The sequence below is a fragment of the Cryptomeria japonica genome, chromosome 3 (genome assembly GCF_030272615.1).
Source record: "Cryptomeria japonica chromosome 3, Sugi_1.0, whole genome shotgun sequence".
NCBI classification, from domain to species: domain Eukaryota; kingdom Viridiplantae; phylum Streptophyta; class Pinopsida; order Cupressales; family Cupressaceae; genus Cryptomeria; species Cryptomeria japonica.
The window spans coordinates 267530585-267602673 of NC_081407.1; the positions used below are offsets into that span (position 1 = coordinate 267530585).

Consider the following 72089-nt stretch of genomic DNA (forward strand, 5'->3'; position numbering starts at 1 on the left):
CTTATCCACCAAACATCCATCTCCTAACATCATTCTAAAGAGTATTTAGGACATCAAATCATAGAGCAATTTACATTTGCATCAACAAACATTAAATTCGGCATATTGTACATCATGTGTCTTCAATCTTTTCATGCTCTTATGGAAAAAGTATAAGCCCCGCTTGTGTTTGATTCCTACAACACATTAATTATTTGAAAGGTTTATAATTATTTTTTTTATGGCGTACCTCATAGATGAATAAACAATGCTTTGGTCTGCATTGGGGTCTTATATGAAATGTCGATGTGTGTATATATACTAACCTATTCTTGATATCGTTAATATGATCATTATTTATATTCAGGCTTTGGTATATGATTTAGGAGATTGGATTAGTAAATGTGTTACTTTATTGAGTGTTTATGAATTTCATTAAAGAATAATTCATGTTTTACTTAAAGGATTAATCAAGATTAGTATATCGATTTAGATTGTAATTGGATTACATAAAATGTGAATATTATGTTGGATCAAAATAATATTTATTATGGAATATGACGTGATATTATGCATGTCATGGTTTCTCATTTGTGAGCTATAATGATATGTTGATGTAACATGTTTCCTTAGCTATGATTCCATGATAGGATTGATGTGTGCATTGAGTGTGTAGGGATTTAATAAATGTTATGACTAACAAAGTGGTATTTGGAGTAAATGATCATAAATCAAATTAAACCCACATCACTTCATCTAACAAATTAATGAGATCTCTCCTCATGTTTAGACCATTTTTTTCCTTGTCACCATGGGTGTGGGAAACCTATTGGTATCGATACGTGCACATTTATGTTCATCAATAGTTATGTTAGCATTTATTTCAATTTAGATATCTCTACACTTCATGAAAGGTGCCAAAATTTGTAAGCTTTTCATTTAATTTAGTTTTAGCATATGGTGGAATTTATTCCTTTTACGTGATATTTTATTTGATCTTCCTCTCTTGTGAAGTGAATTTATGGTTATCCAAACTGAAACGTGGGTTTGGATATTTATTTTACGTGGAAGATGGTTTTAGTTCTTGGAATGTTGTATTATTCTTGCATTGATTTAATTATCTCAATTGGGAATTCATTTCAATTATTTTGGTTTTAGAGTTATGTGACCTATCCCTAGATTGGATTCATTTATAAAGTTCTCCTTTTTGAGAAAATGGGTTTTTTTCAATGTATTTCCTCATATCCTAATTCAAAGGGAGTTTGGAGAAGAGAGCAAACTTGGAGGGTGGAGTTTAATACTGAGAGCTCATTGAAACTTGAGAAGGAAACTACTTTGTGGGTTATCATTTGTTACTTGTCGGTATTCTCCTAATGGAAGGAATTATCCTCACCTTCTTATAATGGGTGTAATACCCACAATAAACAACAAATGGCATAAACTTGATGTTGCTAAAATCGCATTATATAGATCTACAACATATCAATACACCATTATAGTAGTTGTAATAGTTTGAAATACAACAATTGAGATAATAATAAAACCCACAATTGCACAACCACAAAAACAAATTGAAGATATAATGCTTATTAATATTCTCTAAGATTAAAATCTTTTATTATATTAAACAGGATTATAAAATATTATAACATACTACTATGAGCATATTTGGATCTAGACTTATCTTGCTTCTTGTCCTTCTTCTTAAATTTTTATTTGGTTCTCCCATGAACCACTATGGCCTCCTTGGCCAAATCAGAACTCTTTTTTATCATTTCTTCTTGTTGGGTGAAAATTTTGTAAACTCGAAGGAGCTTACAAATTATAGATTTTCACCACAGTGTGTGAGACAATACCTCTTAGAAGGCAAGGTATAATCTCTCCTATTTATAAGGGAAGGCTCCCCCTTTCTACTACAATCTCTATTTACTCATAATTTACCTGCTAACTTTACACTATTTTCAAGATGAAACAATAACTTAATTCTTTTTTTTTAGAACAAGTATTTATCCAATTCTCTATTTAGAATAGAGCAACAAAACAATTTTAACTTGCAGTAATCTTAAAATAATATGCTAATTGGAAGAAAAGTGTCCATGAAAGTGTAAAGTCTTTCGTTGCTTCCTTTTTTAAAATAACTTAAGGGATGGATCTTATCTTTTGTATACAAAGAGCTCAAAGTCTCCTCCAGATACTTAAGTCCTATCAACTACTATAACCCAGATATTGATATATTGTAACCACAAAGTCTTCCAAATATATGACAAAAGCTTTCTACTCTAACAAGATAACTCAACAAAGCACAAAGTCTTCACTTTATTATCCATTTAATACAATTTTTTCAATAAGATATCATAACACAGTCTACAATATTTTACCATATCTCTTTTAACTCAAATACTGTTCACAAAGCAAGATATAATCTCAAAGAAAGTAGAAAAGAATGACATAAGAATATTACCTCGCACGATAAAGTAATCCCAAGACAAAGATTGGATGCAACTTCTATTCTTCTTCGATTAAACTTCTTAGGAAAGTAGTCCCAAGACGGGAAAGTTACAACTAATTGTGACTAAGTCAAAAGTAGAGATCTATTTGACTTAGGACATGTGAAGTCCTATATGCACGTACTAATGCATACATAAAATGACACCTGAGGTGTCGATTGGAATTACAAAATGCCACTAAGAAAGCATAAAATAATCTCAGTATCATTATCTTCATGTTGATCTCATTCCTAGAATTCGTCAAACCTTTGTAGAGAAATTTTCATCTAGTCTTCGTTAGGTCCCTGAGTATGACTGTGATGACCTTGACCTGTGTAATAGATACTCCCAAATCAACACATTGTTTCTTATGTTTCTTCAAGAGAGAATCCAGAAAATCAAGAATGAACTGAAGATCAACCAACTTATCAATAGAGGACAAAGAGAGGTCCTCTCTCTCAATTTCAGCAGTTAGCAACAAACTAAATTCTTTGATAACCATATCTACATCTAGAACTTCATGGTTTTCATCTAAGAAAGTGCAAGGAATTTATGATACTTTATCAACAATCTCTTTCTTTCTATCCATAAATTCCTTCTAAGCCTTTCTTAGGTCTTTGATAAGCCGCTCTAGAGTATTCATTTGATGCTCTAATGCTTCTCATTGTTCTACATACATATCTCGAGAAGGGATGACACCATTTTCCACAAGAACGTCTGAGTTGAAATCTTCAAGTTTCATTGGTAGAAGAGTTCTATAATGTTATCTACCTTAGTTTTCACAATGTCGAGATTCTTGACTATGGTAATGGCTAAACTCAGGAGTCGTGCTCCTTGACTAAGCATTCTATCCATCTATTCACCCACTACTCTACCCCATGAAGTTGCTTGCTCATCTCTCTTCTTGACATGTTCATCCAGTGATGAAGTCAACGATTCAATTGCTTCAAAGGACACTTTGTCACCTTGATTAGAATAGTAGTGAGTTGTTCAACCTATGCTTTAAGTTTATCTTTCTTGATTTTATCCTCATCATATCTATCAATGAGAGCATCTAAAGTTGTTTGAATATCTACTTTGACATAGTCATGAGTTTGTTTGCCAAATCAACCCTACTAATAGTATAATTTGAGTCTTGAATTTGATCAATGTCCTTATGAGTGGGAGGAATGGCAGTCCCTGCATATTTGTTCTTAGTTTTATCTACCTTTATCCTTGACAAAGTCTTGGCTTTCTTGGTAGTCTTAGGTTTGGTGGAAATGAGCTGACTGAAATCAAAATCATCTAGAGAAACAACTTGTTTCTTCCTCTTAGGAGCATTGGAGAACAACCATGGTGGTAAGGAAGAATCATCTGCATCAACACCTGTGACTAAAGCTTGAGAGGGATCTATTTGTTCCTGAGAAGTAGTACCCACAATAAGTGAAGTTGTAGTAATAATGATGGGAGGATTTTTGAGAAATGACTCATTAGGTCTAGGACCAGTCTTTGTCCTAAATTTATCAAATCATCCAACATGATGGCTGACACTTAGGATAAATTTTGAAAGATGGAGAAAACATTCTCAATATTATCATGTGGGGTATCCAAGGTAGACTGGCTATTACTAGTGGAAGGAACATGAAAAATTGTACTGGGAGTAATATAAGTTACAGTAGATCCTAAAGGTTTTGATTCAATGGTAGAAACAAGAGCATGAACTATGGTTGAGGAAGAAAGAGATACATGTGAAAGGGACTCATGGGACTTATCCAATTGAGAAGTCTAAGAAGATTGTGGTAATCCATCTTCATCATGTTCTTCATTATCCTCCTCTTCACCTTCAAGTCGATCTACATCAACAGGCTCCAGATCAAGAGGTCCACATCCAAATGCTTACCTTGTACCTCGGACTCTTTTGTATCCTAATATTTTGAAATGGAAGATTCTCCTTGGGATTTTCCTTTGTTAGCCCCAACTATGAATTTCAACTTTGGAGCCTTTTGGGGAGTAGTAGGATCTTGTTTATTCTTTTTTCTAACCTCTAACCTTTTACCAATAGGTCCAGTTGTATCATCATTAGAATTAATAGAGAAAGGCTTCAACTGAATTCCCTTGTTAGAAAGTCAAACATTAGTATTCGCAAGAATACTATGAAATCTATCTCTGATGGATGGTGCCTCTTTTTGTGACCATTGGATGAGTGGAAAGGGTGTTGAAGAAACTTTCTTTTCTACATAAACAAGTCTAGAACATTACCATCATCTTCAAGATCATCTGAGATATTAGCAAGGCCAAGCTCACGAATGTGATCCACTATGAGTCGACAATAGTCAAGTTTCTTGATATTGTGCTTAGTCCTAAAATCAATCCAGATGTCTTCAATGCGGTGGACATGGACATATGCTTTCTTCAGTTTATTCCTCATTCCTCTATAATCAAAGTCTCTCCTTGCCTTGAATAATTTCATAGTTACTCTTCTCATTTCTTCCTTCATTGCAATTACCTTGAAGATTGAATTGATAGAGTACCTACCAATAGTCAATGAGAACTTCAAACATGTCTTATGTGAACCAAATTGTGTTTCATGTACTACCAATATTTGATGAGCCAATTCCATTAATATAATTTCATTTGATGGATACATTGGGAGCATAAAAGGTTCACCATTAAAGCATCCCACCCTAAGATAGGTGAAGGTAGGGAACTATAGGAATATACATTTGTCCTCATTCACTACTTCCCATGCATGATCTGATACTCCTTTCTTGTATAAATATTTGTCAACCATGCACATGTGATAGCCAAAGAATGCATCATTCACCCTCCGAAAATGATGAAAATTGTTATTCAATACCAACTGGGAATAGTATTTGAAGAAGTTGAGAAATACAACTTCAGAGATCCCAAGAACACCTGCAAGCAAAATACCTATCACAAGAGAAGGATGGAGGCAAAAAAGCAATAATGGATTATCATTCAAAGAGGGAATGAATAAAGAAATGCAATACAATCCTTATAAAAGGAGATTATGCAACCCTAAAGTTGTGCAACCCTAAAGAAACCCTAAAGAGAAAATGTGTATTTAATAATTAGAATAATTATTAAATACCTACAATATTATTAAATGCCTAAGTTTAGCTTAAGTGTAGAGGATAATAGACTAATAATTAAATAAATAATTATTAGCTAATACATGATAACTCTAACACCCTCCCGTAAGATGAACTTAGGGAGTAGCTAAAAACAACTAAGGACTAAAAAATGCATGAAAGTAACAATGGGTCTCAGCAACTAGGCCTGATGAGGTACCCAAGTACAAAAGATCTCTCACAACTGGAGAAAAGGAGAAAACTTCATGGGAAAAACTTCTCTCCTAAAGAGAGAAAAACAAGTGAAGGACTAAAGAAGCCTCCAAACAAGAGAATGTCCCCAAAAAAAAGGAACAAAGGATGAACATGAAGAACACCAGTGAAGCATGAAGCTGCAAACACTGTCAAAGAATAATTGTGGATCTGAAGAACCTCCACTAAAATAGAAGATGATCAGGCAGAGAAGACTGTAATCTACATGAGTGCCCTCAAATAACACTACTCGAATTAGAAGGCAAACAAAGACAAACAACTAAACTCGAAGATACAGATGACAAAAACAGCAAAGTCTGAAGAGCTTATCAATTGAAGATGGAAGGTTGCCTCCAAAAATAGGAATGAAAGAATGTCCATATGGTAAATGATCCATCTCATTGAAATGCATAGGTAACCAGCCACTACATCCGCCTAGTACATAGGAACAAATACTGAATACATAGATCACTCCAACAAACTAAGGAAGCATTAGAACCAACACCCAACAGGAGAAACCACCCCATAATGCTGACAAGGGAGAGGTGACAAGTACACTGAAACCGAATGCCAATAAAAACTGCATGACGAAGAACTAGGAACATTGAGAGTGCAGCAGAAAGTACAAACACATATAAAGGCTAGTGTCGTGGAAGGAACACTCACTTGACACACATCATGAGGCTAATGTCATGGAAGGAACACTGACATGACAAAGGTAGATGGCAAATAAAGGAAAACATCAAACCCCCCATAGCACTTTATAATGGAGTGCGATTACAATAAGGCACAAGATGTGCAAGATCTCAAGCATGCAAGGCATAGTGGCACTTTATCTCAGTGTGTTTCCAAAAAGGAAAATGCTAACAAAATGATGTATATAATGCTCAAAGAAGACAAAAGGCTGGAAAGACATAAATAATAGCCAAAGATGAGTCATCCCACACAAACAAAAGGATTTCAGGAGTTGAAACATCCAAGATATTCACTAGAGTGCATAAATGCAAAACACTAAATAAAATGTACCTGTAGTAGAATCTAGAAAGAAGACCCATACCACTAGAAAGTGCATAGAACCAGCTTCCTAACGATATCTTGTTTGCCAAAAACGGATTCCAAATGCTCAAGATATGCCTCCCAGAGTGCAAAAAAGAACTTATGGCTTTGACGTCCAAAAAAGACATCAAAACAAAAAAAAAAAGAAAAAAGAAAAAAAAAAGATCAAACCTCCAGATCTGAAGAGAGCTCGGAAAGAGCTTTCCGATGCCTATTTGTTTGCCAAAATTCGACTCCGTTTGCCCAAGTTATAGCAAAAAAATGACCCCCCTATCAAAAAAGGCTTTCAAGAGGAGCCAGGAGTGGTGACTGGGAGGAGGTGGCAGGTGGGTCAGGCAGTGGTGTTGGTCGGGTCGCGGTGGCGGCGGTGGAGGTGAACAAATTTCCGACGATTATCGCTGTCGGTAGCGGGGAGTAGACCGCCGGAGGCTAGCCACGGTGGCGGTCGGGGGGCGGTGGCGGTGAACAAACTATCAATGGTTATCGCTGCCAGCAGCGGGGAGTAGACCGTTGGAGGCTAGCCATGGTGGCTAGGAAACCGTCGGCAGCAACAGGCGTTGTGGTGGCTACGGTCACTGTGGCGATTAGGGAATCGCGTTGAGCTGGGCATGTCGTTAAACTGCCTAAAACAATTTTTTTTATTTTTTTTATTTCTTTATGCGAGTTTTCTCGAAATTCATGCCCAAAAAAGGCAAAAACCAAAAAAAAAATCCAGAGGCCAAATTTGTCCAAATTGGACAAATTTTATATGAAAATGGGGGTTTTTGGGTGTTCTGAGCTCAACGGTGAGGCTGGTTTGAGCCCAAAATGCCCAGAAACAAAGAAGAACCCCAGATTCAAATAAAAAACTTGAAACCCTAGCCTCCAAAAATCTTCTGAAAAAATCAGGAACAAGTAGCAGCAGATATAAGCTCTGATACCATGAAGAAGTTGAAGAATGGAGGCAAAAAAGCAATAATGGCTTTGAAGAAAAAGATTAGCATTCAGAGAGGGAATTAATAAAGAAATACAATACAATCCTTATAAAAGGAGATTATGCAACCCTAAAGTTGTGCAACCCTAAAGGGATAATGTGTAATTAATAATTAGAATAATTACCTACAATATTATTAAATGCCTAAGTTTAGCTTAAGTTTAGAGGATAATAGACTAATAATTAAATAAATAATTATTAGCTAATACATGATAACTCTAACAGTATTCATACACAACAACTTACCTTCTATCTCCTAATGTAGACAAACTTGGGAAATGTCTCATAGAAGTTGTTGCGTACACCAAATAAGATGTCATGTAAAACTTGAGGGTATTTGGTACCTTAGCGAGTTGCTCACATATGACATCACTTATTTGCTTGCCCCAAAATATCTTGTCCTTATTATGCCTAATGACATGGATGTACTAATACATCCATTCATAATAGGTATTTGAAGTAGGAAGCCCTTTCACCCTTCTCAGGAGAGTAACCAAGTCATTGACCTCTTCGGTGAGATCACTTCTAGGAAAGGTTTTCGGCCACCTGGCAATTTTAGGTCTTAAGGTCTTTAACCAATTGTCATAATTTGTATTCTTTCTACACTTATCTGAATTCGTGTCATAGTAAGCTTGTGTTGACTGCATGGTGATATTAGAATACTTTTCAACACTTGAGTATAGTGTTGAAGAAGTCTTCATCAAGCCTAATTAGCTTTTTTCTACTAGTATCCTTCACACTCCTGCTAACATGATCAAAATGATTTGCAGTTGTCATAACAAACTCATGATCCTGAGTAGGCATTAGGAATGTTAAGACCATATGAATACAATTGTTGATGGTAGGCTCCATCTTATAGTATGCGGGTGGTTGCTCAATCCTCTTGAGAAATTATGTCAAGTCCACACGACCTATTTCAATATCCCTTATATGATCTATTAGACAACTCAGATAACCGATGAACAACTAAGAGGGGGGGGTGAATCAGTTGTTAACAGATTATAGAACTTTAAGCATTAAAACCTTATTACCGGAATACATAAACTAAATACCAAAATAGCAGATATAACAATTAAGCACAAATATAATCCACAGAACATTTACCAACCATCCACAAAAGATAACACCAAGATTCGTATGTGGAAAACCCGGTAAAGGGAAAAACCAGGGTGGGAAGCCTACCCACAGTCAGATAATACTTCTACAGTAAGTATGTGATTATATAAAGAGGGGCATACACATGCAAGAAGGCCAACAGCCTAGAGTGCGCTACTCATCACAAAAGGAATCTCAATGACTAGAAAATAAATCCAAACTACAATCCGGAAAGAAGAGTGAAGTGCAAGAATAGCATCTCCTATGCCTGAATACAGTTCCGATTAAGCTCAGTACCAGAGGTCTTAAACCTCTTTCACCAACCCAATTTGATCACTTATGATCGACCAAAACCTATGCATATGATTACAACCTTATTCGCACACAGATAATCCTATATCCCAAAAACCCATGAATATGCCCATGATCTACAAAGAGATCTTACATCATATTTATACCAACTCGGGACCTAAACAATTAGGTCGGCCACCTAAAAGATAATACAATAAATTCATAACATAAACCCGCATTCCAATGATCAACCAAGTCATCCTAAGACCGAAATAACATAATCCAATCAATAGATCCAATCGAAAACGCATCGAAATCATCCACCAACACGTTACATAAACTAGTCCATAACCTAGCAGAATAAGATAGCATTAGGTCCAGACCCAAATCCAACACCACCGATCAATAGTTTCACAAACAAGATAACCATCAACATCCCGAAAGCCATCTAGAAGCCGCACCAACACCACTTATCAAGTGCATCAAAAGATCTTCAACAAAGCTCTGTCGGTAAAACCCTTACCAGTGACCAAAAGGCTTATTAGAACAAATGATAGCTCCTGAGTCATCAAATCCCAAACCAAATAGTCGTGTTACACATCTGAATAGCATGAATGACAGATCCAAACCAATTCCACAAACTGAAGCATACTAGAGCATACTAGATCAATATCATAATCCAACCGCTCTACTGGAACCTACCAGAAACCAGTAAACAACCAAAACAGTCGGTGTTGCCATCAATGACAAAACATCAATGCAACACATAATAAATTTCTCTAATTTTCCAACAATCTCCCCCTTTGGCATTGATGGAAACACTAGATGTGAAAAACATCCATGTGCCAAGAAATGCCAAACAAGTCTCCCCCAAAGGAAGACAACCAACAATCTCCCATAAGATGATATTACAATGAAGTTAACAAACTCCCCCTATGAATGATATCCCTATTAAGCTCTGATCTCACTTTGACTGATATTCTGTTAGGCTATGTTTTTCACATATATCTCTCCCCCTTTGACATCAATGCCAAAAATCTGACATAAATATCAAAGAAAAATCATAAATCCACTGAACCACATAGCTGACTACTCCCCCTGAGTAGTAGCACCAACACATCAATCCGTAATGATTAGTAGCTCTGTAAATGCATACTGAACTGATGCCAATCAGCATCACTCAGGTCTCTATCGAAGGGGCAGAAACCCCCAATCTATCTCTGAAGTACTCAAATGATTCCTTAGGCAAAGGTTTAGTGAAGATATATGCAATCTGCTCTTTAGTGTTCACATAAACCAGTCTGACTTCATTTGCTTCCACCTTCTCCTTCAAAAAGTTGTACTTGATAGATATGTGCTTTGTCTTAGAATGAAATACCGGATTCTTTGATATGTCAATAGCAGCAGAGTTATCACAGTGAATAACTACCGGTTCGGTACAATCCACCCTTATATCCTTCAACATTTGCTTCATCCATAGAACTTGTGTACAGTTAGTAGCAGTAGCAACATACTTAGCTTTAGCAGTAGATAAAGAGCTACATGACTGCTTCTTGCTAATCCATGAAACAAGTTTCTTTCCAAGAAAGAAAGCTCCACCGGATGTGCTCTTTTGGTAATCAACATCTCCAACCCAATCTTCACTAAACCCTTGCCTAAGGAATCATTTGAGTACTTCAGAGACAGATTGGGGGTTTCTGCTCCTCCGGTAGAGACTTGAGTGATGTTGATTTGCATCAATCTGGTATGCATTTACAGAGCTACTATTCATTTTGGATTGATGTGTTGGTGCTACTACTCAGGGGGAGTAGTCAGTTGTGTGGTTCAGTGGATTTATGATTTTTCTTTGATGTTTATGTCAGGTTTTTGGCATTGATGTCAAAGGGGGAGAGATATATGTGAAAAACATAGCTTAACAGAATATCATTCAAAGGGGAGAGATCAAAGCTTAACAGGGATATCATTCACAGGGGGAGTTTGTTAACTTCATTGTAATATCATCTTATGGGAGATTGTTGGTTGTCTTCCTTTGGGGGAGACTTGTTTGGCATTTCTTGGCACTTGGATGTTTTTCACATCTAGTGTTGTCATCAATGTGAAAGGGGGAGATTGTTAGAAAATTGGAGGAATTAATTATGTGTTGCACTGATGTTTTGTCATTGATGGTAACACCGGCTGTTTTGGTTGTTTACCCATTTCCGATAGAGCAGTTGGATTATGATATTGATCTGGTATGCTTCGGTATGCTTTGGTTTGTGGAATTGGTTTGGATCTGTCATTCAAGCTATTCAGATGTGTATCACGATCAGTTGATTCGAGATTTGATGACTTAGGAGCTATTGTTTATTCTAGTAAGCCTTTTGGTCACCGGTAAGGGTTTTACCAATAGAGCTTTGTTGAAGATATTTTGATGCACTTGATAAGTGGTGTTGGTGCGGCTTCTAGATGGCTTTCAGGATGTTGATGGTTATCTTGTTCGTGTTCCTGTTGATCGGTGGTGTTGCATTTAGGACCAAACCTAATGCTATCTTATTATGCTAGGTTATGTATCAGTTTATGTAACGTGTTGGTGGATGATTTTGATGTGTTACCAGTTGGATCTATTGATTGGATTATGTTATTTCGATCTTAGGCTGACTTGTTGATCATTGGATTGTGGGTTTATATTATGAATTTATTGTATTATCTTTTAGGAGGCTGACCTAATTGTTTAGGTTTCGGGTTGGTATAAATATGATGTAAGATCTCTTTGTAGATCATGGTTATGGTTATGGGTTTATGATTTTAAGGGTTATGCAATTATATGTGTGCGAATAAGGTTGTAATCATATGCAAAGGTTTTGGTTGATCATAGGTGATCGAATTGGGTTGGTGAAAGAGGTTTAAGACCTTCGATACTGAGCTTAACCAGAACTGTACTCAGGCATAGGAGATGTTATTCTTGCAGTTCACTCTTCTTTTTGGATTGTAGTCTAGATTTATTTTGTAGTCAATGAGGCTCCTTTTGTGATGAGTAGTGCGCTCTAGGCTATTGGCCTTCCTGCATGTGCAGGCCCCTCTTTTTGTAATCGCATACTTACTGTAGAAGTATTATCTAACTGTCGATAGGCTTCCCACCATGGTTTTTCCCTTTACTAGGTTTTCCACGTACAAATCTTGGTGTTATCTTTTGTGGATGGTTGGTAAATGTTTTGTGTCTTATATTTGTGCTTAACTGTTATATTTGTTATTCCGGTATTTGGTTTATGTATTCTAGTAATAAGGTTTTAATGCTTAAAGTTCTATAATCTATTGACAACTGATTCAACCCACCCCCCCCCCCCCCCCCCCCCCCTCTCAGTTGTCCATCGATTATTTGAGCTGACTATATGGAGATCTTGAATTAAGTTTGAAATTGAATTAGAAAAGCAAGATAACAACTCCATTTATCCAATCTACTTATGTAATAATCAAAGCAATGTTTTCTCAAATTATGAAAAATCGGATCTAGAAACACCAAATCAAAAATATGCAAAATGTAAGAAGCATCGGGTTCACCAAAATGTAATGGTGGTAAAATTAGGGTTTCACCAATTGAAATAGTAAAACTATTTATCTTACCAAATGAACCATTACTTTAAAAGAGGGGGGCAAATCCAATAGATCTAGCCACAATTCAATTAGGGAAAATGGTTGATAATACTAATCATATTTACCAATTTGTTGTCTCCCATTTTTGAGTTGAAATTTGGATGTAAATTGTGAAGTTGGGGAAAGGCAATGGATAATTTAAGAGTAATAGTAAAAATGGACTGTTATAGGAATCAAAAAGAGCTACAAAAAGGGACTTAAGTAAAAGAAGAGAATCAAGACCCGTTCCTAAAAATTTGAGTTTATTTTTCGAGGCAGGGTAGTTGGATTTCACCTTGACCCTCCACTTTTCACTCTGTTGAAATCTGAACTTGTTCATCATTGTCAACTCTATCAAAATCTCCGAGTACAACTCTTGAATCAATTCTCTACACAGAGAAAGAGAGGAGAAAGGGTTGTGGATATAGGTTTGCCTTGGGTCAAACTTCGGTTTAGGAATTAATCTTGAATTGAATAATGTAAGTACTAAAGTAAATGCTAGGAGATATATGTCAGATCTGCAATGGTTTATAGAAAGATTGATGATGCAATGGTTTATAGAAAGATTGAGAAAGATCAGTTTTCTTATATCATCAATGAATAAAATTATAAATCTAGGATAAGAAATAATTTGAAGGTTTGGTAAGAAAATTAATCCTAGGAATTCGAAGAAGAATGGTAGTAATGGACTTATTCCTTTTATGAATATTTATAATGCATTGAAACTTAGTTATTTCTAGGATTAGCATCTATTTTATTAACCTTGAAACCCCAAAGAGAAGAGTAGCTTGGGTAAAGGTGTGAAGGCTTAGACTCTTATTAATGAATCTGGTTTTTTTATTAGCAACTTAAAAGGAACCATTACAACATTTGATTTAGAAGGTTCTTCTTATGAATTGATTAAATGGATGATTTTTTTATTTATAGCTAACTTTTTGTTATGGTCGGTGCTTAAAATATCATATCGTAACTTGAGAATGTATCTTGAGGAGGTAATGAACATTTATGACACTTAGACATTTTCACCAACACATGACTTGTTGTTTTGATCATCTATCAAGAATAATTGTGAATAATAGACATGTGCATAGTGTTGAAGTTCATGATTGTATTCAATTATTAAGAAGATACATGCATGATTGTATTCGTGTGTTTTCTCCATATTTGGGATAAACTCATGCTACGATTACCTCTTGGAATAATTGTGATCGAGATAGAACTGAAATCTTGATATGATTTTAGATAGTTAAGCAAAGAATTTTGTATGTTATATGCATCTTGTGTGCCTATGATATCGTTACATTAGTGTTAGAATGTAGATATATCATGTTGCACAAACTCCATTATTCTTGTCAGATTTGCATTACCAATCTTTTTATGTTGGGTCAAGTATTTTTCATACCAGGAAGAATTTCGGGGAAGTGTAACTACATCACAGTAGGGTGGATACATGCTCTACAATGTTCTCGCTTGTGGTGTGCTCGATGGAGATAGATGTCGAGAGTTCCTATCATGGTGGTCTTCATGATTTGTTCCTTCTATATTTATTGTATTCAACTATGTGATCTATTGTAAAAGAATAAGTTTTCCTTATGATTAGCCTCGGTGTTGGCTTGTGTACTCTAACTTTATGTTGAAATATAATTTAATGTCTCCAACCTTGTTTATTTGAACATATGACAATAATTTTTGCTTGCTTTATGTCTATCTTATGATTGTATTAATTTGATATTATGATGATCCTTACAAAACTAATCATAAAAGCAAAAAAAAACAAAAACAAATCATGAGATAATACAAACACACAATAAAAAAGACAAAAATTAAGACATGAATTATAAACTAACCTATTTTTTCCCCTATTTTAAATATCTTCTATTAAATATTTTAAAATATATCTAAAAAATAATTATTTAAGAATTAACCTAACACCTCTTAAATTTTTACTTTGTAAATTAAACTCTCTTAAAAAAAATAAATTATTTTATTTTTAAATTGTAAGAATTAGTTTAGTCATGTAATCTGCAGTATACAAGATAAACTCCGATGATGCTGGTGCCACATATCCTTCAAAATTCAACCAGATCACCTATATTTTTAATGAGTTGTCGGAAAATACAAATCAGTCAGTCTAACACATTGCAGAAGCCTTAATTCTTGGGTACCTAATATTCAAGCTTTTGGGTTCTCCCCTTAGACCAAATGTACAATTGAGCTTATATCATAATCAATTCATTTTAAGATTAATCCATCACAACTTTCAGTCGGTAGAGATCGTCTAGAAAAGTAGTAACACAGAAATGCACGTCTCTAGAATCCTTGCATTTGAACTTGGACGGGATAATTCCTGCGGTTAGCTTCACTAGTTCTAACTTGAATCATTTGAGGCTCTGGATAACATTGGTGTGGCTTTGATTGAACAATATAATGGAAGACCTATCACAAGTAAACGTGCTGAGGGTTTCCACGGTGAAACCAGCTGTGCCTACAGAGAGCAGAAGAATGTTTCTCTCTGCTTTTGATCTAATGTGGCGTGGTATGAAGTCGGTTGAAAGGCTTCTCTTTTACAAGACATCTTGTAACGAGTTTGATGTAATAGTTGAGAGGTTAAAGAGCAGTCTGTCATCAATTTTGGTGCATTTTTATCCATTGGCAGGGAGATTGGCCTTTGGAGACGAGAACAAAAGGCTGGAAATAGACTGCAATGATGAAGGAATCCTGTTTTTTGAAGCTTCTGCCAATCTCCATTTCCATGATTTGGAAATTAGTGAGTTTGAGTACAGACCTGTTTTCAGAAGACTTATCCCTGCCCTCCGCCAATATCAAGAAGAAGAATTACCACTTCTCTCTATCCAGGTATGTGTCGCTTCTGAATTCTTTCTTTCACTTTCTCAAATGGAAACAAATTGTACAAAATCTACTTGGATTTTTATAATTTAAACATCAGAGCATGTAATATTTACTTCAAGGCGCTAAAAAGTGACAAAAATCTTAAAACAGGGCTACATAGGTCTCTTTCCAAGATTCCCGGGACTACTACAAGCCACTGTTTCTAGAGACACCGATTCAGCATCTTTGTCTTTTAAATTCGATGCCATTTATTGCCCGAGCCTCTTCGAATCCCTGCCCGAAACATTACCTTACAATTTGATTTCCACAAAAACTTTGTTGCTTTCAACTGCACCTTGTGCCATAACAGGCTACAGCTTTGTTGATCATCCAAGTGACCCCAATTAGGGAACCTCTCCTAGACAGGGTAACTAAGAGTTCAAATAAATTCCGCTTGATCCAATCTCAAAAGGTCTTGACTACACTGCATTCCCACAAAAACAAAAACTAAAATTAATGGACTATGATTTCTCCCTTTCCACGTTGCTCTTCTTTAAATATTTGCATTTTCATTTTCACAAATATTAAAGCCATCAACTGCACCCTGTGCCATAACTAGTTGCAGCTATCTTTGATCATCCAAGTGTCCCCAAATAGCGGGCTCCACCAAGAGAGGCGGCTAAGAGTCAAAGTAAATTCTGCTTGAAACCAATCTTGAAAGGACTTGGCTACAGGGTATTTCCACGAGAACATGAACTACAATTTCTTCCTTGCCGCTTCATTATTAGGGTTTAGAATAGACATGCATAGCTCAGGCATTAAGTGTAGCCAGAGAATATAAATCACACCATAACCTAATAAGACTGGCAGGGCTTCCAGACCTGTGGCCCAACACTTTACACTCACACAGATCAAAATTTACACACTTACATTTATTTCATAGATTTTAAATTCATAAAAAGCAGATTTTATTTACAAAGACCAACTCAACACAGGTTTTAAGCCCTATCTAGAACACTACCAGAAATCTCTGTTCTCCGAGCCTTCCCCGCTATTCTTTCTCTTCCTATTCTGTTCCTCTTCACTAAAAATGACAAAAAAGAACAGTGTTTCCTTCCAAAAATGACCACAAAGCCCCCTCATTGAAGCAATGAGATCGTGTATCCCCCCTTTTACTTACTGGCTCCTTGTTCTAGCTCCCAACGCTCCCAGTGGAGGGAGAGAGATTTAGTTGCTCTGCATACTCCCTTAACTGCTGCCATCGCTCTCTATTCCCACAGATTTAGGATTGAGGGCTTTTAGAACTCAATCATGCAATAAATGTAGGCATCAACCATTTCTTTAATCAAGCAATAGTATTAAACAGATTACTTCATTCCTATGTTCCACCAACTTTCTAGGGCAAGGATTTTGGGGACAAGGGGGCATGTTTTCAGGATGGCTGGGATGGAAGGGCATTCAAAAGGGCATGACAATTAAAATTGGGGAAAATCATAAAATATAGGAAATTTCAAATATTCATATGATAAGGCATTCACCATATTCATTGTATAACTAATATGATGAAAATTGGAGCTGAATTGGAATTCATTTGAGTTGACATACAAATAACCAACATTTCAGTGTCTAATCATTTGAGTATTCATTATAACAATAAAATTTAGAAGGCGGAAAGGCTAAAAGTGCAAAAGACGAAATGTAGACAACTACATCAGCTGCTGCTATGCCCGTGCCTTATTATCATCTAATTCAAAATTAGAGTTTAAATCTATCACTGCCAATATGAGGGGATCCCTTATTTATTGGAACCTTAGCCAATCCCTATTGTGCCTCCTGATCAATGTGTGGCATCTTCAAGGTCAACATCTCACTCTACAATTGGAGTTTGTCAATATTTAGGAGTCTATTGATTCTAAAATTTGCAATATGCATGACATTAACTTCTCTTCTCATTGAGAGGTAAGCCCCTTTTGATTGACTAAATGAAGTTGTATGTGAACCAATTTCTCTCTACAATAGGGAAATTGATATATGTGAAAAGAAACGAATGGTAAGCATCCTCAATTTTGCTTCATCTTTGCCATGCCATGTCCACCATTCAATAGGGTCCATTTAAGATAATGTAGCTCTATTTGTTCTTGCCTTTAGTTTGCTAAATGTTGGACCCCAAAGATTGACAAAAGCTAGCCACTATGTTCTATTGTTTCCTCATTGCTATACATCTTTCGAAGGTCCTTCATGAGCTTTCTTTTTCCTCTTCATCACCAAAAGGAGGCACTCTACTAGGCCTTACTACATACTATTTGGGGTTTAGAGCATAGGCTGCTATATGAATTGGGTTATTCATGGTGTTCCACTGTCTAGTCAGGGACTTACTATGCACCTCATTAATCCCAAATCAAGATTTTTGCTATGAATTGCTTGCTTTCCAAGTAGTTATCAAATGTCTAAAAAATATCTCCAAGACTAGGAGAGTCTACATCAACATATCCAATGACCAGCTTAATAGGTGAAATGAAGGAGCAAACATATCTACAAACAAAATTTTCAAAAAAGAATGACACAAATGACAAAGATTGATGCTATTACAAAGGATCAAAATTATTTATAATTTGCAAACTTTTAATAAAATAATAAAATAAAAAATCTCATACCTTCTAGTGGACTACCAATCATCGTCAAGGATCAATTGCTTCACACTTCTTCCTTTAGCTATTTTTCATCTTTGGCTATCTACCCCACTCAAGATTAACCATCATTAATTGTAGAGGCTCTTGCACCTCAAGCATCCTCTTTAACAAAATAAAATAGCTGTCATATCTAGTTTCCACAAGTTTCTTTCCTCAAAAAAGTTCTAAAGAAAACAAGTGAAGTGGAATGGTTGCAAATAAACATCTTTAGATTTCTCACTTCTGCCACCACACTCTTACCCAATCTTTCCATGTTTTTCAATGCATGAGCACAATGTAGAGTCCAAAAAATGTGTTTTTGAGAACCCTCCATTATCATGCCAACTTACTTATAGACAGGTGTTGAACCGGTGACTACTTCTATGACATTGAGGTCCAACCTCCTCTATGCATCTTTCAAAATCAGAAATTGGAAGTGTGCATCCTAATATAAATTGACCTATCCATGATAAGGGAGTAGCCAATCCTCAACCAAGTTTGTCTCATGTCCATCACTAAACTCCCCCTAGAATACTCTCTATCAAGGATGCTGGTGTGTAGTTTATGTTTTCTAGGAGGCATATGAGGGACCAACAAAATTTGTAACTTTCAATATTTATTTGAAATAGAGAGAATGTACCATATATGGGACAACATGAACAAAGAAAAAATTGGCAACTAAAGAATTTGCAACTTCTCATGCCTACATATTGAACATCTCTGCAACACTAGTAGCCCTTTTCTTTCCCTTGGTAAAACCCTCTCCCCTTTGAGATTCAACATCCATGGTTTGGGTAGGCAATGGCGTACTAGATTGCATAGTCTATACTGTTGGATATTCCATCATTTACTTCTACTGTTTATTTTATTTGTTATTGTTTGTTTTAGTTTGTTAGAGGTTGTTAATCTATTTAGATACTATTTGTTTTTTTTTAGTTTCATGTGGAACCTATAAGTTCCAAATTCATAACTATTTAATAGCTATATATACCTACTACAACTTTTATACTTGAAAGTCCATTCTCTGATATGGTATCAAAGCGTAGGAGTCTCACCAAACTTCGAAATAGTGGCATGAAAACCTGCTGTCCCTAAGGTTGCGAGTGATCTCGTGATCTGCTGGGCGTGAGCAATAAACTGGGTGAAAGAGGATCCAGGCCAACTTATGCTGAGTCTGGTCTAGCAATATTCTTTCAAAAACAGTGTGTAGTGTAAAGCTAGGTTGTTCTGATCTCTAGTGTGGTGATTTGATAATGCAGACTTGTGTGTAGGGCATTTGGACATAAGATGAGCCATATTTTACAAACAAAAGATGCATTTTCATCCTTGTAAGGGCGTGGAGAAAGATCACATACAGACCTATGCAAGCATATCTGAATGTGAGATAAGAGGAAAGAATCAAATGGTTCAGGCAAAATCTGGCAAGTTTCAACATTTTGCACTTTTTTACAGGTAAGAGGGATCGATACATACGTCTGCCCTTACCATTGCTTGTATCAGTGTATGTGTGATGCTTTGAACACAGGTTGAGCTTGGCTTTTAGCTTGAGCAAGCCTAAACACATGATCTGGTTTTAGGATTGAGTTTCATTTGCTAGTATTTTTGGTTGCAATATGGTGGATCTTGTCTTATGTCATAGTGAGGCTCTCCTGTATTCCAAAAGTTATAACATCATTGAATGTGATAACAAGCTGCATGTGATTAGCTGGTTAGATATCTAGTTTTTGTATCATATAGGTTTCTTGTTAAGCTGTCATTCAGGGAGTTTATATCTTGTGTCCAGCGGTGTTAGTGTCAGCTTTGTAATTCTATATTTTTTTAATAGTGAGTGGAATTATGAAGGCGGTGGTCAGCGAGCATGCAGAGCAATTGGCAAAAGGGTGTTCAAGAGAAAACGGTTTCAGAGTTTTTGAAAAGCTTTCTGGACCTCATATTTGTTGTAATAAACTTGAGCAGAGTGTATCCTCATGTAGGGCCCACCAGCTGGGCTTTGATTAGCCTTGGCAACAAATTTTATAGTCTGAACAAGAAGGTCCTCAATTCTCTTACAAAGTGCAGAGCTATTTATACGTTGTTAGCAACCTATCTCCAATCTGCCTTGCTCATCTCCTAACAGGTCATATGCACTAAGAGCAACCTCTGCAGCAGTAACCTTGGCTTATTTGAGGCTTCACCAGTAGCTGGGGCTGTCATATATGCGCCCATTGCATGTGACACTTGCCCTAAATTGAGGTGCATGGTCTGACCTATCTTGACTAGAAATGAGAATATCTTTGCACAATCTTTGACACAAAGAGACAGAGAGTTGGAAAGTAAAACCAAGTGTCCAACAGAAAGTTGATTTAGTTTGTATTAGATCTCCCATTTTCAACATTGTTTGAAACTAGACATATGAAACTTCAGTATGAATCATTGTAAGATTATGTTTCAAAGACATTTTGTATATATCTCTTCACTCTCTTCTTAAAAATGTTAATTTTATCCCTAAAGTATTCTCTCCTCTGTGATAAATCATTGATCTAAGTGACGCGAAATAGGATAAGATAACATTTTATTTTGATAACACAATGGCAGGCAGTTCTCCAAAGTTTTTTCTTCCAAATTCTCAGTTGTTGCATGGGAATAATTATTCCGCATGGAAGACCAAACTCAAAACTCAACTTTAGTTTGAAGAAGTTTGGCATGTAGTTGGTTGTACCACTACATGACATGCAAATGATGCTGATGAGCAAAGAAAATTTGATCAAGCCAAGGAAAAGGCTAAATTGATCATCATGTTGAGCGTGTCTAATGAAGTTCAACCCTTTATCCGAGACTCGTCCACAACCAAAGATGCATGGGACAAGCTACAACATGAGGCCTGGAATCAAAACTAGATCCTGAATTTGCAAAGTCAGCTACATAGCCAAAAGATGAAAAATGGAGAACAATTGGAATCCTTTCTCAAAAGGATTGTTGAGTTGAGAGCTTCGCTACAAACCTTGGGTGAATCAATTGAGAATTCTTTCTTAGTGCCCATTGTCTTGCAAGAACTACCTTCCAAATACAAAGTGTTTGTGACAGCTTTGAATGTCACAAAACAAACACCCAATTTTGAGAAACTAGTGAATCTACTTTAGAAAAAAGAGTCACTAAGCCAAGAACATGGAGAGGAGGATCATGCAATGACCACACACCATTAAGGCAAGAAGCCAAAGAAGCACTTTGGTGAACCTCCCAAAATTGGTAGTTCATCTCTATCTTAGAAGAAGTGTCCAGTTTGTGAAAGGATTGGACATGATGTAAAAAATTGTTGGTACAACTCCTTGGCCAAAGGATAATCCAACAACAAATCACATCAAAAGAAGCCATTTCAAAGTGGCAATACAACAAAGAGAAACAACATAGCCATATTGTTGAAGAAGACTCTCAAGAAGAGAGTATGCATTTTCCACCCACACTTGTGAAGATAGTTCACAATCAAATTCTATTTGGTATGTGGACTTAGGTGCTACAAAACACATGACTAAATGAAAAGAGTGGTTTCTCCCATTGAAACCCCATCATGCCAAATTTTCTCTTGGAGGTGACACAACTTATGACATCCAATGTATTGGTGAAATCTCCTTACAATTTGGCATACATCATCGTAGGCTCATGGAAGTCTTATATGTGCCAGGATTTACCAAAAATCTCCTTTTTGTCAATCAATATCTTGATCACAACTTGAGGATTGAATTTGACAAAAGTGATGATAAAAAGGTATGCCTCATTTGTGATAAGTCTAAAAGTTCAAAGATTGTTTCAAGTGCTTCTAAAATTGGTAAATGTTTAGGCTTGATACAATTGGCAATAATCAAGCCTTGGTGACTAAGAATAATGATCTTTCCATGTTATGGCATTGCTGATTTGGTCATTTTAGCACTGGTTATATGCTTACTCCTAGTAAGAAAGACATGGTAAAAGGGATTCCTTCACTTGAGAAGTCGAGTGCTTTATGTTCTAATTGTTTTGTTGGAAAACAACATTGAGAACCCTTCCATTGTAGTGAGCATTGTGCAAGCCAACATTTAGTTGGTGCATACCAATTTGTGTGTACTCATGGCACCTAGTCACAATGGTTTCAAGTACTTTCATCTTTTTGTTGATGATTACACAAAAAAATGTGGGTATTTTGCTTGCAGACTAAAAATGAAGCCTTTTCCTACTTTAAAGAGTTTTGCACTCTTGTGGAGAAAGATACAAATCATCATATTCGTGTCCTCTAGTCAGATTGAGAGGGGGAATACACTAGCATAGAATTCTCAACCTACTTAAAGGAAAATGGAATTCGTCATCAACATACTACAACATACACACCTTAGCAAAATGGAGTTGTTTAACGGCAATAACCACATCATCATGGAGATGGTGTAGCATGCTGAAGGATTCTCATTTGTGACATGCATATTGGATTGAATCTATGCATAAAGTGGTTTATCTTCTAAATTGCACATCAACCAAAGCACTTGATGACATCACACTAGAAGAAGCCTGGACAAGAGTTAAGCCTTCTATCTCTCATCTTCATGTATTTCATTGCACAACATACATGCACATTCCTAAGCAACAAAGAAAGAAACTTAATGAAAAATCCTTGAAATGTATTCTTCTTGGCTGTAGTAATGAGTCAAAGGCCTATCGACTTATGGATCCTACCACAAAGAAGATATACATCAATAGAGAGGTCATTTTTTATGAGAAGAGTGAGTTAAGTTCTCCCACATCATCACCTGCTCTAGATAGTGCTCCTATTTACAACTTGGATTAAAAACATGAGAATTCTGATAATCAAATTGACTCAACAACCACAAATGTCACATGGACTATGTGAAAGTGGTATACTAGTACCATTCATTGTGCAAAGCTAGATGGAGTCTTAGACGCTTCAAGTTCAAGACCAAGGACTCGCAGCATGGGTCGCTATGAGGTAAATCTAGCAGTGATGAGTTCAGTAGTTGATAAATTTGAACCATCTAATTTTTAGGAAGCACTAGAATCAAAGCCTTGGAAGGAGGCTCTGGATGCAAAGTATATGTCCTTAATGTAAAACAAGCCTTGGGAGCTTGTCGATCTACCACTAGGTAAGAAAGCAATTGAATGTAAATAATCTTCGAGACCAAGTATAAGGAAGATGGCAATATAGATAAGTATAAGGCTAGACTTGTAGCTAAGGGTTATGTCTAGAAAGACGGGATTGATTATTAAGAAACATATGCTCCCACAACATAGATTAAAACCATCAAAATGATTTTTGTTTTAGCTGCACAATTTGGGTGGAAGTTATATCAAATGGATGTATAGATTGCCTTTCTCCATGGAGAGAGGAGGTTTATATGACGCAATTAGAGGGATATGTTGCACTTGATAAAGTCTCGAACAAGCTCCTAGAGCTTGGTATATCAGAATTAATGAGCATTTGCTACGACATGAATTTAGTAGGCATCCATATGATCCAAAGCTCTACCTCAAGGAACAAGAGGGGGGAGATTGTGATAAGCAATGTGTATGTTAATGGCCTAGTTATCGTAGGCAGCTCAAAAATAGTGGTTGAGACAACCAAGAATGATCTCAAGAGGGCATTTGATATGACAAATTTTGGGCTATTATACTATTGTCTTGGCTTAAAGTTATGGCAAACTAATCACCATATCTTTGTATCTCAAAGAAAATATGACTAGACATTGCTTGAAAAGTTTAGAAAGATGGATTCCAAACCCATGTCTACACATGTGGAATCAAGACTGCAGTTATCTATTTCTAATCCATCTCTCTAGGTAAATTCAACTTTGTATCGACAGATGATTGGAGGTTTGATTTGTTGTACACTAGACTAGATATCAATTTTACTGTTAATTATCTTTCACAATTCATGCAAGAACCAAAGATGTCATTTGAAAGCAACAAAGATGGTACTAAGGTATATCCATGCTACAATGAATCATGGTTTGGAATATAAAAAGAGTGATCAATTCTTCTTGACAGGTTACACAAATACAGATTACGTAGGTTTTGTTGATGAAAAGAAATCCACATATGGATTTATTTTCTTCTTAGGATAGGTCCTACTTCTTGGGGAATTAAGAAGCAAGCAACAATTGCTCATTCTTCAATAGAAGAAAAATATTGTGCAGCACTTTGTGAAACAATTTGGCTATGTCGCATACAAGAAAGGTTTGGAGTATCAATCCACAATTATCTATTGTGACAATCACCTGTTTTCAAGCTTGTTTGTAACCCAGTATTTTATGAACAAACTGTAAAGCGGAAAATCGCTGTCGAACCCTAGTTGGTCTCCCCTCTTCTAACTCCGAGGAGAGAGAAGGGAGGTTCGCTAGGATTCGATGGGTTTTCACTTAGGGGGAAGACTTTACATTCAAAAGAGGGGTTGAAACTCATAAGATCCAATCCCACACAATGTAAGATTGGATGCTAAATGAATTTCAAGGGTTAGGAAAGCAAGGCTACCCTCTTTTGTAAAGAATGTTGTTAAGGAAATTAAGCTAAGAATACATAGAAAGTCATAAAGATTCGCTTATAAACTGAGTTCGGGTTATAGGATGAAGCTGCGGACCTGGAATTAGCAGTAGAATGTCGATACGGCGCTGTCCTGCAAATTTGAGAAAAAGTTGTCGGGACGATGGCGCCCGACGCCACGGTCCTCCGAAAAATCCGCGAAACGAAGGGGGATCGGTTCGTCTCTGCACAAGGATTCCAGATCTTCAATCTCAGCCGCGTACCTGCAACCTACACACAGAAAAGCGAAGACGATGGGGGGTTAGGGATTAGGGGTTTGCCTTTAGGTCAAACCCCGGTTTTGGAATTAACCAAGAAATGAGCAAGAGCTGTAAATGTAAATGACTGTAATGTAAAACAAGTACTAATACCTTGTTCTAAGGATGTTGGTATCCTTATGTGCGAAGGTTTAGATGTTGTATGTTGTAGTATGTAGCATGTAATAAGTGATCTCCTCTTCAATGGTTGAATCCTTGACTTGAATGCAACACTTAGCCTTGAATGGAGACTTGAAATGATCAATTGCTTGAATGCTTGAATGCTTGAGTATAGTTTCCACGCTTTGTACACCTATCCTCCTCATGCCAAATGAGAGAGAAAAATGTCATTTATATACTTGTCAATTAGGGCTGATAGACTGATTTTCCCGACCTTAGGCCGACCAGGGAAGTATATTTCCAAATTGCAATCAAAAAGACCCGATATCACTTAGGAAACCGGGCCCAAAATAGGACCCAGGGACCAGGGCGCTGGGCGCCATGGTCCTGGAGGACCAGGGCGCTGGGCGCTGGGCGCCCTGGTCCTGAGGGACCAGGGCGCTGGGCGCTCTGGTCCCACCTCCGGGACAGCGGGGTGCAAAGGAGGTTCAGGCCAGGGTGCATGAAAAATGCAGTTTTTAGTGTCGTGAGCAAGTTTTGGGGTCTCCATTCAGGTTGTGTGTTGCGTCGCCATCGTGAAGACCGAAATGCAGTCGAAATTGCAAGTGTCGCAATTTTAGGACGCTACACAAACTAAGCATATTGAAGTTGATTGCCACTTTATACGAGAATATGTTTAGCAAAACAATATTCTTTTCCAATTTTTCCCTACTCAAGAACGACGTGTTGACATCTTCACCAAACCTCTTGAAAGTGTGAACTTTGATACTTTTCAGAATTCTCTTATCAATACTTTAAAATAATGATGTAATAAGGGGGGAATGTTGGATATTCCATCATTTACCTATAATGTTTGTTTAATTTGGTATGGTTAGTCTATTTAGATACTATTTGTTATTTGTTAGTTTCATGTGGAACATGTAAGTCCAAATTCATAACTATTTTATAGCTATATATACTCGTTTATGTAATACTACTTTTATGCTTGAAAGTCCATTCTCTATATACTAGCATTCCCTTATTTCTTGCATCACCCTCCATAAACAACCTCGGTACCTTGCCCTTCTCAGCTAGGGTTATTTTTTCAAATATTTTTCCTCCCGATCCACCTATGCACAAAAGATAACCATAAACTATCGTCTAGCTACCTCTATAATCAAACTCTACTTCCACATAAACTTTTTTTTCTAGTCTTTGTTTATGGCAGTCACAAATTGCAAAAGGAGCATTTTAAGATTGAATAGACCTTTTGTGTAAGTTTTTAGAATAGCAAATGGAATATTTGAAGTTTTGAACCCACACTACTTGGAACACTCCCACACCTAGAAGAACCTTTAGTACCTATATGGATTCTTTGTTGAATCTCAATTTCTTCACCTTCACTACCTAAATGCTGCTCTATTGTTTTCTTTTACTAAAAACAGAACTGCAAGTGTGAACATAAAACAAACAAAAAGGGAAAAATTAGTATTTGAAATTTTGAAAAAAATTCAAAAAAATTCAAAAGGATTTGTGCAAATAAACAATGGATAATAAACTTTTTCAAATGATGTTGTTTTTTATTTTTATGCTCTCGTCTTCTTCATACTACTATTATTTTCTCAGTCCCACTACTGCTCTCTTCCTTCATCTTCTTCTCACAAAATGAAAAATGGAAAAAGGATGGAGTTTTTTGTTGTAGGTGTTTAACCCTTTCAATTTCATTTGTGTGCAAAATTCGGGAAATTATTAGTCGTATTCAAGTAAGAACACAGCAAGCCAATAAGCTTAACCAAAGACAAGAATTCCAAAGCATCAATATAGATACATTGGATTGTTTATTCACAGATTCTGATATCACTTTTTATATATACTAAACCAAATATTTGGATAGAAAGCAGATAGACAGGTTCAAGACCTACGATTAATCTTAGCAATATTGGTAGAACCTGTCATGTCTGTAATAAATAAATCGTCTAACAAAGGCTTCTCAACATTTAAAGTCTTTTTCACCCTACCGCTGGCTCTTCTCATTCTAAGTCTCTCTCTAGATATGCCTTTTATGCTTTATTTTTCAAAATTCTGCTAGTACACAATCACTAAGTCTGAACATTAATAGAGTTATAATACTACGTTTACTATAATATCTACTCATAATTATTACGCAAGTAATTGGTAAAAAATTGGATGATATTAACAATGAGCAAACACTCAATAAATAGGATTACAAAGAATTACAAGAGGGCAAGTTTCTAAAAAGAAACTACCAATAAGATCGAGCAAGATCTTATTAAGATATTTACACTAAGTTTACAATATTGAGCATTAATAATAAAATAATAAAGTATTATTCTAATACCCTCCCTTAATGCTCAATCTATCAACTACACCAATAAACCCCCTGAATTTTACAAACTTATCTGGAGTGGGGTTTGGTGAAAATATCTGCTGACTGCTCCGAGGTAGGAACATATAGCAACTGAATGGATCCGTCTTCAACCAACTGTCGAATGTAGTGACAATGAAGTTCTATATGTTTGGTTCTTTCATGGAAGACTAGATTATTGGCAAGTTTGAGAACTCCCTGATTGTCCGAAAACAAGGGAGTCGGACCTACTTGAGATATTTGCATATCTCGAAGCATCTGGCGAAGCCAAACCACCTCACAAGCTACCTTAACGGCTCCTCTATACTCTGCTTCTCTCGAAGAGAGAGCCACTGCCTACTGCTTCTTACTAGTCCAGGTGACTGCATCAGATCCCAAATCGAACACATATCTAGAGGTTGATTTCCTGTCATCAACTGAGCCTGCCCAATCTGAATCTGTGAACCCACTGAGTCTAGGATCATCACTCCTAGTGTAAAGAAGTCCATAATCCGAGGTGCCTTTCACATAGCGCAGGACACGCTTCGCTGCTACCCAATGATCAGCCCTGGGGGGCGTCATGAAGCGTGAGATGTAGCTCACTGCAAAACTGAAGTCAGGTCTAGTGGCAGTAAGATAGATGAGACTGCCCACTAGTTGCCTGAATTGTGTTTCATCTACAAGAGGAGAATCAAACTTGGCTGACAATTTCAGACCAGTCTCCATTGGTGTGGAAGCAGGTTTGCAGTCCTGCATTCGAAACCTGTCAAGCAAGCTTCTGGCATACTTAGACTGAGAAAGGAAGATGCTGCTATCAGTCTGCCAAACCTCAACACCCAAACAATAATGAAGAAGTCCTAAATTTGTCATATCAAAAGTGCTACACAAATCCTGTTTGATTTCTGAAATCAAATGTGCTGAATTCCCAGTAATGATCAAGTCATCCACATAGACAACAAGAAAGAGAATATCATTACTAGAGTGTTTGATATACAGATTACTGTCTGAAGGACTACACTGAAAGCCATGAGCAACCAAGTACTGATCATTTTTTGTGTACCATGCTCGAGGAACCTGTTTAAGTCCATAGAGTGCTTTCCGGAGTCTACACACTTGCAGTTCTGAACCGACAATCTTGAAACCAGGAGGTTGCGTCATGTAGACTTCTTCCTGCAATTCACCATTGAGGAAGGCACTCTTCACGTCCATCTGATGGACTTTCCAACCATACTGAGCTGCAATGGCGAGAAGAAGACGAATAGTACTCATCTTAGCAGTAGGAGCAAAAGTCTCCTCATAGTCAATGCCTTCTCGCTGTGTGAATCCTCGAGCAACTAATCTGGCCTTATATTTATCTAAGGTACCATCTGCATGATACTTGACCTTATATACCCATTTACAACTAATGGGTTTCTTCCCTGGAGGAAGATGTGAAAGAACCTAGGTGTGATTCTTCTGAAGACTTTGGAACTCAGCATCCATTGCCTGTTCCCACTCTGGAATCCCTTTGGCCTCTACATATGTTTGAGGCTCATAGATACTGTGGATGTTAGCCATAAGAGAAAAATTAACTGTGTTTTGTTGTTTGCCCTTATTTCTAGAAGCTCTACCCTCAATGAGCTCATCAGGACGAAGATCACTAATGGTCTTAGCCCACCATTTAGGCCGAAGAGTAGATGTGCCAACATCAAGATCAGGAGGAATAATTGGAAGAGGAAACGGATTAGGATCAGGAGGAGGAGGAAGATGAGCATCTTTTGGAGGAAACTCAGGTAGTGCATCATCAAATACAGAATCTGCATCATCCCTCCCATCAGGTGAACCGAATGGAAGACAGATACCTAAGTTAGAAGCCTTCAAAGGCTGATCCTCAGAATGCTGCTGAGACGAGGAAAGCTGAAATGGTCCTCGTTCTTCATCAAAGACAACATCACGACTGAATATAAGATGATCAGAGTACATCAATCAGTCAGTAAGCCTTATGGTTGTCACTATACCCTGTAAACATGAGCTTCTGACTCTTGGAGTCCAACTTAGTGCGCTTGGCATCAAGAATCAACACAAAAGCTAAAGAGCCAAAAACTTTCAAATGGTTGATCCGAGGTTTGCGACCAGACCATGCTTCCTCAGGAGTCTTATTTTTAACAGCATGAGTGGGTGACCTATTAAGAAGATAGACTGTTGTGAACACTGCTTCTGCCCAATATTTCTTAGGAACGTTTCTATGTTCCATCATAGACCTAGCCATTTTTGTAATGGTGCGGTTACAATGTTCTACAATGCCGTTTTGCTGAGGGGTGTATGGTGTGGTTAACTGACGTTTGATGCCATGTGTATCATAGAAAGTAGAGAAAGCAGAAGAACAAAACTCCCCCCCATTATCAGACCTAAGAGTAATAATAGAAGAACTAGACTCTTTTTCTACTAAGGCCTTAAATTTCTGAAATACAATAAACACATTTGATTTGTGCTTAAGGAAATACACCCACATTTTACGACTGAAATCATCAACAAAAAGCAAGAAATACCTGCACCCAGTAACAAAAGTAGTATTCATAGGACCACATACATCAACGTGGACCAGCTGCAGTACCTTAGAGGCTCGCCATGAGTCACCATCCTTGAACGGTGTCTGGTGCTGTTTCCCAGCCTGGCAAGCTTCACAAATGCAATGATTCCGAGTCTGAATATCAAGGAGACCATGTACTAAGTCTTCCCGAACAAGTTGTGCAAGATAGTGAATGTTCAGGTGACCATATCGCTGATGCCAGAGACTGCTGATAGATGAAAATTTAGCTGCGAAGGCATGCTCAAGAGAATCACCTGTATCCACAAATCTATATAGACCATGATCCTCAATGCCAACAGCTACAGTAGTGCTAGAAGCACGATCAACAATCGAACACTTATGTGTACTGAAAATGACATCCAGCTGAGGAGAATGCCGCATAATTTGACTAACAGAAAGGAGGTTAAGTTCCATACCAGGAACATAGTACACATTGAGGAATATGAGATTCCTCCCTCCAGATTGGATCTGAACGTTGCCCTTGCTGACAACAGTGTACTCTTCACCACCTCCAAAAATAACTGAATCAGTGTAGGGGGAGAACTCAACAAACCAGTCACGCCTGTGAGTGAAATGACGAGAAGCACCAGAATCAATGTACCAAGCAGAAGACTTCACATGATCTGCAGGTCTTTTAGCCATGAAGGCATAAAAGGCAAATTCTTTCTGCTCTGTGTGCTCAACAACATTGGCTTTAGGCTGAGACCCTCCCTGCTTCCGCTGCTCGAAAGCCAATCTGGTACGGCAATCTTTGATCATATGACCAAATTTGTGACAGTAATTGCATTGCACCTTCTTTTTCTTGAAACCATCCTGAGACTGAGAAGAGCCCTTCTGCTGAAAGGACTGGGATGACTGGGATTTGCCTTTATCCTTGTGAAAGGATTTGGCAGCAAAGGCATGTTCTGAAGAGGCTGAAGTAGCACCGCTACCAAACTGTTGTTTCCAACGATCCTGCTGCAGAAGTTTGGTGCATAACTCTAGAAATTTCAGATCAACATTAGTAGAAGTAATGTTGAGAGTCTCTATAAAGTGCTCATACGGTTTTGGTAGATTTTTCAGAGTAATGACTACCATATCCTCTTCCTCCATGTGCTGACCAATAGCTTCGAGTTGATCTCGAATGTCCTTAATCTTTGTAAGATGCTCCTGTAAGGACATGCGTTCATCCATCATAATGGAGAACAACTGATTCTTCAGAAAAAAGGCTCAACTCTTGTCGGACGTCTCATGCAACTCCTTCAGATGCTTCCAGATATCTGCAGCTGACTTGCCGGAAGGAATCTGAGGTAGCTGGTCATCTATAATAGAGAGCTTGAGAAGCATAACAGCTTCTCGATTACGGTCATCAAACTTGTCCTGGTCAGCTCCAGGTGTTTGAGGACGGGACTCTGTGCCCAAAACAAGATTATCCAGGCGGCAATATTCAAAAATAGTCAGCATGCGTTGCTTCCAGGTGTTATAATTTGTCCCATTAAATCGCTGACTGCCTTCCAACATCAAGTTGGTCAATGACGCCATCTTGCACGTTCCCCAATGCACAGAAAACGAAAAAAACTGAGAAGAGGCGCTGGCACAGAATTCAAAAATTTTGAATCCCATTGCAGAAACAGAGGCAGATGTAGGTACAAACTTCAAAAAATGAAGTATGGCTGGCACAAATTTCAAGAAAAAAATTCCCGCTGACCTAGAAAAATATGAAGACAACCTAGAAATTCTTGTGAAAAACTTAGAAGGAATCTGCTAAAATTCTGACGACGACCCAGTTGAGATCTCGAAAAACCCACCACGAATCTGTGCTCAGAAAAAAATTTCGACTGAATCTGGAGGGCCAAAACCCTAGCCGAAAATGCAGATTTCCGTGCAAAAATGGCAGAAAAAAAATCTGCAGGCGGGAAAAAAACGCGTCGCGTGGTTGCGCGAAATGCAGGAGAGACGGGTCGTGGGAGAGGGCAGAAAATAGCGAGAAAACCCTAGTAGTTGCAGCCAAAACGAATTGCCAAAGTAGCAATTTCGAATAAACAAATAAATTTTTCAAAAAAACTGTTAAAAATTCGTCACGAATTTTTAATTGAAAAATTATTTTCGAAAATAACTTGGCTCTGATACCATATTACGCAAGTAATTGGTAAAAAATTGGATGATATTAACAATGAGCAAACGCTCAATAAATAGGATTACAAAGAATTACAAGAGGGCAAGTTTCTAAAAAGAAACTGCCAATAAGATCGAGCAAGATCTTTAAGATATTTACACTAAGTTTACAATATTGAGCATTAATAATAAAATAATAAAGTATTATTCTAATAATAATCACTTAATATGGAAATTAAAGCGTAAAGTAAATATAATCTGGAGTCAAAGGAGTCAAACGCTTGACTAAATTTTTTGTTTTCCTTTCTTAACATCTATATAAAATGATTCTACAATCATTACAATTTGTACAAGTCCATTTACCATACTTAGCATAACTATAAAATGCAAACATTTTATGTTACAGGTACAAGTACACACATCATGAAATCACACTCAAAATCTGCAAGTGAATTATTTCAATCAGTAGGTCACAGAATAGGTAAATACATTAACAAAGCATTGCAAATCCTCATCCATTTCCTTTCTTCATAACTTGAAGCAGTAGGGAGTGTATCATTGAGGTGATATCCACCTTGTTGGAAGTACGGTTGAATGGACCAAAATACTGGGAGGGGGGGTGAATCAGTATTCCCACAGCAATAAAAACTTTCCACGGAATTTAACCTTAGCAATTAATCTTATCAACATGAAACAACAAATGCAGAAAACATAATCACAAGATAGACACCAGATTTTTATACGTGGAAAACCCAAATGGGAAAAACCATGGCGAGGGTTAGCTCTCAAGATAATATAACTAGCTATATGGTGTTTACAAATGGGGTGGCTCACTGCCAGATTACAACACGGCTTACTATTGGAATGCTCACTACAATAGAAAAAGGGTGAACTGAAGAAAATTGCATCTCCAAATACATGAAGTCAGTTCCACGATAAGCTCAAATATCAAAACAACAACTTACCGTAGATCTGGTAAGGGATCTCTGCAACACTTCCTCCATCCTGTCAACACAACTGCTTGCAGCTGATCCGATAAGGGATTACTGCAACACTGTGTAATGTCCCCTTTTTTCCTAGCATTTTGGCTAAGTGGAGAGATAAGGAGAAATTAATTAAATTAATTTCTTATGAAGTCATTAAATAAATTAAAAATAAAAAAGTGACTTTATATTTAATTAATTTAATTAAATAGTGACTAAAATAAAATATTAAATTATAAAGTCACTTAATAAATAATAAAGTGTACCTACCCTCTTCTAGAAGGAATCTCATGATGGGTTATGAAAAGGATAAATAGAAGAGGGTGATTGATGATCAGGCAGATTGGAGATTTGGATTTGGAAATTGATGAACTGATGTGTTGCATTAGTTGAATCTCTGAGAACGCAAACCTTCAGCAGACTGATAGAAGGGCTGGACGAAACCCTAGTTTCTTCTTCTTGGGAGTGGGAGACACTCGGTTTTCCACATTGTGCATAACGAGTTCTTGGTGATTGGGAAGGACAAATCAGTCCTTTCATTTGAGCTAATTGAGTTTTGGCATCAGCTTTCATGGTGAACAATTTTTGGTGAGACTTCAGCTCTTGGGCCAATAAGCATCTATGATTGTATCTACACATTGAGGAAGGCTAGGTGATTCTCTGGAGCACATTATAGGTCAGTTTGAAGAGAGTTGCAGACATTTTCAGATCTGAGACAAATTACTTCAGACCTCCTTCAACCACGATTTTGCTCATATCATCCCAAAAAGGCTTCGAACTTCACCTTTGAGTTAGGCGATTTGGAGTACAAGGAGGGGCGATCCTCTTAGCAATAAATTGGAGGAGTTTTGAGGAGACAACGGCCACCAAATCAATGCATATCAGAATTTCGGATCTGACTGTCTCCATCTTCGATTTGGGCTTCTAGTGCATGCAATAGACTCCAAAGTCACTCAATAAGGAGGGTGATCTTGTCTAGTGTATTGAGCGATCATTTTTGTGAAGTTTCTTGGAGATTTGGGGTATCAATTCTCCATGGTTTCAGACTGAGATTGCAGCAGCAGGGGCGGCACCAAAGGATGGTCGGTTTACCACATTCAAGGGCCTAGACGTGTGGTTATTGCTCCATCTTCAAGGCGATTTGTAATCGGGTTCCTAAATCTTCTTTTGATATCCTAGTTCTTAGTTATGAGGTGAATCCATGGCTGTCCAATGTACTCAGAACTGCTGTTAAAAAATTAGAATGATAACTGAGGTCATGGTTATTATTGTCTCATTGTAATAAGACCCCTCTATGTGAATAAGGAATATAGAAGTTTGCTTGGAGTCTACATTTCATTGCTTGTTTGACAAAATGACACCTAGCTGTAAGAGTCTGATTTTGAGTCTAATTTGGTGATAGAACATCATAATTTGGTTGTATATGCATGCTTGGCTATCAAACTTTCAATTGCAGCACTCAAAACACCTTTTTCAACTCAATATTATCAGGTTGAATAATCAGACCAGCAAGCTGCAAGCTGGAAGGTTGTCCATGAATTGTTTGACAATATTCCTCGGGTTGGAATACATCAATTCTACTCCTATTTGACCAAGGGATATTACAGTGGTATCAGAGCGGTTTCCTGCCATCTTGTTGGGAAGTACAGAGGGAAAGATGGCTCTCGACAAATTCACTATTGGTCTGATAAGGAACTTGCAAGATTTGTTGAATGATCTGGAAACAAAACAGGGATTTCTAGGAGTGTTTGGGAAATCGAAGAAAAAGGAAATTTCTCAACCTACAAGTGATCATGGGAAAACATTCAGACAAGAGCATAGTGTAAGCAAGAATGAAATGACAAGACAAGGTCTATGCTTCACTTGTAAAGGTCCTTGGGAGCTCAATCACAAATGTATAGATGAAAGGATGGTCAAAGAAAAGGGAACAAGCAAGAAAGAGAATGAAGAACAAACTATTTCAAGTGAGAACCACTCGAAATTCTTCGTTGGTGCTCTTGAGATTCAGATAGATAGAGATTGTGCAGGTGATGGTCTAATTCAAGGAAGAAACATGTTAGAATTCCAGGATGCCTCTAATGAGAAGCATGAATCTTCACTTATGAATAAATCATTTGAAAGTGATGACATAACAACATGGGCAACATGTGATGAGGATGCAATAAGGAGGGATGAAAGGGAACATAATTCTGATTTTTCGAATCCAATTAGCAATCCATTATCAGCACATGAGCAATCCATTGAGGACAGCCAGGTATGGATTGATAAACACACGGTAGAAGTTGGAGATGTTGTCCAACCGTAGTCTGATTTCATGACAGCAAATAAAGAAAAGCCTGAGGTAATAAAATTAACCCACAAGGATGTTGTTAACAACTTGTTTGAGGATAAGATTGATATGAGTAATGGTAAGAATTATTTTGGTGACTACAATCAGACTTGGGTGGATGTGAAAATTGATCCTTTACCTAGTGGAGCAACCACTAGTGTTTTGACCACACATGATGAAGGTAATATTTTGCTATGGCATGATATCATCACTGAATTGTTCATTGGCAGCAGCTGTTTACTCCCTCATTCTCATGAGTTTGCAGCTTTAACTCATGAAATGACAAATGAAGAAAAGACTACAAATGTTGGCACTCAGATTTGGGAAGATGAACACGAGTTATTGGTTGATGATGCATCTAGTAAAAGGTCTAATTTTGTGCATCATAGCATAGAAGAGGTAAAGAGGACTCAAAGTATGTGTGATGTGTGGTTAAGGGAGGCTAGGCAAGCTAAGTTGCTAGCTGCCCAAACAAGGCAACACTTACAAGGCATCAAGGAGCGCTGCGATCATATAGAACATGAGCATAGTGACCTTATGAGATCAGCTACACATGAATTACTTTGGGGTGTTAAGAAAGACACCTACATTACAAATTTGATGTGGGCACCTATTTCTTATGATATGGCAGCTATTTACTTGTTGATTAGCGACACAATTTTCCTTGATTCTGCATGGGTTAGTGGCTGTCATGTTTTGTTTTCCAATGCATTTTCAGATTTGGCATGTTCTACATCAGCTATTTAGTGGCACGAAAGTGTGCGGGGACATACCTATTTGATGGGGAATGAGCATGAGATGGATTTCTTGGGTTTACATTGGTATGTCGACATCTATGACATTGTTCATGTTGTTGATCTGAATTATCTAAGAAAATTTGGGTGGCTGTTTGTGTTATTTCATTGGCATGTGGGAGTTCATTTCCACATCTCCTTGTTGGTCAGTTGATGCAGAGATTCTTGGAGTTGCTCTTAGTCACCTAGTTGTCTTTCTTGTTCTCTCCAACCTTCTAACTCCTCAAGCCCATCCAATGGTACTTGGTAGGGGTTCTGCTAGTTAGACCTCCAAGGCCTAATCCACTTTGGCTTGCCTCCAAGGTATAGCCACAAATGTTTTACTACAACACTTCCTATTGAGGATTCCACCTTCCCAATGTTCCAACAACCTTTGCAAAGGATCTTTAATCACAAACTTGTTCCATGAGTGTAAAATGAAGTTACACAGTGTCTTTGGTGTCTTCTAAGGGTTTGATCACCTTTAAACCCATCACCAAGCCTTCCCAAGCTCACTTTGTCTATACCGGGCTCCAAACAAAACCTAATTCAATTAGGCCTCCTTTTACGGTTTTCAAGGCTTAAGTTCACATCTACCCACACAAGGCCCCAAACAAATTACATTTATGAGTACCCTTTTCCTAGTTACATACAATATTGCAGAATGGCATTTGGGTTCTCCGTACACATGGGGTTTCTAGAACTGTCCTATTTTTAAGGGTTTTAGGGCTAACCGAGTGACTTGCAAACTTGGCCTTAGAAAGCTTCACTAGTCAAAACCTTTGCACAAACTAATCAGGGATTCTTAAAGGGCATTCAATGGGGTCTCCAAACATGTATCAACTTTGGCTCTACCAATCCATGTGTGCTCTGAAAACGCACATCTTCTGCTGTCCTAGTCTCACCAACTCCTAGCTGTGAGCCTAGGGTATCATTGTAAAACCACCAAAAAGATCTACAAAGCCAAAAAACCTACACTAAAAATATTCATTGACCCTAACCTAGCATTCCACTGGATTTCAACCGGTGCCATCAGTGGGTGCTTAGGTTAGACCCATTTTATTGCTTAAACCCTGGCCTACAAGGGTTTTGTACCTAGTTCACAGAGAATGGTTTGAATCTTTGCAACCAAACACAATCAAACCTTGAAATCTACCTTGATGGAAAGTAGATTCACCAGTCCTTCATGCCCTCCAGGTAGGTTCCTTTGACAAGTCCGTATTGGACCGTACAACACAGCAAAAACAAGGAAAAATAGTGAAAACGGTGTAAAAACAAGGTTTTTTGCTTACAAACAAAACTTTCTTTGCATTCCAACTCTTCCAACCTGTACAATGATGTTGTCTTTGGCTTTTAACATCATGATTCAGTTGGTTAGAACCAACTTCTTCACCGCCAACAACATAAAGTGCAACTTTTTTCAATGTTGCAAATGTTGCTTAGCATTTTACATCTTTTTGATCCTTAGGATGCAACCTTGCACTCAAGTGTACTCCAAGGCTCCAAAGGCCCTCTATGCATTCTAGGAGACCTAAAACAATGCATTACACCCTTATTACATGATGACTTTGTTTTTAGAGTAGTGCACCTGTGAACAACATCAACATTACATCTTTCTAGGATATCAACATCCTGAACACAATAAAAGCTTGGACAACTCAACCATGACTTCATTAAGTCCCAAATGGTTGGTCCACTTATTACAACATAAAAGACTTAAGAACAAACCAAAATTTGCATGGAGTGATAGGTGCCCTGCACCATCAGCCTTCCAAGATGGGAAATGCATGGTGATTGGAGGAATCATTTCACCTTCATCACGTGGTAGGATTGATGGATTGGTTTGGGATCCGGGTATTGTCAAGATTGAGGCTTGCACTCCTATGGCACGTAATGAGGTGGACAAGCTGATTCAACAGATACAATTGGTGTTACAGGAGCTTTTGCATGTTGACAAAAACATTGCACAGTTTTTCGTTTGGGATCCAAGTGGTGTGATTCTTCAGGATGTTTTGTTGAGCAGTAGACATTGCTTGAAGTCAAGCAATTTCAGGAGGGGCGGATTGTAATGTCCCCATCCTTCCTAGCCTTTTATGAAGATTTAGCCTTTTGGCTACGTGGAGAGATAAGGAGAAATAAATGAAATTACTTTCTTATAAAGTCATTAAATAAATTAAAAATTAAAAAGTGACTTTATATTTAATTAATTTAATTAAATAGTGACTAAAATAAAATATTAAATTATAAAGTCATAAATAATAAAGTGTACCTACCCTCTTCTAGAAGGAATCTCATGATGGGTTATGAAAAGGATAAATAGAAGAGGGTGATTGATGATCAGGCAGATTGGAGATTTGGATTTGGAAATTGATGAACTGATGTGTTGCATTAGTTGAATCTCTGAGAACGCAAACCTTCAGCAGACTGATAGAAGGGCTGGACGAAACCCTAGTTTCTTCTTCTTGGGAGTGGGAGACACTCGGTTTTCCACATTGTGCATAACGAGTTCTTGGTGATTGGGAAGGACAAATCAGTCCTTTCATTTGAGCTAATTGAGTTTTGGCATCAGCTTTCATGGTGAACAATTTTTGGTGAGACTTCAGCTCTTGGGCCAATAAGCATCTATGATTGTATCTACACATTGAGGAAGGCTAGGTGATTCTCTTGGGAGCACATTATAGGTCAGTTTGAAGAGAGTTGCAGACATTTTCAGATCTGAGACAAATTACTTCAGACCTCCTTCAACCACGATTTTGCTCATATCATCCCAAAAAGGCTTCAAACTTCACCTTTGAGTTAGGCGATTTCGAGTACAAGGAGGGGCGATCCTCTTAGCAATAAATTGGAGCAGTTTTGAGGAGACAACGGCCACCAAATCAATGCATATCAGAATTTCGGATCTGACTGTCTCCATCTTCGATTTGGGCTTCTAGTGCATGCAATAGACTCCAAAGTCACTCAATAAGGAGGGCGATCTTGTCTAATGTATTGAGCTATCATTTTTGTGAAGTTTCTTGGAGATTTGGGGTATCAATTCTCCATGGTTTCAGACTGAGATTGCAGCAGCAGGGGCGGCACCAAAGGATGGTCGGTTTACCACATTCAAGGGCCTAGACGTGTGGTTATTGCTCCATCTTCAAGGCGATTTGTAATCAGGTTCCTAAATCTTCTTTTGATATCCTAGTTCTTAGTTATGAGGTGAATCCATGGCTGTCCAATGTACTCAGAACTGCTGTTAAAAAATTAGAGTGATAACTGAGGTCATGGTTATTATTGTCTCATTGTAATAAGACCCCTCTATGTGAATAAGGAAGATAGAAGTTTGCTTGGAGTCTACATTTCATTGTATGTACTTTTCTGAATGCCAACTATTTGACAAAATGACACCTAGCTGTAAGAGTCTGATTTTGAGTCTAATTTGGTGATAGAACATCATAATTTGGTTGTATATGCATGCTTGCCTATCAAACTTTCAATTGCAGCACTCAAAACACCTTTTTCAACTCAATATTATCAGTCTGAATAATCAGACCAGCGAGCAGCAAGCTGGAAGGTTTTCCATGAATTGTTTGACAATATTCCTTGGGTTGGAATACATCAATTCTACTCCTTTTTGACCAAGGGATATTACACATTGTCTGCACTCGCACTATCCACATTTAGTCACACCTTCACTCTCTACCACAAATACCACACACTGCTCGCATACACTTTATTCTCACACACCATCCATACATCCACACACACACACATATATATATATTGGTAATCACATATACCAAGATAATGTCGGCCAAGCGCAAAAGGTTTATACAACAAGTGCATTGCTCAGATCAACACGCTACACAACTATGCTTTGATCAAAACACAGTAACCAAGTCGGCCTTCACCGATCTTCTACACACTTCCTTCTTAATCACTGGAACACACACTTCAATTACCGGGGCAAAACAAAGGTTTGCCAGACCCATAGACATGGACCCATAGGCACAAATTCCAAGCATAACAGCTTCCATCTTCAAGATACAGATCCCACAGATTTCGGAGCATAGGATTCATAGATCATATTGCAATACAAACATTCGAGTAGCAATTCAACTGTCATAACCAATACCAACACTCGATACAAAAGGAAAAGCTCAAACAAGATTAGCAAAACACTAGATTCCGGAGTAAAGGATCTTCCGGAAACTACTCTTGTAAATCATACATTCCTCGCTGCTCAATATCACATATATACCTATCTTCCACCGTTGCTCAGCATGCTACATCCGATCCTAATCGGATCACAGGGTTTGACATCAATGACAACATTCACACAAGTCTTACACACCTTGCCATGAAGCATTAAGCTTTCCTGTGCTACTCCACTGAAGAAGTCCAGCCCATCACAAAGAACTTAGTAGTTTGGTCTAACATGCATGATGGAATCTAGGGTACTAAGTGAATCACTATTGAGCTAACATACCTATATGCCCATGCAATGTATATCTAATACACTCCTCCATTAACACATTTATATGAAGGAGAATGTAAATCAATCTAGGCAATGCACTCATGGGCGTGTATCAATTATAATCAATGTTCACAACATAAAATGTCTCAATCATCTCACTGTAATATCTAGACAATCTATAGGATAGATAAACAACATTACAAAACAAAGCTCATAATTGACATTTACTTCTTATGATGTTTAACTTAAATAATGTATTTTAAAGTGATAATGTCTACTTAGTAGTCCAGCAACGAGGAATAGTTAACAGCCGATTAGTCAATGAAGGAAGCTTATCCACACCACAACACATTTCCCAACTCCACTCAATACTATGTGATATGGCATACAAAGGATCTTACTTCCTCCTCATGACTTGATTGGTTGTAGTTTATCACCCAATGAATTTGAAAGGCAACCCATGAAAGGATTGAAACCTATTTAATAATTTTTACTCGTGTATAACCATACCATTACAGATAATAATAGTTATCATTTATTCTCATGATTGCAACTTAGAAATCAACTAACAATTTTCAACTTCCTAATTGCACCGAAAAAGGACAGCATTTAAACAATCACAACTTTCACATCCCTTTGCCAAAACTAAAAGTTCAATATGTTCTAGAAAGGTGAAGGAATCAAGAAAAAAAATTTCAGATTTTTTTCTTTTCAAGAAACCCAAACACACGTGAGCAGTGTCTTCTGCAACTTAATTCACTAGATTCCTACTTAGAATCAGCAGTTGGCAAACAAAATAGTCTTAATTTATAAAATACTTTCATAGAGATATTTTAATCAAGTTTCAAGTTGAAACTAATGCTAGATAAGTGGAATGAACCTGCTCATGATACCTAAGATTTAATATTAGCTACCTCATTATTTTTGTAACTATCCATGAAAAAAGATGTTTTATAACTCCCTCACTATATGTGACTCCTGTTATAAGATTCCTTGTTAACTTATGCTTGATGACCTTTATGTCAAACTTATTCGAAACTCCTAGGATATTGTCATGACAAAAAATAATTGTCTTTTCCGTTTAGTCCACCCTTTGAATTCATATTTCCCAATAGTCACTAACACTAAAACAAGTTAAGGTCATAACATGAACACACCCAGGACTCCCATGCATCTTATGAATGAGGCATCGCATCCATTCAATTGCAAATGTATTACTGATTATTAAATGGTATTTCGTTTTAATCTAAGTCCCTGAACTTTTAATGAATTGAGAGTTCTGTTTGACAATTTAAAAGGAAAAAAATTATATGCTGAATTGGAGAACTCATATTTCCAGCAAAAGTTTGTATACCTTTGGCTAATTAATTTTATATATATAGGGGAATGGCTAAGGAATGAAAAAAAAAAGAGTGCTTCTTCCATGAAATGAAAATGAACTATTTTAAATTCATAAGGGATTTACCAAGATCACAGGACTCATGGTAGTTTCAATGAAAATCAGTGGGAATTTTGTTTGGACAAAGGCAGCTGACGAAAGTTCCAAGGTCTTAAGATGCATATTAGTAGGATTCGAACATCTCAGGTAACAGTTGTTGAAACTTTAGAGAAGCTAAATTTTATAATAAGTAACATTGTTAAGGCACAAGAATATCTAATTGGCTTATTTTGGTCGAGCATCAATTTTTGTCTCTGAAGCCAACACAAATTCAAACAACACTTCAGCAACCTGTGGAGAGTTGATGAGATAGAATTTGGCTTCCTAACACGCTGAATTTTCTCAATCGTTAAATGGGAACCAAGAGATATAAAAATTAGGAAATAGGAAGGTCAATGAATGTACTTGGAATATTAAACTATACTAGCAGGATATTGTATCCATTTTTCTAATTATATTTTTCTTTCTTTTGCAATTATTTTCCCTGTGCCTAAAATTACACTTTTACCATAGCTCATTATGGATACAATTGCCTTTTCATGGGCTTGATATATGTGGGCATTTTCTAGGTTGAGAAGAGAGTTTTGCGAGTGATTCATGCAAAGGGAAATTATCCACATAAGATATAACAGAGGGAACTGAAGATTTATGTTATAACCATAATGAACACTTGGTTTACCCTCAAACCAATTTCATTTTGAAAATCTGTTCTGCTGCTGCCCATAAGAATCTACAGTTGGTACACCTTTGATTTCCTCCTGTAAACCAATCAGTGCATAAAGATTTGTTTGCAAAGCTTTAATTGCAGGTAAATTTTAATGGTTGGTGTGTTTATACTTTATAGGAACAAACAGTAATGAGTTAAAGCTACTTACCGCTTCATGACTTTCATAATTTATCTGCAGGCTAAAAAATCTGTAAATTTCAAAACTTGATTTTTGGTTTACTACATTCCTCTTTCTCATACTGCTTATGCTTTGGTTAAATTTGGATGATACCATCCATGACAACTAAGGCACTAATAAGAGATAACAAATTCCCAGGTATAATGTCTTCCAGAAATCATAGTGGAAATAAATTGATATTTAATAAGACATCAGAATTCTATATTTGTTTCCACTCAAGAAAATATGATTTTTCAGAGAAATAATGGTGATAGTGAAACTGTAAGTTGGCTAACAAAAACGTCCACCCTTTGGCGAATTCATTTCCTTCCATTTGCATAAGGTCGCTGCTAGTGGGATAGTGGGAATGAAAGATCAAGCAATAAATGTACCTCCCAGCAATGTGCAGGGAATAGACCCCCCAAAAGTGTCTCCATTCCCTTCCAAACGTAAATCCCTTACATAGAAAAAATACTTCCAAAATGATTTAAAGCAACTTGGTAGGTGTAAAGCCAGGTTTCACACCCTTTGTCAGCATGCTGCTATGATAGGCATGCATGCAAATTGTGGAAGTATTGTGAGGCATGTGAAGGATGGGAGAAAATCTATTCCAAGTTTAATTTTATTTTATTTTATTTCTTTTTAAAATAATTTGTCCTTTTTTATTTAATGATAAAAAAATACTAGGTTACTGGGTTCGCCTCTGGGCCCCCCTGGTACGGGTCCTAGTTCGACCGGGTCTGGTTCGAATTGGGTTCGACCAGGGTTTGAAAAACCCAGAGTGTGTTCGACCCTGGTCGAACCCAGGGTCGAACCCAGTCGAACCCAGGCGGACCCAGTTGAACCCGGGGAGTTGGGCGGCCCGTAAAGTCAAAAAATAACGCAAATTTAATTTTTTTTTCAATTCCGCCTTGTAAAAAGTGAAATTTATAAACTAAAATTGACTTCTAAAACATTTTATTGACTCATTTCACCTCATTTGTGTTGCAAACAAAAGTTTTATGAGAGCAGGTTGAAGAAAGGGTGAACAAAATTTGGCTTCCAAGATCAAAGAGGAGGAGTTGAAGACTGATTTTTGAAGCTTCAACAAGTGTTGCAGCATCATTTCCATACATTTTCAAGCTTCCATTGGCTGCAAGAGGTAGGTTTTTTTCCACCTATTTTTGTTTCACAAATTGTCAAACATGAAACTTGAATTTTTTTTCATTATTTAGTTTTTATTTTTGAATATGTTTATTTTATTTCTTGCCATAGGAACTAGAATGACATCTACATCTTCCTCCATTGGCAATGAACAAATAATTGCAAAACAAAGAAATGATCCAAATTCTCCCTTATGGAAATATGTGGACATTATAAAACAACTTCCGGGAGGTGGGGGATTTCGTTGGTAATGCCATGGATGTGATATTGAACGTAATAGTTCATATTATCGAGTGGTAGGCCATTTGTGTGAAATAAAAGGAAGAGGCATCAAAAAATGCCCTGGAAAAAATGGTAAACCTATACCAAATGAGACAGTGATGAAATATATTAGAGAGCATGAGGCAGCAAAAGAGAGGGAAGCCCGTAGATTGAACCAAACCGCATCAAAGAAAACAAAGGGAATGCAAGGCCCTTCTAATCCCAGCATTGTAGTAGAAGACCACCCCTTCTTTGCCACAAATGAACCTCAAAGTGAACCACCCTTGACACATAAAAGAACAAAGGGGCCTTTAGAAACCGCATTCCAAAATGAGAGTAGAGACAATGCTGACCAAGATATAGTAAGGTACATTTATGCAAATGGGTTGTCATTCAATGTTGTTCGCTCCCCATATTGGAAGCAAATGATAAAAAGTGTTAATGAGGCATCAAGAGGGTATAAGGGCCCCGGTTATGAGAAGGTACGTGGAACATTATTGGAGAAAGAGGTGAAGAGGGTTGAAGATGCATTGAAACCCATAAGGGATTCATGGGTTAAGACAGGTGTAACAATTGTTTCAGATGGGTGGAAAGATGCTAAAAACCGTCCCTTGATCAATGTCATAGTGGTCCCCTAAAGGGGCAATGTTTTTGAGAGTTGTGGATTGTGAGGGCCAAATAAAAGATGGCCAATTTATTGCAGAAATTCTCATCTCTGCCATTGAGTCTGTGGGACCTTGCAATGTTGTCCAAGTCATAACGGACAATGCAAAAAATTATAGAGCTGTTGGTTTGTTGGTTGAGCAACACTATGATCACATCTTTTGGACACCTTGTGCGGTACATTCACTCAATCTTATGCTACAAAGGATTGGGCAAAAACTAAAATGGATCAGAGATGTGTATGCAGAGGTTGAGGACATCCAGATGTTCATCACAAACCACCACATGTCTCAAGGGATTTTTAGAACCTATTCGAATTTGGAGCTATTGAAGGTAAGTGAAATAATAATTTAATTTTACATTTTCTCATTTTTTTGAATTTTCAATGTTCATAATATCATTGTGTAAGCTATATTGTGTATTCTTCTTTAAAGTTTGGCTTTATTTTTTAATCATTTGGCATTAATTTGTGTAATAGGTTGCTGAGACCCGTTTTGCATCAAACACAATCGTCTTAAGACGACTTGTGAAAGTTAGAGTGGCACTATGCAATATGGTGATCAACACCAATTGGACTGTATGGAAGCAAAGTAGCACTGAGAGGGCAGAAAAAATTAGGGATAGAATATTGAATGAGAAATGGTGGGATCTTGTTACATATCTCCTAAGTATCACTGAGCCCATCATGAGCATGATTCGCTATACAGACATGGATAGGCCTTGCATAGGTGAGATTTATGATGGCATTGACTCAATGCTTGAAAAAATAAAGGTCACTATAAATGAAAAACAGAATGATCCTCAGGAGAAATTCTTCAAAGAACTGGAAGTAATTATTGTAGAGAGGTGGAATAAGATGACCACTCCTTTGCACCTTTTTGCCTATGCCTTGACACCTAAGTACTATAGAAATCAGTTTCTTGATAAACCAGGAAGGATTCCACCATGGAGAGATCTAGAAGTATCTGATGGGTACAAGGCAGCATTTCTTAGACTATATCCCGATGATGATTTGCGAGATGTTGTTACAAATGAGTTCATAGAATTCGCAAATGGGAATGGTCGAAGTGTGGATGCACTTCGTCATAGATCCAAGAAGGATGCTCATAGCTGGTGTTACTTCCATGGCACATGCTTCCAACACCTACAACCCCTCGCTATAAAAGTTTTATCGCAAGTTTAATTAATTAAATTTTTTAATTTACAAGTTTTAGTTTATTTATAGTTTACTTTGTCTTCATAGGTTGCTAGTAATTTTATTTTTATTAATGTATAACTTTAATTGTTTATTTTGTCTTCATAGGTTGCTAGTTCATCTGCTTCAGAAAGAAATTGGAGCACATACTCTTTCATCCACTCAGTAAAGCGCAATAGGCTGCTATCAAAAAGAGCAGAGAATTTAGTATATGTGCATTCCAACCTACGTCTTCTTTCACACAAACAACATGACTACACACAAGGGGAAACAAAGATGTGGGATATAGAGCCAGAGCATACTGATTTGGATGCTCCTGCTTCTCAGCTTCTTGCATTGACACTTGATGACTCAGAAATTGAGCCAACTTATAGTGCAAGTGCAAGTGGCATTGGCTCATCTAATGTCAATGAGGAGGAGGAGGATGAGTTAGATGATCCATTTGATGATTAAACTTTAAGTTTATATTGTTGAAAGTTGAAACAATGATACTTGAATATTTTGTCATTTTGATATTAAACTTGATGTATATGATGCTATTATCAATTATGGTATGATCATGATGCTATGTGACATGCAAATTTTAATTCATGCTTATAGGCTTCACAAATATCAAAATATATATATATATATATAATTTACATGTTTTTGTACAAACGAACCGAAACCCCTTTTCAAAATTTTGTCGTACTGGCGTACCGGGTTCTTCGAAACCGAACTGGAACTGGAACCCGAACCGGTAACTTAAAAAAAATACTAACATACTATATTATAGCATAATATTATTTGATAATAACATTATTTTTATTTCTTTACTATATTAGCATCAATATTAAAATATAATGCTATAATTCAATATCAAATTTTTAATTTTTTTGTTATAATAGTATTTATATAAAAAGAAACATTATTATACATTCCCATGCCAATTTCCATTTAGTTTGGGGCCTGTTGTCATTTTATGACACCCTTAGTCCATCAGTGAGAACCGATCAGAGATATGTTCCATGGACTAGCGCTGCCCCAGTTGATCAAGGAGAAAAGCAATCATGGTTTGAAGTGTTGCCTTGTCGGAAGTTCCTAGGCCCCCTTTTTTTTTTCCCCGGAACTTCGGAACCCCGAAACCTCCCCTCCTCTCTTTAGCCCTTTCCCTTTCTTCTTCGGAACTCCGGAACCCCAAGGTTCCGAAGTTCCTTTGCGCAGTTCCCTTGGAACCCCGAGGTTCTGAAGTTCCCTTTCCTTGCCTTCCTCCGGAACTTCGGAACCCAGTTTCGAAGTTCCCTCCTAGCCCCCCTTCTTCTTTCCTTTGGAACTCCGGAACCTCGAGATTCCGAAGTCCTCTTCCTCGCTTCCCCTTCTTCTCTCCGGAACTCTGGAACCCCGAGGTTCCGAAGTTCCTTCCCCTTTTGCCTTCTCTCCCTAGTTCCTCTGAATCCTTTCCTTCTCTTCCTCTCTCTATCCCGAAACCCCGAGTTTCTGAGATTCCTTGCTTCTTCCCTTGTCTTCCTCACTTCGGGAGTCCGAGCTTCCAAAGTCTCTGGGCTTCCTTCCGACTGGCAACACTTCCGAATGGCGTGATCAGTGCTCAAGGCTTTTAATGCTCCGACAGTTTTGGTGACTTGTGCACTTTCTTTTGTGGAGCCACAAGGGTGCATTAAATGTTTTGGTAGGGTTTCCATCAAGGGAGGTATAGGGCCATGCTTGGTGATTTATGTCATGTCTGACTTTGGAAGGTTTGTCAATCCATCTTAGAATTGCCCTTTGTGGGCATGGCTAGGTTGTTTGCATGTACAAGTCAAGTGCATGCACTTCCCTGCACTTCCAGACTGACATGCAGGGGTCATGATCACCCTTGTGACCATTTTTCTATATAAGGTTGTTAAGCCTCATTGTAAAGGGTTCTCTCCTTGCTGCTTTGAGCTTTCCTATGCTCTTTCTCTTCTCTTGAAGACTTGTAGTTAATTTTGCATTTCTACAACTGTAAGATTGGCTTTTGGCCTTCTGATTAATTAAAAATCACCATTCTTGCCTCCTTCTAACCTATGTATGCTGCGTATGCTTTTCTTACCTTCATCATAGGTGTATGTCTTGTGGCTTTTCTCTCCATATATGCTGTGTTAACTTGTTTTCTGAGTGTGACTTGTGGGAACCCTTCTCCCCTCTTGACACTTAGCAAATTATAACCTCCATACATGCGTTCGGGTCACTTATGCAATTGAAGTTGTGCATCTCTTGGGTTTTTTAGTTGGTTCCTTGTGCCATTTCGGTAGGGAGAGAAACAATCTCTTCTTGGTGCATCACCTCCTTTCATTTCAAGCATTCTCTCTTCCCTTTACCTCTGCAAATAGTTAGGATAGGCTTAGGAGTTAGTTTGAAGTGTTGAGTTGGTTCAACACTTGCACTTGGATTGAGAAGGAAGTCGGCCTTCTCTGGAGATTCAACCCCCTTGCGCAAAGTCCCACACTTCGGGGTTGTTTCCATGTTTCACAAGGTTGTTGAGTTGATAGCTCGGCAAGGGTGCAAGCTTTTGTGATAACAGGGCCCATTTGAATAGAATGTCAGAATGCAATTACATATCAACCAGCAGCACGCTCTTGTACTAAGTTTGGTTCATGACCTTATCTTGACACAGGCCCTCCAGATTACCTAATTAGTCTAGATACCTTTCTTATGTAACTTAACTACATGAATCTAAGTGTGTGTGATTTCATCCTGACAAGCTACAACCATCAACTAAAGCCTTCTTCCCGGTCATACTCTCTCTCCAATCTAAGAGGATGTCACTAGTCCCTATCAGGCTAACATAATAAGTCATTACCGTCACAACCATGCTTAATTACCCTTCAAGTAATAACTAACGTAATCAAATTGTCTTTCCCAATTGCTTGTTATTAAACAATTAATACAATAATTGAGTGATTATGGTAGTCTAGTTAAATGAGATGTGACATTTCTGGTATTCCTTTTTTCCAATTACAATTGAAGCTTGGAAACAAGTTTCATTGTGTGCCAATTTCCTACTGGAAGTTTTCACACATTGTTGCAGGTTTATAGTGACTGTTGATGGTGTTTTTACGCACTATGCAACACAGAATAAAATACTAAGTATTCTATCTTCTCTTGAACAAAGACTCCCAAATGCTAAGTTACGTGATCAAGTGGGACGACTCCAAGGTTCTCTAATGTCAGGTCTTGACGTGCTCTTGGATAGACTCAGTTGTATATGATGTGATATTTGTTGGAATCACAAGGTGGAGTTACGTTGAATGCTTGAATGCTTGATGCTGGAACATGGGATTAACTTGATTTAAAAAAAGGAAAAAGGATAAGGGTTGAGAAGGCTAGTCTAACTCTAGCTCTAGGAATGTAAGAGCAATGGACGATCTTTGATGAAATTCAACTAAGTCTTGCTTTGACATGCTATGAACATCTCCCCAAGGCTAGTGCAATCTCCTAAGGATACCTTTTTGATTTTCAAATCATCACCACAAGCATAGACACCATCTAGTTGATGCATATCAATGAAAGAATGATAATTGAAGTTAAGCTTTGGCTAAGATGGATCTAGTTGATTGCGCAAGGCACTTTACCATCAGCAAGGTGTTAGTAGTATGGATGTACGAATTTCACCATTGATTATACACAAAGTCTTCCATTCATCTAAATAACATGAAAATCAAATGAGAAGTAGAGACCATGCAAATTGTTGAATCAACATATCAATTTCACCATATCTTTAATGAAGTTTACATGCTTCTTAGAACAATGTCTTGGCAACAATCTTTGCCTTTTCTTCTTATTCTACTCTAACTGCTATTTTCTACTCTACCATCTATTCGCAATTAACCTTTTACAAATGAAGAAGTGGAGCCTTACATAGTGCTCTCATTACAATTTAGTGGCTTAGATCAATTTGAGATCAATGGTCAAGATCGAAAGATAGAAACCCTAATTAGGGTTTGTTACACCCATTGCAAAGCATTTAATGCTTGACCAATGATATAATTACAATTAATGGGACACATGTTCTCTTTTGAAAATTCAACCAATAGATGATGATAGTAGGTACATTGAACTTTGTGCCCATGTGGTGGTTATCTTCTTTTGATAGATAAGCTAAGTACATTGAATCTAGATGCCTTAGCTTGAAATGATGTGATTGGATAAATGATGACTTGGCGCCACCTCAACTTGTTTGATCTTTGTAACTCATCACAAGTTGTGAATGAATGAGGCATATCTCTTGATACTCAACATTATCAAGCTCTTGATGTGATGATGACTTTTCTCAATTTGATCTTCTCGCTTTGATTAACTCTTCTAAAACTCTCGTCTTGATCACTTGCATTCTTCTATCTGTCGAGCTATACTAGCAATGATTCTTGGATTTCCGAAGGAAATTCAAGATTGTGAAAATTTCATCCTTGAATACTTGATGTTGAAAGTTGCTCCTCAATTGAAGTGTGTTTTGTGAAATCCTTTCCTTCAAGCAGCTTCCTTGTATCCTTCTAAGACTTGAAGTGTTGCAATGAATCATCATGCTGATCACGTTCTTGGTCCTTGACTCAGCTTAGGACGAACCCTGTTCTTGGCTAAGACGTCTTGTTCTCCTTCATCCTAGAGCTGATCTTCATCTCTTGAATGCTTGATGCAATGATAGGATTATGTTGATCTCCCCCTTATTCCTTATGCTGACTCTCTGTATCAGACCTGGAAGAAAATGAAAACACCTTAATCATGATTGCAAAAACAAAAGCCTTTGAAGATAATGAATAAGAAGCTGGATCAGTCACGAAGTGAGGTCTGATTTTATATAAAAATGATGAAATACTCCTTATTTCAGACCTGCAAACACTTCAAAATAGACTGGTTATGTTAATTTGATTGCCCTTTTGGTCAAATTGCCTTTCTTTAAATTATTATGTCCTCTAATTGATCACTGGATTCAGTCAAACTGTGGCGTAGATTCAGTAGTCCTCTCCAAAGATTAATGAATTTGCTGAGTCAAGAGGCTTGTTTGCTGTGAGTAATGATCAAATTCAATGCCCAAGTGAAAATCACACTTCTAGATAAATTCGCCATGGCTCTGTGATCTTGGTGCAATTTGGATCAGAATTGTATTTTCAAAGTGGACTCGCTGTAGTTTAATGTATAATCTGAGCTTGAACTGCTATGCTGGTAGTAAAATTCGCTGATATCCGATAATCACAAAGTCACTGCCTTCAATGAGAAGTTTGCTGTTGGTGATGATGGGTTCGCTGTCTCAAATGACTGAACTGATTTTGCCTCACCTTGATCAAAACCTCAATTAATACTGAACAAATTCACTGATGTCAAATTGAGGGTTAAATCACTGAACTAGTGGCAATATCGATCATGTGTTGATCAAAATGAAATGATCAGCACTAGTTTATAGCGATTTGGAGAGATTCAGTACCTCGTCACAAGCATTTGCAAATTCTATTACACTTGAGACAATAAGTGTCTTTGTCGTCATCACTTAATGTTTCATAATCATTTATTACAGATTTTAAATGAAAGCACCTTCCTCAAAATCGTGGTCTCTTTGAAATGATTTAATTTGCCACTCACATTAAACGTATTACAATTACTAAATGGAATGCAATCACCAAACATTAAATACATTGCAATCGATTTCAATAAAGTATTTCGAGTTTTGCAAATTAAACCATTAAATGCAATTGCCTTGCAACCATTAATAGATGCAATCCACATGCATCGAATGCATTGTAATCATCATTTATAGCCTGTGCTTAGAACTTAAAAATTTGAATTAAATGAGAACAACCAGCTATATCAGATTAAATGACTTGCATTGATCGAATTAGATTAAAGTCACCAATTTTAAATGCTTTCGTTTCGCCTTGCATTTACTATTTGAAATCATCCTTGAGTTTTAAATCTTCACATTGAATGTGCTTTGTACGGACAGTTTGGAGGCATGATGAGTTAGTCTTGAAAGGTGGTATTGTCATCTTCGTTCATCACACTTATTGAATGACTTGCATTGTTCAAGGCGTAGCTCTCGTTTCTCTCATAATCGAACTTGACAATAGCACAAGGCATTGAGAGCAATGCATGAGGTAGCTCATTCACATGCCTTAGCCAATTTTTTTGATTTTTCAATTTTGCACTTCTTCCAAATGACTTGCATTGTTCAAGGCGTAGCTCTCCTTTCTCTCATAATCGAACTTGACAATAGCACAAGGCATTGAGAGCAATGCACGAGGTAGCTCATTCACATGCCTTAGCCAATTTTTTTGATTTTTCAATTTTGCACTTCTTCCAAATGAAAAGCTAATAGCTAAACGACTCAACAACTAACTTAGAAAGCAGAAAAGTGGGGGTCCCCATTTGCAATGGGGTGATGTGTGAAAACGTCACAACAATGACATGAGGTGTATTTATCTATTCACTTGTTTGTGATAATCTTGGCGCCTATAGATGCTTCTCAGATTTTCTTAATAGACTCTCTAAGTTGATGTTTTAATCATTTTTTTCCTACTCTGCTAATATTTGACCATTTCAGTGATATGTCTTGTAGGTTCTCCCTTGTAGCTAGCTATTTCCCATTATTCTCGCATGAAATCGCTGAACAATTTTCTATTTTCCTACTGTTATATTGAGGTTCATTGGAGATGCATTCACTGTTTCTTTTGCCTATTCTAAGCTAGTTGTTCCTTTACAAATCATCCTGTCACCTTTTTAGGCACTTGTGGACATTCATATTGATAAACTCTTTTGTCCCTTTCTCTTGCTAGCGTTTGTTGTCTTGATGTTTGTGATGTCTGTTAATTTATTTGTAGAGTAGGAATTTAAATTTGAAAGCTATTATATTGTGGCATTGTGATGATATTTTGTCCCACATTAATAATCTCTCCCTCAAGCTTTGGATTTTATTTAGCTTCAATAAAAAAGAAATACTACTTATTTTCTAAGTGGAGATTTAAGATGTTGAGATGGCATGCAGGTAACAGCATTTAATGGAGGCAGCATTTGCATTGGGACTCGTCTTCATCACATAGTAGCAGATGGAAACTCATATTGGCATTTCATGAAATCATGGGCCGAGTGTTGCAGAGGAGCGCCCATTTCCAGATATCCTGAGCACAAAAGAGACTTCTTTAGACTTTCCAACAACATTATCAATCCAAGCAATATTGCTGCAGAAGATAGCAAATGTACTTTCCATGAAAGCAAACAAGCACAGAGCAAAAGCTGCAAAACAGATGGAGAAACACAACATTTGCCGTCTCAGATGCCAGACCATAAAAATGAAAGCAGTGAAACAAAACTCTTGGATTCTAACCAGATCTACAAAATTGATGACGTAAGCAGACCTCTTGAGAAGGGTAATCAGCCTAAAGATTTGATATACAAAACATTTCATTGTAGTAAAGAGATGATTCAGAAGCAAAAGGCTCAGGCTGAGAAAAATGGAAACCAAGTTTTTAGCTCTTTTGTGGCAGTTGCAGCTCATTTTTGGAGATGCATAGTTAAAGCTCGACAAATCCCAGATGAAGGGCCTGTAGGGATGCTTCTGCTAGTAGACAGTAGAAATCGAGCAAATCCTCCGTTGTCTCCAGCTTATTTTGGCAACTGTGTACAAATTACATTTGCCAATGCAACTGCTAGAGAACTGTTGAGCCAAACAGTGTCCTTTGCATGCAGCCTTATTAAAGAAGCAGTTAACAAGTGTACAGAAGAAAGTCTTATAAATATGATAAAATGGGAGGAATCTAATTGGCAGGACAAGGAACGTGAGAAGCCTGAGAAGCGTCCTATGAGAGAAAGGTGTACTGTGCACGTAATCAGTTCTCCAAGGTTTCCTGTGTATGAGGTTGATTATGGGTGGGGGAGGCCAGTGAATGTGCAAGCTGCATCGATGAACGAAATAGGAGCCATGGTATTGTTTCCTGGCAGAGATGGTGGTGGTACAATGGATATCTCTACCTGTCTTCCTCAATCTCAGATGGATGTCTTCCATTCCCTGTTTGTTGGATCTATCAGTTCATTGCAACCCGATGAATGAAAGTAGGACTACTATGTTCAGTACTTAGAGCTTCAATCCTAACCTTTAGTTAGGTATTTATATTTTTTTAGGCTTTTTAACCATGTGTATTAAGGTACTTCTTTGATGACCAATTCCCATGAGTAGTCACTTCTTGAATGTCCTTATCCAATTTCATGTGCGTTGCTAACAGTCACAAGGCAAGGGAACAAATAAAGAATAAAAGCACCTCTAAGAAACATTAGCACTCGAAAAAAGGAAGATGCTAATACATCAAGCCAGGGACTTTCAAACTTATGAATTGTTAACTTAAAAAAGTGTTCCATTACAAAGGGTATTCCATGCAAGACAACTGTGAAATTGTTGGTCCTGTTCTGCAATAATTGAATTGTTTACGGTCCAACCTAAACCCGTTAGCTTATATTTAACAATATGCTGCATGGTAATTGGCTTGAATGAAAAGCTTGAATACTAAACAAGATTTTTCATTTTTGTGGTTAGTTATGTCACAGATGCTATAAAAAGCATAAGAAAAGGAGTATTGATAGCCTTGTTATATAGATATAATTTGATATAAATGGCAGCCACAGAAAATATTGTCTAAAATACAACAATGATGTAAATAGCATATTAGCTATAGAAAATATTGTCTAAAATACATTTTGTCGCATATATGCAATAGGGTAAGCTGATAATACAACTAAAACATTCTATTCTAAGACAATTTGTTTTATAGATGTATCCCAGTGCCAAGAACCCAAATAATGGTTCTGATAAACAATTGAAATATTTGGGCATGGAGTACCCATATGCTTTGATTGGGTTACAGTTGCACTAGTGTAATGTTTCCAACCAATTTTTTTATATAAATATGCAAATCTGAAAATATATTCAGCACATACAATATAAAATATGTTGAAATAATCACCATTAAATTTATATACAAAATTTGAAATATATAATAATGATTTTCATAAACTAAGTCATGAAATTCACATAAATTTGGGCCCAAACGTATGTGGCTGATTTATATAATTCAAATGAACAGTAAAATGCTGGAAGAAACCTAAAATGTACAAAATTACTGAATACCGAAACCTAAAATATACCATGCTTGTTGTAGATCCTCAAATTTGCAATTTGTTAGCCCAATTTTAAACTTGTCAAAATTTAAACTTTCATGCCAAAATCATTGAATTAATAGCCTCTTGCTCATAATATCCTTGGTCATCCCAAGATGCTAAATATCTCACCATGGAGGAGAAAAATCACTTCAATTTAGCGGAAGGCCTTGCAAAGTGTTGAACATTGGCCGATATGTATGGTTAGTATCCAATTCGCATTCAAACTCGAAGTTATCTCCACTCAAACCGGTAGTTTACCAATGGCATGAGGACAAGTAGTTCTTATAACCGACAAACCGTGCATGCTAAGTGATTGATAAAAAGGAGTAAGCGGGGTCATAATAATCCAATCGGTAACTTATGGCACTTTCAAAAGTATCGATGAGATAAATATTAAGAAGCCCGATCACTCCATCATCCTATATTAATCCTCAACTTGTGGCAACTTGGCAAAGATGATCAACATGCCGATATACTTGATTTATGTCTTCTTCAATAACTTAGGTAAAATCAAAAGATAACAGCCTGTTCGAGTTCGGAAATCATTAATGTGAAGCTAGTTTTTATAACTAACTCCCAAACGGCTTCGAAGTTCCTCTATCCAGCTCTTTCCAAGTTCTACACAACTTATGCCGATGATTAAGCTTTCGACTTAGACCAACATGGTTTCCTAGATGCTCCCAGTTCATGCTAAAATGGAGATGTAGATAGGGTACGTATGCTGTTAAAGGAAGACATGAAATGAATTCATCGAACATAAAGATTGCAGGCTAAGCATCAGAATAAACGTATGGAGTCGATAACTCATGCAATGGTTTGATAGAAGGCGTCAAAGGGATTCCATCTCAAGGAATGCAATGAAATGATCGTAGTCGACATAGATAACCAGAAACTTTCAAGCAAAGGAGATTCGCAGATGCATAGCCAAATTCCACGACCTTTTACCAAAATGGAAGCTTTCGAACAGGTTACGGGCATCCATCAAAGTGCCTCAAATCGATGTCATCTCATGACATGCGATGACTGCAAGATATGCACAAAATCAAGACTTGAAATGTGGAAGCATAGCCGAGGCATGTGAGATAGTCGGCATGATGCATCAAAGAAATGCGGTCTCATCACAGCGTATATAGAGATTGAATTTGTTGAAAAGGCTTTGAAAAGTTTTAAGAAATACACTTGCGGGTATAAAGCCAAATTCCACACTCATTTGCCAACAGCTTACACAGATAACAGAACAAGGAAAACATGATAAAAGTCCACATTTTTGTCAGATATTATAGATGGAAAATGCATGCATATGTGGAAGCATAGACACGACATGAAAATGTTGACAGCCGCCTCATAAGAGAGGTCGTCCTATGGAACACAGTGATCATCGAGATTTGCAGTGAGTGGATTTGTTGAGGCATTAAAAACTTTCAAACAATTGCATTTCACCGTTGCAGGTTTGCGTAGATATGCATGCAAAATATGGGATGCAGTGGTTGCAGGATATACACAAATTCAATTTGTTGAAACGTCCTCACAAACTATCCAGCAAGCGCAGTGGCTAGGGTGGTAGAGAATTCTTTGGCAGATATTTTTGTTTGCATTGTTTCTATAGGCATATTTGTGAAATATCAAATCAAAATCCAAAAGTTTTCTCAACTCCTCTCTACCTGCAACGAAGTTATATAGATAGCCAAGATATCATCTCATGGAAACACTTTTCTAAACATGCACGCATCATAAACAATGTGCCCAAGTTTTGAAGAATGTGTTCTTATAGCATAACTCATTACTTGGCTGTTCATCAAGGGAAAGCTTCAAAGTTGTTTTGTTCTTTAGAATGAGAGAAATAATTTCTCTGTGTCCTTAGATGGCTGGATGGTGAGGTGGTTACAAGTACCATAGATGAAGCAAACAAAGATGGAAAGCACCTCAATATATCTCGCAACTTTGTTTTTCATCAAAGTTATAAAGTTTCAAGTTGTTCTTTGTAAAAGCGACTTAAGACGCTTATTGTAACTAAAGTTAGCTTGTAGGCTTTTGTAAAAGTTAGTTGTCCTAACTTGTTTCCAAAAGGTAGTTATTTGAAGTTGTCACTTGGGTAGTTGTCCTAAGTTGGTACTTAAGGTAGTTATCCTAAATGGTTATCAAGAGTTGGTTATCCTAAGTGGTTATTTAGGAAGTTATTCTAAGTAGTTACACAAAGTAGTTATGAGTTGGTTATTAAGGTAGTCATTGCAGGATGCCTATAAATACAAGGCCAATTCATTTGTAAGGAGAGATACTCAGACAAAGGGGGGACTATGGAGAAATTCTTAGAGAAATAGTTTGAGAATTTTGTGTTTGCACTTTGTATAGAAGAGTTCTTGAGATTGTATAATTTCATGAAGATAATAAAGGATGCATTTAGCTCGTATGTGCTAGATGTGCTTCTTAAGTTATTATTACTAATCTTTCGTATGTCAAATTAGTGATATCTTTTGTCTATGTGCAAATCATCTGTCATCTATTGGAATGCTTACAGTTCATGCAATTAATGTAATGAAACACAATCAAGCTTTAGTATCTTGGTTGGGATGTGCTAGAGTTACCCATCTCTTCGTATGTTGAGATATTTGTGAATTAAACTTATATTGTGCTTAAATCCCCCTTTGTAGTCATTATCTATTGTGAAATCTCAATTGGTATTCGTATGTCTATTTTTGGGGTTTCCGTTCTTTATATTTCTTAGTTCTATGTTTTTCTCTTTTATGTACTTTCAGGTTAAAAGTACACAAAAATCTCAAAATACCCCCCATCATACGAGGGAGCTGCCCCTCTCAAACACAGAGGAAGATTGTGGCCTCAACACAATCTCTCCAACTGTTGAAACGGTTATCACTTCTCTTCGGACGAACAGGATCAATTTTAAAGGAGAATCCGCAGTGACAAATCTGTTTACCAACACAATTAAAAATACTGAAATATATGATGAAAATTCAAATAAACATTGAAGCGTAAATGCATTGCCCAAAAAAACCCAAAGGATTGCTTTCATCCTCTTATATGTTTAGGTCAGAATTTTAGGTCAGAATTTTAGAGGCACCCAAGTATATCTTTCGAGGAAAATGGCTATTGAAACTCCCTGACCTGAGGACTATTCTTCCGATTTTTAGCAGTCAAAATATATAGCACTAAACAAAATTCCCATCTCCTTAGAATGCAGTCATCATTTATAGACACCTACTACTAGTTGTCATCACAAAGTAAATACATGCAGTTATTAGAAATTTTAACTCATTTTCACAGATGAACTAACACATTGCTCCACAACTGCAGGGACATACCGACCAGCATAGAATTCAAGAGTTGAATTTGCTTTATACATTTGCACAAGAGAAACCTTCGATCATCAGCGCAAGCATAGAAACCTGCTTCACTGCAATGAAAAGACACACCAGCATCAGTGAGGAATTTCCTCCTTGCGAAATTTACCGTGCATGATATGGGCATTTATATTTCCTTCATTGCTAGAGAACATACTAATGTACTCCTCTGAACATTGGAAAGTGCCCTTCCTAACTAAAGAATTTAGAATCCTTTATAGATGAGTTATGTCAAATCCGTTTTAAGGGACTAATATAACTAGATCTTGTAAAAGTGTAATGCTTTTGTGATCACCATTGAGTGAGTATAATTTTCTTTTTATTGAGGAGGCTTGTCAGCAATCTTCTAAAGTCTTCAGTTGTTGTTGTAGGCTGCAAGGAGGCCCCATCGAAAGCTTGATTTGTGAGGAAACTTCCTTTGATACTTAAATGAGCTTGAGGATTTCTTTGACATCTTATTCATTGTGATGATTGTACATCAGATGAGTAGTGTCTTGAATGCCCTTTTAAATAATGTAGTCCTCTTAGGCTCCTAACAATCTAACTTTTGTCTATGGAGCATACACATGCATCTCTGGTCGTCTTTATTATTATATAAAAATTAAAATAGAATGTTTTTTTTAATTAATTAATAATCATGATCAAAGGTAAATCCTGAATGTAAATTGTAAAGCTAAGGTGATTGTCTTCAACATTTGAGGGGCATGTTATCTAGATTTACGTGTTAGTAAAAGGTTGGTGTACACCTTACATAATATTGAATTAATTTAATAATGTAAAATAAATATTTGGTTGTGGTACATCTTAGTGATGTGCTTAGCTACATTAAATATGTATTTGGAGTTATTGGTAAAGTTGTATGTAACATTAGATTAGTTATTTATGTGTAGAAGACAGAGTAATTAATTATTATTTGGAGGAAGATATTTAATAATGTGAAAACTTAGTACTCAAAATGGCTTGACTATCATTGTATTAAGTTTTCTTTTGAAGAGTGCATATGTGAAACATAGCATGAGTTGTGTGGATACATGCTTAGATGCATGAAGGATGCATTGGAGAGGTTTGATGTTCTAGGAATACTTATGGAGACTCTGTAAGTGTATTGTACTATTAAATTGCTAAATAATACATTGAGTGTCAACACTTTTGAAAATTATGTTTTTCCCTCTATGAAGATTTTCCCAATGTATATCTTGTGTTATCTTGTAATTTGTCTTCAATATTTGCATATGGTTATTTTGTATGCATGCTTTTCTCCAATAGGGTTATGTAGCAAATGGATTGATCATCTTGTGTGATTTTCTTAACATTTATATCTTTTGAAAAGTGAAACCTACTAGATGATGACAATTTAAACATACTTTGTGAAATTTATTAGGACATCATTTAGCTTAAGCTTGCCTCACTCTTGTGTCTTTGTATTAGTTATTTTTCACTTTCTTTTTCTACTTTCAATGCTTTGAAACATTTTAAAGATATCTCTTCAAAGATGCACGTTTATGAGAAACTCTAAAGTTTTGGTTGATCATTTCCAAAGAAATTTCTCCTCACTTTCAATAGTGGCAACTAAACGAATGAAAGGAAGATAGAACATCTTCATTTATGGTTTGAATATTATTAAGTGGAATCATTCTATCGGGGAAGAAAATTAGGTTGCTATTTTTTTGGATAAATCAACTTGTAATTGGAATAACATTAAGGTTGATACCAAAAAAAATCAAAATATTCAATGTCCTTGTAAATTCAATGCAATGCCTGTATAGATTCTTGATTCATGCTAGTGCACTGGTATATTGGTTCTTGTGTTGTTCTTGTGTTAATTTATTTTTAACTTGATAAACATTACTTCCAATATTCAGAGCATGTATAATCTTTAGGGTAACAAAAATGTATGCCTTGTTCATGGGGTTTAGAGGGTTCCTCCTCTCTTTTTTATTATATATTTTCAATCCATCTAAAAATATATATATTTTCTAGAATTGTTGTAACATAAGTCTTTAATACTAGCATACCTACTTTACAATTTGTTGTTTTAATATAACATTCTCTCTGTTAAAAAATATATTTAGAATCACTCGTTCATGGGTTGCCTAGGGTTAATCCTGTGAATGTCCCTATGGATGGGGAGACGGTGAAATGGTCAAAACCAGAGAAAGGGTGGGTGAAAATAAATTTTGATGGGGCATCAAAAGGTAATCCAGGGATTTCAGGTGCGGGATGTGTGGCTTGTGATGATGAAGGGAAGATCCTCTGTACGGGTGCAAGAAGGTTACGAGATGGCACTAATAATGAAGCGGAGGCTCATGCGGCCTTACTAGCAATTGAACTGGCAACAAATATGAAGGTGACGACGGTACACTTGGAGGGTGACTCCCAAATTGTAGTCCAGACCTTGATTAAAGGCAACACACCGTGCTGGAAATTGAATAAATATGTACATAATATAAGTGAAAAGTTGAAATCTTTCCAAAATTATTGCATCTCGCATGTGAAAAGGGAAAGAAATGTTATTGCGGATGGGTTGTCGAATGATGCGTGTGAGCTCGCACTAGGGGAAGTGAAGTGGCGTGACTGCAAAAAAGAAATAGTTAGTTGGAGTTAAGACTACTTACCAAGTCTGTACGCCAAACAATTCAAATTTCTTGTTAGACAGTCGGCTTTTCTTCTACATAAGGTCAAGTTAATGAGCATTTATTGTGAAATGCTCTCTGAAATGGTGGCAATGGTGGAGTGCTTTGCATTGAATACTAATTTCAAAATGCCTGCTCATTTAATGAAAAGAGTTGGTAAGTTGGTGAAGCTAAATTTTGGACAGATTTCATCGAAATTCTTTGCAACTATTCAGCGTGTACAGAAATGGAAGCCAATTTCACTCTGGAGTCTTCCAATCTTATGCCATCTTTTCGAGGACCTGTCCCCCTCAAGAAGCTTGAGAAGATGTTCCTGGCAAAAGATCCAATGTTCTTGAAGGCAATTCAATTGGTTTTGGGAGAAGAGGTGGTGGTTATCGGCCACTGATACAAGTGCGGAGTGTTGTGAAATATGGATCGAAGAAAAATGATAGCGATTCTAGAAGACTAATTGCTGTGAGTTATTGATCGTCTCCATCATTGAATCTGGTTTAAATACAAGAGGAAAGGTTGCCTACGTAGGGACATGTCCATACGTGGCAGTTGCCACGTATGGACATGTCCCTACGGAGGCAACCGTTCATAACAATTAGTTTGTTTATGTTTAATTTCCAAAATGTATGCTCTGTTAATATATCACTCTCCAGATAATAACCGATTTACCATTAGTTAGATTCATGAGGGCTATATCTTAACACTCCCTCTTAGCAGGAGTGGATCTAAGTAATTTTCTTGGGAGCATATTCTGTCATGAATTTCGACACAATTCGGGACAACATTTAATATAGTCTTGTCATGACAATAAACTCAATATCATGATATCCGGCTCAGTCCGGGACAATCACTTAAGAAGTCAATCATGAGATGATCACATACTTTAGGATCAAGATATCTGGCACAGTCCGGGACAACAACTTAATGTAGTCAATCTTGACACTTGGTCAACTATTGTCAAGATCATCACCTTGAAATAGTAACCTTAAACATAAGAAGATTGTCATCTTCTTGAACACAGTTAGAATATTGCAATATACATTTTATTTATTTATTCATGAACAAATTACACATGGTAGGAATTTCATCCTAATAATCTCAATTATAATCTAGTCATACCAAGTTTACTTCTGAAGTATTCTATCTTCAATCTTGCAAGTGGCTTGGTGAAGATATCAACATTTTGTTCTTCAGTACTGATGTACACTAGTTTTATGACGTTTCGATCTACCATATCTCTTATGTAGTGATAAGGGATCTCAATATGTTTGGATCGATTGTGAAAAAACTGGATTTACTGAGAGCTTGATATAGCTCTGATTATCACAGTGAATTATTGTTGAATTCAGAGTTTTTTCAAATAATCCAAATAATAACTTTCTTAGCCATACCGCTTCACGAGCTCCCATGGAGGCTGCCATATATTCTGCTTTGGTGGAGCTTTGTGCAACTACTAACTGTTTTCTGCTTAACCAAGATATCATAGCAGAACCAAGACTGAAGCAACACCCTATAGTACTTTTACGGTCAGTGGTACTTCCGGCCCAATCAGAATCAGAATATCCTTCAAGTTGAATCTCAGCATTTTCATACTTTAAGCCAAGTCCGATTGTGCCTTGTAAATATCTTAGAATGTGTTTAGCAGCCTTTAGATGTATCTTCTTAGGTTCACACATGAAGTGACTTAATACATTTGTAGCATAGCAGATATGAGGACGAGTATTTACCAAATACATGAGTGAACCGACGATTTGTCTGTAGAGTGTGGGATCTGTAGGTTCTGAATCTTCTGCCTCAATTTTCAGCTTGTGCAAATTAGTTTCCATTGGTGTAGCTAATGGCTTACACTCCATCATCCCAAATCTAGTTAAAATATCTGTGGTGTACTTTCCTTGATTTAGGAGGATGTAGTTTTTCTTCTGCCATACTTCTAATCCCAAAAAATAATGTAGAAGCCCTAGATCCTTCATATCGAATTCTGCTGCCAGATCTTGCTTACATTTCTCAATGAGATTATCCTCTCTTGTTATCAAAAGATCATCCACGTAAAGGACCAATATAATCATATTGCCATTTGAAGCCTTGAAGTAGATGTTAGGATCTGCTAGGTTCTTGGAGTACCCTAGTTTGGAGAGATAGTTGTCTATCCTTGCATACCAGGCCCTAGGTGCTTGTTTTAACCCATAGAGAGCTTTCTTTAGTTTACAAACATAGCAATTTTTATCATATATGGTGAATCCTTCTGGTTGTTCTATATATGCTTCTTCTTCAATTGAACCATTTAGGAAGGCAGTCTTTATGTCCATTTGGTGAATTTCCCATCCTTTGGATGCTGCAATTGCAATGATTGTTCTTACTAACGTATACCGGGCAACTGGGGCAAATGTCTCTTCATAATCGATTCCTGCTTTCTGAGAGAATCCCCTGGCCACAAAGCGAGCTTTATGTTTTTCAATGCTGCCATCAGATGCATATTTGATCTTGAATAACCACTTGGATGAGACAACTGATTTGTCTTTTGGTCTAGGCACTATATCCCAAACATCATTCTTTAGTATAGATTGATATTCTTCAACCATAGCATCTTTCCAAGCCTGTTTTGATAAGGCTTCTCTGACATTTGTTGGTTCAGAATTTGTGAGTTCGGTTAGAAGTGCAACATAACATTTTAGAGTTCTTGTTCTCTTATTTTCTTTGGAAATTTCATTTGGTTCTACATTATTCTCTTCAATCATTTTCCTTGCCCATAGAGGTCTTTTCTTGTTATTGAGTGTTTCAATATTTTCATCAACAAGAGGTTCAGAAGCTCTTATGATGTCCTCCCTCTCAGTGTCTGAAGGTTTGGAATTTTCTATGATATTCTCCCTCTCAATCTCAATTATGTGATCTTCTTCTTCTTTAGTAATGTTATCATCATCGGGTTCTTTGAGTGTAGTGTTTTCTTCAAACTTTACATCTCTACTTATCTCAACAGATTTTTTTCCTGGAATGTAAATGCGATATCCTTTAGTATTTTCACTATAGCCAATGAAGATACCTCTTTTTTCGGATGGTTCTAGTTTTGTCCTCTTGTCTTTAGGAACATGTATATATACGGGACAACGAAATATCCTTAAATGACTTAAGTCTGGTTTGTTCCCTGTAAAAAGCTTCTTCAAGAGTTATGTTTTCTAGAACTGAGTGCAGACATCTTGTTTTGAATGTAGACTGCTATATTTGAAGCTTCTGCCCAGAATGAAGTGTGTAAGTTTTGGTCATGCATCATGGCTTTTGTTGCTTCAATTATGGTTCTGTTCTTTCTTTTCGCTACTCCATTCTGTTGTGGATTATATGGTACAGTATACTCCCTCTTAATCCCAACAGAATTACAAAAGTCTTTGAAGTTGTCAGATGTATATTCTCCCCCATTGTCGGATCTTAACACCTTAATTTTCTTCCCTGACTGGTTTTCTACTAGTGCCTTGAATTCTTTGAACTTAGATAGTACTTCATTTGAATCTTTGCACTTTAGAAAATATATCCATGTTTTTCGAGAGTAGTAGTCAACAAAGATTATGTAGTATAAGGATCCAGTTAGGGATGGTGTTGACATGGGACCGCATAGGTCTGAGTGAATTAGTTCTAAAATAACTTTTGATTTGTGCTTGCTTGAGGGAAAAGAAACTTTCACATTCTTTCCCAAGGCACATCCTTTGCAAATGCCTGTGTGTTCAGATTTTAGTTGGGGCAGTCCTGAAGTAATCTTCTTTATGTTGGATAGAGCACTATATCTTAGGTGTCCTAATCTTTTGTGCCATAATTCATTATTATTTGAAACTTCAAGATTTAGTGCTTCCTTTTGATCACTGCATAGTTTGTATGGGCTACCGTCTCTTGAACCTACTGTTATGGCATTTTTTATATTTGTATTTTTAGGCCAGAGTAGAACTTTATCTTCATCGAAGGTAACCCGATATCCTTGATCAGCTAGGCCTGAGATTGAGACTAGATTTCTTTTTATTCCAGGTACAAACAGAACATCCTTTAATTGTAGAGATACTCCATTTCTTAGTTTGATAGTACAGGTCCCAATTCCTTTCACAGGATATGTGGAGTTATCTCCAATAGTAACCTCTTCACTTGAGTGCCCGTTAAGTGTTTCAAACTGATTTCTGAATCTAGTTATATGCCTTGATGCTCCACTGTCTACGATCCAAGTGTTTTTATTTGTATTTATTTCGCTTGATAGGGCTAAGAAGAAAAGTGAGTTTTCTCCTTTGACTTCCGCTAGAGTAGCTTGTGTTTTCTTCCTTTCTGGACAATTCCTATGAGTGTGCCCATATTTGTCGCATTTGTAACACTGAATTTTAGACATATCTCTTTTCTGATGGTTTTTATTTCCTCTCTTCCGTTTGGAGAACTTTTTCTTTTTGTTGAAGGTATTTGTATTAAGTGCTTGGATTTCTCCTTCTTTATTTGTCCCTAATCCTCTTGAGATTAGTCAAGATTCCTCTTGAATGCACTCATTCTTAAGTTGTTCAAATTTGGGTAAGGGGGGTGTTCTGCTAATACATTGAATGTAGGATTCCCATGAAATTGGTAATCCTCTTAGGGCTATGAGAGAGATTTCTTGATCATCTACCTCATTTCTAATAGTTTGTAATTGGTCTTTTACTTCAGATATCCTTGAAAAGTATGTAGATATTGTATCATCTTTATTCATCTTTATGTTTAAAAGTTGTTGTTTCAAGGTTAACATTCTGCTCGCATTGTTAACTTCATATGTATTTTTAATGGTTTAAATACTTCATATGCTTTAGGCAGTCTGGCTATAGATGGAAGAATATGATCTTTGACTGAGTTAATAATTATTTTCTTTGCTTTATTATTATGCCTTTTCCAGGTAGATTTCTCTGGTTCATCATTTGGCATGTCTAGATTTTCTTCTATGTAAGACTCTAATTCTAGTTCTTCAAGAATGGCAATGATTCGTATCTTCCAGGAAACGAAGTTGGAGGCTCCTTCGAGTCTATCTTCCACTCTCATATTACTTGACATTTTGAATATTTTCTTAGTCGGATACATCCTCTGCGTATATAGCCTCTGCGTTGATTTGTTATTTACTTCCAATAAATGCTTATGAGTAATATGGCTGTCTAATTTATTCTCTTAATAACCTGGCTCTGATACCATGTTGTGAAATATGGATCGAAGAAAAATGACAGCGATTCTGGAAGACTGATTGTCATGAGTTATTGATCGTCTCCATCATTGAATCTGGTTTAAATACAAGAGGAAAGGTTGCCTACGTAGGGACATGTCCATACATGGCAATTGCCATGTATGGACATGTCCCTACGGAGGCAACCGTTCATAACAATTAGTTTGTTTGTGTTTAATTTCCAAACTGTATGCTCTGTTAATATATCACTCTCCAGATAATAACCGATTTACCATTAGTTAGATTCATGAGGGCTATATCTTAACAGTTGATATTTACTCGCTTATAATGGCGTGGGGACTGGAGCTAGGATACATTTGTGAGGAGGTGAGAAAAGTGTTGAAGAAAATCATTCCAAAAGAGTACTTGTTAAATTTGGAGTCCCTGCTGGAATGGGTTGTGCCAGGATGGGGTTTCAATCTTGCTGAAGGCATCCCTGAGGAGAATAGGGAGTTGCGGGCAAGGCATTTGTGAATCCAGTTCCTTCACCGTCGTGAGGAAGCCAGAGCTCACTTTATAGATGATGTGAAGCGAGGGTGGGAAGGGTTGACAATTTTTGTCCAGATAATGGAGATTGAAGAGGTAATTTGGCAAGAGGGTGGGGAGAGAGTGGCAGAGGAGTTGAGATACAGGAGGCCAATCATGCGAAAATTATCTTTAGAATTGTCAAAACAGGGTGCAGTGGGTGGTGCGGAGGGTGGAAGCGGTGGTGAGTCAGAAAAACCAACTTCGCGAGGGGCAGTGGCTGAGGATGCAGAAGGAAGAACTGGAGTTTCACACACCTCTACAGGAAGAAGAGGATCTTGCTGAATTAGGGTACTTTGGGCACATTTTTATTTAGATGTTTTATTTTCAATCGAAAAAAATCTATAATTTTGTTAAGTGATGAACTTATCGGCCAGCTTTTGGCAAGATGTAATCTTGGTTTCTGATAATGTGGGGATGGGTAGGGTCTGAACAGTAAACATTTTGGAATACCATGGTATTAGATAGTAGGATTGGATGGTCGTTGGGGGTGGTTTGAGGGAGTGGCTTCTCTTTTTTTGGAAGTTTGATGCATATGTATGTTTTAGTTTAAAGAAATAAAATATAACTAATGCCAATCAAATATATATATATATATATATAGAATCTTTGTTATTGAATGGAATGAGTTAAAATAGTAAATTATTGGATTTTTTACAATAAATATTTTTGTTTAATTTTTTTAAGAAACATATTACATAATAAAAATATACAAATGTTATCTATTTAATCCAATGAATTATCACATTCAATTATAGGTAGCGTATTAATATGGAAACATATTTTTTAAAAATAACAATCGCATCGTAACAAAAAATAATGTGGCACTCATGTATAGGCATTGGCAAAATTTGTAGAACCAAGGTAGGAGTTATTTTGTAGCTATTACTTCTATTATGGAAAGTCATTCTATATGAAATTTCATAGTTGTTATGAAAATTAATTTGAAGCAATCGTGTGCAATTAAATAAAACCAAGCACGATAGTTTTTTAATGTCTTAGTAAAGGACTATTTCAAGGCAAAAGAACCCAACTTCATTTATTTTGTTCAAATTAGTTGAAGAGTATTAGCCTTTTAATGAAGGCAAGCCTCAAGAAGATGTTGTGAACATGGTAGTGATGATATGGAAAAGACAAAATAAAACAACAATAGAACTATAGTCAAATTGACAAGTGAGGAGTTTTATAATGTTTACACTACAAAAATGAAGGAAGATGAGAAGTCAACAAGATATGAAGGATTGATAGGGAAGGTGAATAGTCATGTATCTAACATAGAGGGTGAGATTGGTTTTTAAATCAATTTAGTAAGGGAGGAGGAATGAAAGAAAGATCAAAGTAATCAAGTTGGAAGAGAAGAGGTGATCAAATGGTCATTTGTATTTCTTTCCAAACTTGTGGTTTTTGTTCTCTACTTGCAATAGAGTCTATTACAATGTTAACTATTATTTTTCGAACACAAAGAAAGGGAGTTACAAGGTGGTCTAGTGAGAGTTGTACTGCCAATATTGATTAAGATAAAATGTAACACATATAAGGTATATTCAAAACAATAATTTGACTATATTGTTATGTTTATTTGACTTGTAGCATGTTAAATTGTCATAGTAAGCCTTGTTTGTAGCTAATTATGTGCACAACCGCATTTAGTAACAATAACATGTGCCTCTAACAACTATTAGTTCACAACAACAATAAAAAGATTAGGTTTTATTTCCCAATTATCTCTATAATGAATTGTGTGTGTGTTGAGGGGTTTTGAGGTGTAAGGACCTCCACAATTTAAAGATAACATAATTCACAAAATTACACGTAAACAAGCATATAACAATGCCATATGTCCTAATATACAAGATTAGAAATGAGAAATTATATTTTAACATAAAGTTAGAGTAACATATAGGGATTGGCACGTAAGCTAATATCAAGGCAAAACACAGGGAAACATATTCATTTACACTAGACCGCAAGGTCAATTACAAAGAATATATAGGGGTCAAATCATGAAGACCATCATGACAGGAACTCTGACATCTATCTCCCTTGAGCACCTTATGGGCAAGAACATTGTCAGAGCGTGTATCCACCCTGCCATGAAGTAGTTACACTTCCTCGAAATTTTTCATGACACGAAAGATTCTCAACCAAGCACAAGGGAATCTAACCATGCAAATCTGATAGGAGTAATGGAATTCTGAAATATGGCATATCTTCATTCTAGCGCTTGTGTAAGGATAGCATAGGCACACAAGATGCATATATTACACATAAGAAGACAAAAGCAATAATTCTTCTTATCCAACTAAAATTATTTCAAGATTACAATTCCGTCTCAATCACATTTATCTCAACAAGTAAGCATGACAAGAATTATTTCACACATGCAAGAAACATGTGGTGCGTCCATACATCTATTCTTGAAGTCATACATTATTCTATAGATAAGAATTGTGTACATGAGATTCTTAAAGAGAGAACACCATATCTAGTGATTCCAAACAGGCTTCTTCAACATAGAATCTCGCTAGACTACATGTATGTATATGTCAACTTCATCCTTGATATAAACTAAGATTAAGTAAGCAAAAACACATAAGTGCATACAAATGCATCAATATATGCTTATTCACAAGTCTAGTTATAAAAATTTGATTACATCTTATAAGATAGTCATTTCAATAAGATATGTGAAGTAATTGAATTCACGAAATAATAATAATCCTTAATAGGCATTGATAATGAGTGGTCAACATCCTTTCAATACCTATTGAGAGCTCAAGCTTTGTTTTTGATTAAGTAAAAACAAGTTTTAAAGGGACCAGAAACCCTATATAAGACAGGTTTTAGAAGGACCTGCAACCCGAACCGAAAGATAAACTTGAAAGACCACTCAAAGAAACAGAACACAAAAGAGATTTGGCCCAGCCAATCAAAAGAAAGGGAACAACATTAACCCCCACCAAAAACCAACAAGCTGCAAAAAACCAACAGCCCAACCCCAACCAAGAAAGATCAAGAATTTGACCTACCCTTATGGGATCGAAGGGTCATATCAAAAGAGGACTGGGACAATTTAGATTTTTTACTTTTAACAATAATCCATCCCTCCTCAACCCTAGCAGCATCCTTTTGCCAAGAGGATGGGTCCAGAATAGAGGACCTCCCATCATCAAGAGGAACAAAGCCAGCGTCTAGAGAGGTAGAGACAGCAGAAGATCCAACAGCAATCTGAGATGCAGGAGGGTCATCCATCGAAGAAGAAGATCCATCATTTTTCAAACGATCACTCGGGATGCCACCGCAGGCATTCACACATTCCTGAGGCAAGGCAACACCAGAAACAAGAGGCGTACCCTCAATCTGAGGAACATGTGCCACCACCTGGGAGAAGCTTTTCTTTTTAACAAAATAGTGTTCAAAGGATGCACCTTTCCACCAAGAAGCAGATCTTTTTTTCTTTTTATCTGTTTCACACCCTGCAGCAACATGTCCAGTCTGGAAGCACTTTCGACATCTAAAGGGGATACCTTCAAAGTCGAGTGGTTGGACCCAAGATCCCAAGGAAGATTCAATCTCTAACTCAGCTGGAAGCCCTTTAGAGACATCAATGTTAACCAAAATACGAGCATAAGTAGAATGATAAATTTGGTAAGATTCCTTATCAATCATTAGGAATTCACCTAAAGCCTCCCCCACTTCCTCTAGCAAAGAATCCGTCCAAAGATGAAGGGGAAGGTTGGGGAGCCCAACCCAAATAGGAATCTCATTAAATGAATCAGTAGATGGATTAAAGCTTGAGAACCAAGGTTTAACCATCAAAACATATTTGTCCTCCCAACTGAAAGGATTAATCCTTAAGATTTTCGATCTGTCCTCTGCAAATTGCTAACCTTCAAATAACCAAATTAAGCAAGAAATAGCCATAATTCACCAACATTTTTTATTAATATAATATATAAATTATCGGTTATGAGTATCTTTGGACATTATTATAAGGAACCGAACCAATCAATTTCTTTATATTATAGCTCCTATTGCTAGATACTTAATATCTAAGGAATCTAACTATTAGTAAGAGTCTTTTCTTAATTTGACCCTAAGCATACCATTTCATATTCGACTCAAGCCATGGAACTTATGGTCTTTATCGACACAAGGATTTAACTACTCTCAATTGCAAAGAAATAGGAGTATTTGAATACAATGTTTCCTCATTTATTCAAGCTACTTAACCCTTAGTTGTAAATTGAATATCACATGATATCATGCCAACCTACTAACAAAAAGGAAGGATGATCCAAAATTATATAATCCGGAAGCATATATAATAGATTATCTCTTAACCACTATAAGAGACAATTCTGAATAATGTCCTTTCTCGCATGCATGACAATTTTCATTTATTGGAGATAACCTTATATCCTATCACATAATTCATTAAGTTAAGATAATCTTTTAAATATTATCTCTTAATATATATAAATTATCTATCTTTTCAACCAAGTAGAAATAGACTTTATACTATGGATACTTATTCATGCCAAGTTGGAAGTTTTAATTCATATAACTATATCTCTGCATAAATCTTTAGTTCTAGGACAAAAAAAAGTATTTGTATACCTAGATTTTGCCATAGTTTTTATGTGGAATGGAGTCGAATAGAAGATATTTGTTTATGCTCTTTCAAAGTTCACTATTGTTATATACTTTGCATCTCTATACTCACATCCATAGGGAAACTTTGACCTCAAAAACATACATGAATGAATTGTGAATACATGATTTGAAAATGACAACTCAAGGATTCAAGCAACACAACACAAATAAGATCAAATTAACAATTAATTTACATACCTCACTTTCGCATAGGCA

General features: G+C 36.8%; 1 protein-coding gene across 2 annotated transcripts; it reads left to right on the forward strand.

Moving 5' to 3' along the window:
• The first annotated feature begins 14966 nt into the window (after positions 1 to 14966).
• LOC131053334 (spermidine hydroxycinnamoyl transferase) lies at positions 14967 to 58995 on the forward strand. Of its 2 annotated transcripts, XR_009107673.2 has the most exons (3): positions 14967 to 15668; positions 53345 to 54459; positions 58819 to 58995. XR_009107673.2 is itself a non-coding variant. In XM_057987922.2 (2 exons), exons 1-2 carry the CDS (start codon positions 15240 to 15242, stop codon positions 54404 to 54406), a joined length of 1491 nt encoding a protein of 496 aa, XP_057843905.2. In that variant the 5' UTR covers positions 14967 to 15239; the 3' UTR covers positions 54407 to 54544. The 2 variants fall into 2 exon arrangements, 1 of the variants encoding a protein (XP_057843905.2); XM_057987922.2 differs by lacking the exon at positions 58819 to 58995 and having other exon boundaries at positions 53345 to 54544.
• Positions 58996 to 72089: the final 13094 nt, after the last annotated feature.

Bases quoted from the DNA above. Each gene is read 5' to 3' on its own strand.
- LOC131053334 (XM_057987922.2), top strand. From the start codon at position 15,240: ATGGAAGACCTATCACAAGTAAACGTGCTGAGGGTTTCCACGGTGAAA. The intron at 15,669-53,344 runs GTATGTGTCGCT...GATGGCATGCAG, and splicing joins TACCACTTCTCTCTATCCAG to GTAACAGCATTTAATGGAGG.